This window comes from Linepithema humile, chromosome 3 (assembly GCF_040581485.1).
Source record: "Linepithema humile isolate Giens D197 chromosome 3, Lhum_UNIL_v1.0, whole genome shotgun sequence".
In the NCBI taxonomy this organism is placed as follows: Eukaryota; Metazoa; Arthropoda; class Insecta; order Hymenoptera; family Formicidae; genus Linepithema; species Linepithema humile.
The window spans coordinates 11,997,120-12,060,458 of record NC_090130.1 but is presented as its reverse complement, the minus strand read 5'-3'; the positions used below and the strand labels follow the sequence as shown (position 1 = coordinate 12,060,458).

Here is a 63,339-nt window from a genome sequence, read left to right as displayed (position 1 = left end):
TTGTGGGTTGGAATTTACACGACAGTTTTTGGCAATATGACCGAAATTATTGCAAATTTGGTACGTTACTCTAAGTTGATTATTTGAATTTGATTGTTCGTTTTGTTTCTTCCAACAATTATTAGCGGAATGACCCGGTTTATCACACCATTGGCAAATTACGGAGATCTTATTATTGTAATTATTAGTTTCATTGTGAGAGTTATAAGAGCGACAATTTTTTGCGTTATGACCCGACCTTAGACATAATTGGCATTTTAATACGGTGGTTTCTTGTACCACATTTATCGGTCGCTGAGTTCGAGGATCGCGTAATCGACATTTATCTGCACTATGTCCGCGTTTTTTACAAATTTGGCAGATCAAAATTTCAGTATCAAAATTATTTTGTTTGGAAGTGTCTGCTAGCTGTGTGAGCTTTCGGCAACTAGCGGCCGCATGGCCTATCTTAAAACAAATTTGGCAGGTTTCTGTTGAGCAACTATGATTTAAGTTAATAGCACCACGTCGTAAATCTGTCATGGTGCGAAGTTCCTTCTCTACACGTAATGCGTCGGCTATTGTCCTTTTCCAATCTAAATCTCGAACGACTCTGCTCGATTTCCGGATTTAAGCCTCTGATGAAACATTTACACATATCTTTCTCTAATGGCGTTCGAATATCTTGGTTCGGTGCTACGTGGTCAGATCTATGATAGGCTTCTAATATTTGCTTTCCTAACATTTTTACGCGATTTGAGTAAGTGATTATATCTTCTTCATTCTTTTGGTACACACTCCCTAATTCTCTTTGTAATTGATAAACCGTTTTTGTTCCTCCGAAGATTCGTTTTAAATGTTTAGTTAAATCGGCAACGTTATCAAAATCTTTGTCGAGTATAGTTCGACGGGCTTCGCCTACCATGCGAGTTCGTAAAATTTTAGTGAATTGAGGCTCGACTTCTTCGGGAAGCATGGTTTTGGCTTCCTCGCATCCCTCAATAAAATAGCTCAACGGTATATTTTTACCGTCGAAAAATGGGACGGCTTCTACCGCGTATTTTAAGGTAGCGAACGGATTACCTTGCGACATAGTTTTCTTTATTTTTGGTTTTGTTTCTGAAGTTAAAGGTCCGCCGTTATCAACCCTTTTGATAGTCTCGTCACCGAAATCGCCGGAATTATTCCCGATCACAAAACTTTCTGGGAGGGTTTTATCTAATATTGACCCGTCTGCCGAAAAGTTCAATTCTTTAGGTTTACGTTTAGATGGGGGAATAGGCGTCGATGTAAGGTGTGAAGTGTGCGGTGTGCTTGTGGAATTAGAATCTTTATCTTCTCTTAAGGCTGCTTGATACTGTGCTTCTATTTCGTTTTTATTAGAAGTAGACCTCGTTGTCATCCCTATTTTTGAAAAATTGCACTTTTCATCCCGGACGAGCCCCCAATTTTTTTTTTTACTAGTATTGTTACGTCCTAACCTAAAAGGAAAGGGGTAGGGTCAGGCATACGGGCGGACGCAACCATAAAAGTATTTTATGGTGTTTGCTCGCTGGTCGGTATGAGGAGAGGCGACCGCGCGAGCCGAATGATTTTCTTTGGCTGAGAACAGGTCAACGATCGTAAAGATCGATATTACCCTGTTAGAGGCCTCAACCAATTGTTCGTGGTTCCGTTTTCTGGTCAAGAGACTTAACTTCTTTTACCAAGGATGGAACCTCGTGTGATTTTCAAAGGGAAGGGGGTGGGGGTAGAAGAGGAAGGTGTGTGAGAGGTCTTACAACTAATAATTATTTAATTATAAAGGTTTTGACTTACTACTTGGATGTCCTGGAAATATATCTGGATCTTCTTGGGTCGTTCAGTGGTCCGCATTCACATCGATGTATAACGAATATTGCTCGGAGGTTGGTTTAATATGTTGGAGAAGCAATTGCCGCGCGCGGTACTTCACTCCTCCGCAACGAGTTTTGGATTTAGGGATAAGAAAGGAATTTTATGTTAGTCCAGAAATTCCAGGCGTAAAGCGTGCGGTGGGCCGCACCACGATACGCGGGGATACAGAAATCGATACCACGTGCGGTGGTCCGCACCGAAAATATCGATACTGAGTGCTGATCTGAAGAAACAATTAGGAATAAGGCGGGGGTAGGTTGAATGTGTGAGAAATAGTTTTAGTCGAAATATTGTTTAACAAACACGCTTACTATAATTATTGATATACAAGCACTTTGAGATACAATCGGTTTTTCTAATATATTAAGGTATGAACTAAGATTCGATAATAATTGAGCTGGATTCAGAGATGTTGAGAGAACTATATTAACTGCCTGTTTCACGGGTGGGTGTCTTCTTTATATACTCGAAATTTTGGGTTTTGGAAGGGAGACATTCCTTCCAAGGGGTTGTTAATAAAAATAAGATAAAAAAGGTTGTTTGAAGATTAATAGATGGATTGCTCGAATGACATGTTTATCGTTCCGTCGGCTTTTTTGTCGGCGAAAATTCAAAGTCTACTGGTCGCGTGTCTTATCTCGACAAATTTTCGATTGAAGGCCTAAAAGATTATTATAGTACATTCGGGATCTTAAATCATTAAAATAATATTCTCGGAACGTTTCTTTGAATTTTCCCGACTGGTCGTGAGAAACTTGTGCAAGGGAAAGGTCCGTACAGGACGTAGGACGTAACATATCTAAACACCCATTATTCTGAACATCTTGACAAAGATGTATCAAGTTGTGTACATTGTAAATATATTTGATTCACCATATAATACAGGGTGACCAATGGGAATGTGTTGAAAGTAAACGGTTATATATCCCCTCCTCGATTTCGGTAACTGTTTTACCGACTAGGGTCCGCTACCTAAGACCCGTCAATTTCATTTGAACCGTCGTATAAACCGATTTGTGAGTTATAGGATGGACGCGCTAAGCATCGAAGAAAAAGTGTTTCTCATCGAGTGCTTCTATAGTAGAGGCAAAAACTATAGTCAAGCGTATCGTGGATTCCGTAGTAAATATGGATCTAAAAAAGTTTCAAGCGAAACAATACTCAGAAGGTATGTTTTTGATACTTTTTACCCACGCTCCCTCTCCCTGGAATCGCGTCATCATTCCAATGTTGGTTAGGTGAAATTTTATTTTTATTTGTCGATATTTTTTGGCAGGATTATTCATAATTTTGGTATGGCACTTTGAACGATCGTAGACATGATTTACCTGGTCCATCTCGTACCGTTACAACGGACGAAACAATTGATGACGTTAGAAATTATTTTGACAAAAATCCAAACACCTCGATTAGGAAAGCTGCTCAGGTTTTGGATTTAAAGCGAGAAACTCTCCGAAAAATAATGAGGGACGTCATTAAATTGCATCCCTACAAAATCACTACACATCAATTGCTGACGGAGAAAGCGATGGAAAAACGAGTTTGTAAGGTGATAACCAATATGTTTGAAAGTGAGGAACTCGATGAAAAATAAATAATATTTACGGATGAAGCTCACTTTTGGTTAAACGGATATGTCAACAAACAAAATTATCGGTTTTGGGGACAGAAAAATCCAAACGTGTCTATTGCCGTTTCTCTTCATCCTCAAAAGGTTTCCGCGTGGGCTGCAATTTCTGTAAAAGGGGTCTACCTGCAATTTTTTGAAGGAACTGTGACTAGTCAAAGTTATAAAGAATTATTGGAGACTAAATTCTTTCCCCATGCAAAGAAACGCGGATTAGTAAAGAACTTCCATTTTATGCAGGATGGCGCGACCCCACATCGTACACGCGAAGTCTTTGAATCGATACATGAAGTGTATGGCAACAGAGTAATTGGATTAGGATACCCGAAATTTGCTCATGGAGGTCTAGAATGGCCTCCTTATTCACCTGATTTGAACCCGTGTGATTTTTTTCTTTGGGGTTACCTCAAAGACAAATGTTACGCCGTACAACCTCAAAACACCGCAGAGCTGATAAATAATATTAAAAAATGCACTCGCAGCATTCCTACACCTTTCCTCAAAACATAATACATTATCTATGTTAGATAATGTATTTCAAAGTTTTTGCAAACGATTGCAGTTCTGTGCTAATTCTAATGGACAACACTTTGAAAACATATACCATTAATTCATATGCGCAAGCAAAATTTTTCTTTTTTTTAATATTGTGTATTTCAATTGTTAAATTATTATATTTCTTTTCCATATATATGGTAATAAAATTGACAAGTTTTCTCTACAAAATGGCGTTTAATTCATTTTATTCGGCCTATTTGTTACAAAGTAATAACTATTTACTTTCAACACATTCCCATTGGTCACCCTGTACTTTGAATGTTTTAACAAAGTATGTCATTAATTCATTTGCATACGCGTTATTGCGCAAACAATCTTCTGGATGACACAAAATTCTTACAGCGGTATGTATAACGCAAAAATGTTTCAAATAAACTTTGTCTAAGTATTTATCTAAAATTATAGGTCCAAGATATAAAAGAAACAATCTGAATTCGGTTGCTTTCCATCGGTCTATTTCGTTTATACCACGCGTGTGACGAACAAACTCAATTGGTATATATTTATGTAATGTTAGTATATCTGTAGATAACGAATCTATAGCAATTGCACGTAACCGAGATATGTAATGTCCCTTGATCCATAAATGTATCATTCTTTTCATAACTCCCAGACATATGAGATGCATATAATCTAAAGGAAAATTGTTTACCATATCTACAGGTAAATTTTCGAAAGGCGAAATGGAAACATGATGATCCTCATTGTCTCGATTACGAAAATTGATATCAGTTTTTAATGGGGCATCTTCGTCTAAAAAGATCATTCTGTTATTTAAGTAATCACTTTCGCACCAACATTTTCCGCAACCAAAATATGCGTTATGGCCTTTTGTTGCAGTTACAAAGGATTTAGCGGGAGCATCGCAAATAACTGCTCTGATCGTAACAAGATATTTTTTATTTTTGAACAAAATACCTTCCGTATGTAGAATTCTATATTCCTCACAAAATTCTTGTAATAAATCTGTTGCATTTGTGGGTTTTTTATAGCCATGATAAGCCCCAATAAGAAAGATATCTTTTACACTAACATTACATATTTGACCAAGTATAGGCCATAATTGACTCTGTGAACTTTTGGCAAGAGGTAAGCCGTTAATATTTATATTAATTTCTATAACATCCACATTATTAATATTTGTGCAGTATTGCAATTTATCTTTCAGCGCTTTTTCCAAACCGTAATGGAAATAATGCCCATTTTCACACTCGCGAGTGATTGTTTTCTTTGGTGTTTTTAGAAGTGACCTAGCATCTCCGGGTAATTCATTACGACCATTTTCTTTTAATATATGCAATAAAGCCGTAAAAGATTTTTGAGTAATGTTATACTCAGTAGCCCATGTACACAACTTTTCATTTAAAGTTCTTTTTTCTTTACTTATGGTACTATCTATGATACAGTCTATATTTATATTTTCTACATGTAATACATTATCTACAACATCATCTTCTAAGTGGACCTCGTTTATTGCTTTATTTATTATATTAAGTGATCCTATTGTATTAAAAGTATCTTCATCCGTACATTCCGTATGAGTAGAATTTTTCATATGAAGAATATTTTGTTTACATGTAACAGACTTCATATGAAGCAATAAATGTCGATTTTGTTGTCTGCGAGATAAATCGCGAAATTTTTTTTGTTTTGGGCATTGTAATTTCCTTATATTTAGCTGTTAAAAAAATATTTTTTGTTCAAAAAAGTACAAAAGCAGAACCTACATTATAACCTACATTGTAACATAATCTACATTTTTATTGATTTTGCAGATATGGCTCAGCTACGAATATATTTGTTATCATATTTCTTTATTGTTTTACAAGATTCTCGGCATATTCGACGAGCTATCCCACGCTAAATCGTAAGAATGCAAAATCAAGCAACCGAGAGAAAACACGACTGTAAGATTCAGGATGATCGATAGTCCGGTATTAGAAAATAAAAGATCTTATTGAAAAACAATAAAGATATATTTAACAAAACAAATTAATTCACATGAGTTTTCTGTTAAAAGGTATGCTCACCTTTCTAATCAAATAATGCACGCTCGCACCGTTCACTTATCAATTATTCCGTTTTTTATCATTTGCGAATTCTCCGAACCGAACGCACACTTACGCGGTCGAAAGGATTCTCTTTTTCCGTGTTTGTCTCTCTGCTTGCTCAATTCAAACTGACTCCGAATCAACCGCTTCTTATTTATTTTGCTTTCTTTTATACTCTAGCTGGCCTTTTATGTTTTTGATGTACAGGTGGCCTACCGACTAGCTTACCATATATGTATTTACATATCTCTATTACCTATACTCTTACACGACCATTTTATATTGTGCACCGCGCGATTTCATTTTCGAGATTCTTAAAGTGTACAAAAATTTACTTGAAATAAATTTAATTGAAATATAAGAAAAAATAAGGAAAGGAAAAACGCCAAAAAAAAGACCAGGACATGACCCCGGTTTAGTCCATTCATGAACAACCAGCGTTGTCTTAAAAAGTCAATACTTAATAATTATAATGTATATTTTTTTTACAACATAACATTATTTTAAATATATATACATACCTTATTTCTGTGGAAAATTTCTTTCTTCTGACACAGATGGAAATATGCCGTATTATATTTGATCGCAGGAAACCATACAGACGTGCACATCCCATAAAGGCACAGAATCAAAAGAGCGTCCAGAAAAGATATGTTACTCACTTGTTCAAAGTTTTTATTCTTCCTTGTTAATGGGAGCTGTAATATAAAATGACTATTATTTCACAATTTTGTCCTTTTTAATAATAGCTTCAAATGTATAAAATAAATAAAAATTAAAAATGCATAAAATAAAGCAGTACGTTTTTCATGCAAACTTGCTCATCAAATGCGCTTGTGTGAGAATTTTCTCTATATTTACAGAAAAACAAAATGCGCTGAAAAATGTTTATTGAATATATATTTATATACTTAATATACTATATAATCAAAAAGGGTAATTATGCAGAATACCCGCTTCACCTCCGATTTTAATAAATGAGCACTCAATCGACGCGTTTTCACTTAAAACGAAAGAATCTGACAGAAAAAAGCCGCGGTCTGCCTCGCGAAGCGAGTTATCGCACGTTAAAGGTAGAGAGTTTAGAGATTAAGATACTTGTCATATCCACACGATGCAGCGCTATGTGAACATACTTTGGTAAATATTTTTTAAGTCTTTTTTTAATGTGATGTTTCAAAACTATGTGTGTGCCATAAATTACCTGATAACATTTCGGAAGAGAACCATGTTGAATGGTAAGTACGATCTGATCTCCTGGTTTAAGAGTTTCATCACAGCTTCTTGATGCGTATAACTACTTGACCCGTACTAAACTTTTCAATCTATCCCGAGTTTTCGGAATCATCTCGTCTGGACGATGAATTTCTTCACACTAAACTCACCGAATCCATCGTCCAGACGAGAATGTGCATGGCGATGGCGAGAATGCTGCAATGCAGTACTGCCAGAAACGAGCGGCAGCATCACACAAATAGAACCGAGAACCGATGACGTCACCCTATCCGTGTGAGCTCGACCCGGTCGACCAATGGAAGAGAACGCACGTCTCCCTTCCACCGAGCCAACGCAACAGACGATAAATGCTAAGAAGTAAGTGTTTCTAAGGCAAGTGGCTGGAATATGAAAAATCCCGTGTTCGAGATTTGCTTCTCGCAACTTTCTTTTCTTTTTTCCGCATTTGTTTCTAACAGTGTAAATTATCAAATAATCTTTTTTTTGCTCAAAAAATAATAGTTTATATTTATTAATAATATTCGCATATGTTAAAACTAACAATTTTTGAAATAATTCAGATTTGCTATTGTCAATAGAAAAATAAAGTTATTTTGCAATATTGCAACAAAGTGTAAATTTAACATATGCTATGTTCTTGCCACTCGCCTTATTCGTTTAGCCATGCTTGCTTTGACATTTATGTCTATTGACTCGAAAGATTTTACATACCTGTAAAACTTTTAATTATTTCTCAATTTACAATTAGTCACTCGCGTCCTGATATTTTTTCTCCCGTTCAATAATTTTCTATTCGTACATTCGGAGAATCCGAATAGTGAGATCAATAATATACTTAATTTTCGTACACTCTAGTATCTCAATCTGAGATCGGTGTACATTTTAACGTCTCAAATGTAGACGAACTATTTCTATATGAAAAATAATTAAAATTTTCACACCAACAATCTATGATATATGCTCCATATGCCATATTATATTTTATTCCATTTTTAACCATTTATTTTAAACTACTGCATATCAGCAAGAGTTACTGTACTATGGAGATTAATGGAGGAGACGGTAACATATATTATAAATGCAGTCAGATTTATTGTACTCTTGTTAGTATTGTTAAAATATTGTAAAAATAATGTATTATTTGTTTATTAGTAATTATAATAGTATTATTAATAGTGGTCTTCCGCACCACCTTCGAGGTTCCACTAATGGCGCGTTAGGTTATTTTAGTGGACCTTCGCCAGGAGCCCTATTATACCACATTTCATTATTCTTTCATTATTTCTTTTATACATATGTGATGTCATTTGCAGACATGTTAGTAATATTTTATTTATCTATAAATATGTGACGGGATAGAGAGTTAGCACGAGATAATTGATTTTATTTGAAATTTTATTTAATATATACACTCCAGGCCAAAAGTTTGGATACATTGCTTTAAGCAGCATTTAAATGTGCTTAAACGGAATTTTTTGCTTCTATAGTATTTTCTTTTATACTTATTGCGTTTATTATCCTATTAGGTATTTAGAAAATGCATATATGCCTAGGTCTAAATGTACCAGAGAGGTAAATTAATTAAATTTGAGTAGTGTGCATATTTATTTAAACACTTGAAAAAAGTTCTTCGTACGTACTCGAATTTCTGTAAGTAACTACTTGTGTTTATGTTTTGCTTGCGATAATATAATCACTTTGAAGTGCGTTGCGGACTTGTTTGTGTATGCTAAAACAGATAAACCTTAATAGTGAAAACGACAGCGAAGCTTTAACAAGTGTATTAATACTGGCTTTGTAAATTGATAATTTTATAGAAAACACTGCAAAATCTAAAGAAATTTCGATTGATAAGAGAAGTGCTATCGTAACTTTATACAAAGAAGGTCAGTCATATAGAATTATTGCAAAAAAATGAAAGTGTCGCTGAAGGGTGTCCAAACTACCATAGCGCGCTACAAGACATCCGATAGTCTGGTTGACCGTACTCGCTCAGGACGCCCAAAAGTAACCACTTCTCAAGAGGATCAGTATATGGTGGTTACAAGCAAGCGAAATAGACGATTAACAGCATCTGAAATCCGTGCAGAAGTGAACAGAAGCCGTGATAATGCGGTCTCTCTCACTACAGTAAAACGACGTTTGAGAAATGCAGGCCTCAAAGGCCGTGTGGCAGTCAAAAAACCTTTACTGCGTCCTATAAATAAAAAGAAACGTCTACAATGGGCCCAGCAGCATCGAAATTGGACATTGGAACAATGGAAAAATGTTCTATAGACTGATGAATCAAAGTTTGAACTTTTTGGCACCCGTAGGCGAATTTACGTGAGAAGAAGCAGTACAGAAAAAATGGCACCACAATGCATAATGCCCACAGTAAAACATGGGGGTGGTTTCATTATGGTGTGGGGATATTTTTCGGGACATGGCACTGGAGATCTTGTAAAAATTGAAGGTATTATGAAAAAGGAAGACTATAAACGGATTCTGCAGATACCCTCCGGTCTTAGAAAAATCGACCGAGGATTCATTCTGCAACAGGATAACGATCCAAAACATAGCTCACGTCTTTGTCGAGGGTTTGTTGAAGAAAAAGAAGCAAATGGCACTCTTTCGAACATGGTCTGGCCACCGCAATCACCAGATCTTAATCCTATCGAATTATTGTGGGAGGAGCTCGATAGAAAAGTCCGCCTGGTGTGTCCATCGTCAACTCCTAAATTTTGGCGGATGTTACAAGATTCCTGGACATCCCTGCCACAAGAAACACTAAATAAACTTGTCGCCAGAATGCCACGACTTGTAAATGCGGTTTTGAAAGCTAAGGGTTTTTTCGACGTTTAAGATTTATGTTTGAAAAAGTGTAAGATTTATGTTAAACTGTAAATATTTTTTCTTTTATTAATTTAGTTAATAATTTCAGATTATTTTGAATTTAATATAACAACTTTTTCTAATAAAATATTTTTTTATAATAATTTATCACATTTTTGTTAAGTGTATCCAAACTTTTGGCCTGGAGTGTATGTAGAATAAATCTTAATATAAAATTATCCCAATATGACTAGTCAATATATTATTACAATGTTATCACATAAATTAGATTAATAAAATTATTATTAATAATAATAATAAATCAATAATAAAAAATATATAATAAAAATATAAATAAAAAATAAAAATATAAGTATGTAGTATAATATAAGTTAAAAAATAATAAAAATATAAATAAAAAATAGAAAAAAGATATTAAAAAATAAAAGTTTGATTGTTAAAAAAAATAAAATTAATATTAATATTAAATTAATATATAAAATTATTTTTATATTTATTTAATATCTTCTTAATTTATATAATATTTTTTTATTATAATATGGCCTCTTCCGCCCTGGCCACCTCTCTGTCCCCACCCACCTCTGCCACCCCATCCACCTCTGCCATCTTATCCACCTCTGCCGCTCCATCCACCTCTGCCTCCCCATTCATTTCTTCCACCTCGCTGGTGATACCAGCGAGCGCGAGACTTTTCGCCTCCTCTTCTTTTTTCTAAAAAATAAGCACATTTACAGATAAGTACTATATTAAATAAAACAATCATGCATATAAATTAATCATTTAGTTACAAAAAATAAAAGAAAAAAATAATATATCACTTGATTGTTCCTCCGGCTGCTGCTGCTCTTGTTGGATATTTTCTGTTTTTATTTGTTTCTATGTTTGTATTTTGCTGCTGCTGCTGCTGCGTTGTTGCACCACGACTTATTAAAAAATGCAGCTGTTGCTGCATTTGTACTAATTTTTGTTGTTGATGCAACAAATGTTAATGTTTATTAAATTAGTAATACATTTATGAGTTTAAAAAAAATAAAAACTGTTATATATGTATAAGAGAGAAGAAAGAAACTAAAGATTAAACATTTTGCTAACAAAATAAATAACATGAAAAACGGTAGAAGAATTATGAGCTACAACTAAATAATATGTGTTAATCTTTCTTATATTTACAAAATTGTCTTTAAGAATATAAACAGTTGACTATTCGACCATTCTCATTATACATAAAATTAAAAGAATCAGCAATTTTAATATTCAAAATACATAAAATTAAAAGTTTTAATCTTTAAGCAAGATTTAATGTAAATTTTTTTAAAAAGCTATGCTACTTGAGAAACTTGCAACATAGAAACAATAGATTGAGATTAGCGATTATTGGAGTAACGTTATATTATAATAAAGATTCTCTACGTAGAATAGAGAAAATATTAGGAATAGGAATAAATATTAAATATTAGAAAAATCAAATTGGAATTATTTTACTTGAAATAAGATAACGAAATGTATTAATTATTCCTAATTCTTAACACATAATTCTAGTCATAATCTATCTAGTCATCACTCTTATGCCGTTTTTCATATTATTTAATTAAAAATTTTATTTTTAATTAATAAATAATAATAATCTATATCTCTTATAATGATTTTAATAATAATTTAATTTTCTACTTACGATCCATATTTCGCAATATTTTCCAAATCGACTTTTCCGTCAAGTGTATTACTGATAAGGAACCGAAGGAACTAGTCTGATCTCTGTTTGTACGCGACTTATAAACACAATTGAGGACGCGGATCAAAGAACTCGCTCTGCGCTCGAAATCGTGTAAAAGTATCGTCTAAACGTCTCGAAGCATGAAAATTTTGAAAGTCGCAAAATTAATTTTTTTTAAACATAGACTTGTAGAGAACGATGAAACGGAACTTTTTTCTATTTGCAGTTTTTTTGTTTGATGCTTATTTTTAATAATAAAAATAAAAAACTGAAAAATTTTTATTCCCAAATTCAATAAGATTTTAAGATATAAATCGTCATAATTTGGCTAAATTTTGTTGAAATTGTTTAAAATTTGGTATACGCATGCAGTATAGTCTAGTGATGCCTACAAAACAATAAAGAAGCTGAAAATCGCCTATTGTTTAATAATAATTAATTGCAAATTGAGGCCAATTGGTAACCACGTTTCTTTAGTTTCGCCGACAAAAAGTATCAAGGGAACTTGAAATTTGAAACAACTTCTAGTGAGACATTTGTTCCTCACTATTGAAGGAAGATTTCTGGAAATTTTCAAATCGATTCATTGCAAATTTGCGGAAATATGCATTTTATAAGAAAACATGCGACGCCGTCGATGATAGCTCCGTGAGCGCTGAGCACCATCAGGCAGCATACTCGCCGTTCGGCTTTCAGCGGCGTCGCATGTTTTCTTATAAAATGCATATTTCCGCAAATTTGCAATGAATCAATCTGAAAATTTCCAAAAATCTTCTTTCAATAGTGAGGAACAAATATCTTACTGGAAGTTGTTTCAAATTTCAAGTTCCCTCGATACTTTTTGTCGGCGAAACTAAAGAAACGTGGTTACCAATTGGCCTCAATTTGCAATTATTTATTATTAAACAATAGGCAATTTTCAGCTTCTTTATTGTTTTGTAGGCATCACTAGACTATACTGCATGCGTATACCAAATTTTAAACAATTTCAACAAAAGAGTTGATGGCAAATTTAGCCCATTTTTTGGACCTCGAATTTCGAACTTTTTTTCATGCCAAATAGTACTATTAGATGAAACATTAATCTCAGTAAAATTTCAAGATGAGCATAGGCACGATTCCGGAGATACAAGGGGGTGAAAGTAATGATTTCCAGTCAGGGTATATCGCATAAGGAAAAATACGTGGTTGAAGTTCATGTAATATTGAGGATATATTCTATCGAATGGATTCATTGTTTAGAGAATGAACGATCTACTATTCACCGCTATTTCATTTATGGAGGAGAGGGGGGGCGGGAGGCGTGTTTTATAAAGCACCCTGAAAGATAGAGTCTTGCTACATGACGCATTGACAAGTTCTCTCGCAGTTGAAATACTATACTATCACATGAAGTATATTCCAAGAATCTATCTACATACTATTCTAATGTATTCTATTCTATTCTTGCTTGTTTGTTTTCCATTTTTTTGTTTGTACGATACTTTAACTTGTGTCATATAAGCGCTCGGTCTATTTTTATATATATCTATGGTTTTTCGCTACTTTTCTCTTGTTTCATTTTAATTTTTTCTACATTCTCTTGTCTCTTCAGGTATATTTTTTCATATCTTGACGATCGTTGATTCTTCAATAAGACAATGCCTTTCACTAAATGTTTAGGCTGTAATGACCAAAAAAGATCGAAAAATGATAAGTTTTTTCCTATCGAAGACACATCAAATTCGTTGATGATGGTTAACAATTTGCGGAAAAATAATCCAAAGAAACGGAAATTAGAAGAATTGAATCACATTCTATTACAGAGAAAAATATGTAAAAACTGTTACGAATTTAGTAATCAGTCAAAAATCATCTTAAGATCCCAGATGGATGATGATCTAGATATACCTGATTTCTCGATTTATCGTCAAGGTATTAATTCTCATTCGCGATGCACTTTTGGCTGCGAAAACCCCTCGAAGTTGATCGCAATTCCCCGAATTATCCGTTGTAAACCACTCATGGATTATAAATTCTTGACCAAATATAATGCTCGTATGTGTAGCAATCATGTCGATAATTCTACATTTTGGCCACTTGTGAAGCAAATTATAAAAGAAGTAAGTGCTGAAGAACAAAAAACAGTCAGTGATCTTATGTTTATTTACTATCAAGAGCTGAAAGGGAAAAATGAAAAGATATTTGATGTGGATAATATCGACTCCATTGATAATACGGTCTTCAAAAATTGGTTTGCTCTCGATAAAGAACAATTTCAAACTGTATGCAGTTTTTCTGTAACATGTCAACCTAAGCATGTTGCTGTTTTACTTTGTAAAATGCAAACTTCTCTTTCTGATGAACAACTTTCATTCTTATTCGGTGTTTGTCGGAGAACTATTGAAAATCATATGAATTCAGCAAGAGAAGAATTCCATAAAAACTTCGTTCCACAATTCATCAATCGGAATGATCGCTCAGTATTCCTTGCTCATACGACACCAATGTCAAAAGTACTATTCGACATTCCCGACGATAAAGCCTGCATAGTATTCGATGCCACCTATCGCCTAGCACAAAAATCTGCGAATTATGCAGAACAAAAACATATGTGGAGTGAGCAGAAAAAAATGCTGCTGGTCAAACCTATGGTAGGTTGCTCTTCAGATGGTTTCATTTTATACGTTTTTAGACCATTTGACGCAACGCATAATGATGCGACAATATTACGGGATTGTTTCCAGAGATACGCGAACGACTTGCATACTATTCATGAGGGTGATACGATATTAGTTGATAGAGGTTTTCGTGATGTGCTGAATTTCCTAACTGAAGAGAAGAATTTGAAAGCTTATTGTCCAGGACTTGGCCAACTCAATACCGCAGAAGCAAATGCTTCAAGATGTGTAACCAAATGTCGCTGGGTGATAGAGCAAGTCTTTGGTTGCCTCAAGAAGAAATTCAAGATTTTCTCTTTGCCAGCACATAATAGAACTCTCAAACACGATCTCGACTCTCTCTATATCGCTTTTACGCTCTTGAATTTATTCCACAAACCAATTCTGAGTGATATTATGCATGAAGGCATAGTACAGACTGAAATCTCGACTTAACGTCCCTAATCGTTTGCAAATCATCGTCCAAGAATTCAATCTTCCTCAACTGAGAGCACCATTCTTTGGAGTCGAGTATACATCACTCAATAATAAAGAAAATAATCGACTCATTGGATTTCCTGAACTTTCAATGGATGATCTGTACTACTTGAGTCTCGGACCTTATCAAATACGCAATGCAATTTCATACTATGCAGAGCATCAAAAAGAAGGAATATTCTTGGTGCAGAAGTTTAATCCAAGACCGAAGCACCCGTCAGCAGCTTTGAACTATGAGAAGTATGGTATCTCAGTTGAAGAACCTACATTGATTAAAGCGCATATAAAATCTCGTTACCGTGGTGGTCAGTATCACTACATTTTTGTTTTGATAGATAAAGCAAAACTGGACGAGATTCTATTCATGAGAACTATTGTACTTATCAAAGTGGTGCTCGGACTGCAGGTTGTTGCAGTCATGTAATGACAATTATATGGTTCCTTGGATTTGCTCAATACTATGGGATACAAATACCCAATCCTGAAATATGCAATGTATCTATCACGATTCACAAAACAACCCTGCATAGTGAGAGACAAGGGGACTCACCTTAAAAAAGCACCCCAATCTGTGAGAGGCAAGGGGACTCATCTTAAAAAAGCACCCCAATCTGTGAGAGGCAAGGGGACTCACCTTAAGAAAGCACCCCAATCTGTGAGAGGCAAGGAGACTCACCTTAAAAAAGCACCCCAATCTGTGAGAGGCAAGGGGACTCACCTTAAGAAAGCACCTCAATCTGTGAGAGGCAAGGGGACTCACCTTAAGAAAGCACCCCAATCTGTGGGAGGCAAGGGGACTCACCTTAAAAAAGCACCCCAATCTGTGAGAGGCAAGGGGACTCACCTTAAAAAAGCACCCCAATCTGTGAGAGGCAAGGGGACTCACCTTAAGAAAGCACCCCAATCTGTGGGAGGCAAGGGGACTCACCTTAAAAAAGCACCCCAATCTGTGAGAGGCAAGGGGACTCACCTTAAAAAAGCACCCCAATCTGTAAGAGGCAAGAGGACTCTCAGCAGAAAAACATCTCGATCCGTGAAAGGCGGTGTCACGTGTCACTTCAACTCCATCTATTTCGCGGAATTTTCATGCTAGACGAAAACTAAGGTCATATTTCAATCCGGCATAAAAATTCATAAGAAATGGTATGTTTCACTTCGTTATATATATTTTATTCCTTGGTATGGATACTTAAAGAGTTTCGTGTACTTTCATGGATTATGAGAAATTATCACTTTCAACCCTTTATATCTCCGGAACCGCGCTTATGCTCATCTTAAAATTTCTCTGGGATTAATGTTCCATTATACAGTACTATTTGGCATAAAAAAAAGTTTGAAATTCGAGGTCCAAAAAATGGGCTAAAAAACAGGTCTTTTTGCCATCACTCTTTGGCCAAATTACGACGATTTATATTGTTGCGCCTACTTCGGTAGCGGTAGGCGCTGCGTAAAGATTCGGGATTCGCCGTGCTGGTCAAGGGGGCTTTGACTCGGAGAGTTTAGAATAATTATGCACTTCTGAATAGATAGAATAACTTTTATTCGATATCTTGTTATTACACTTGTCACCTCACTCACTCGGCGACCGTACTACTGCGATTACGCGTGTACGCGACGTGTCGTGCTTCGTCCGGAACTTTGCTGATAAAAACCCGCGGCGCCTTGTGTGCCGCCTTAATTTATACGGATCAGTATACGGAACACAATGACTTGAACTATATCGATCCATTGTGTTACCAAAATGCTGATCTGTTTAACCTACTTTAGACGCAAGTGACACTCGGGCTTCTAAGAACGAGTGCTCGCGTCAGCGCCTGATTGTTAAATAATTAAATAACTTTTGTCACAGAATTCTCGAGAAGTGACCTCGATTAATGGCCTTCTAAATGTTTATTATTGTTATTGCCTAATTAACCTATAATTATTACGTTGTGGTCTTTCGACACACAACATCCCTCCCCCGTTAAAAGAAGAAAACGGAAGTACGAAGTTTTCGTTTGTTTAGTGCAGTTGTCTCAGTAGTAACCTGAGTAGTGCATGTTATAATGATTTACAATTTTACGCATTCCGGGGTTGCGAAAGTTCTCGAGTTTCCCTTTTTCTTTTCGCTAAAACAATTACCATTCCAATTAATATGGTTAACACAATAACTACGATGGCTACAGAACTAGTGACCATAGGATAAATAAATGTTGGCTTTTTAAATTGCACAACATTACTTTCTTTTAATTCCTTATTAATTTCTTTTATTTCTCTTTCTAAGTCCATAAATTCCATAGGGCTCTGAATGATTTTCTTTAATTTTATTGGTCTGATTGCCTCCTCGGGCTTATTTATGATCGTCTCTTTTATTAGAGTTAAATTAAATTTCGGCAAAAAGGCTTGAATGCTAGTGTCGCTTGTTGACGTTAAAGTCCTGATGGTCATGTCCGTCGTAATTATTTTACAATTATTTACTAATGTAATTCTACCTGTGCGTTCGATTTTGATTCGCATATCCCTTTTATTTTTGCACTGTATAATTATTTCCTGTTTTTTATTAGTCGAATACAGCCACGAATTTTCTTTGCTTGTTAGAGCTATCCAAATCGTTTGGTTAGATTTAATATATCTAATGTCGCACGCATTTTCTTTCGCTAGTCCCGCGTATAACTGAACTTCACAGAGTGCTCTCGGATTTATACAGTATACTGGACTGTCTGGTTTACAAATATACTGATTTACGATTTTTACACACTTACTTAAATTTTCTACCGTCATGGTTACATAGGAGGGTAATTCCAGATTAACGGCAATTACATGTTCGTTTATTTCCGTAAAGGTAAATAGTTTACCATGGTTATGGACGGGTAGAGGAATTATCTTTATTAACTTATACTTAGGATAAGATACAAGTGGAAATCTTAATATAGTGTACACAGTGTCGTTCGCATAATACGCGTTAACAGTGGTCAATTTTTCTAGTAACGGCCATCCACTATTTTCGAGGGCAAAGGGGAAGTGCGTCCCTTGAAGCAAGTGTGGCGTTATCGCTCGCAATTCGCTAAAAATTTGCTCTACCGGAACTAACCTAGGGTGTATAATTCCGTGTGTAGCGTAAGACAAGTAGTCATATACGTTCTGTACGTCACGCTGTAAATCGGTTAACATTTTGTTAATAATAGTGCAATATTCGTTTATTTCTTCGCTTTTGATAATTAATAATGTGCCGTTGTAGATACGCTTATCTAGATCGTATAATCTTTCGTTATTCTGTTCGATAGTTTCTTCTAAATCACTGATATACGCTATTGTAGTATTTAATACTTTTAATTGGTTATGCGTTACGTGTGTAAGCGTCTTCTGGTTACTTTGTATTAGCATCAGTTGTTCGTTTATTTGTTTTTCATCGTCGGCGTCCATAGTGCCGAATAACGATTTAGCTAGCGAACCTATTCCGTTAATCAGTTCGCGCTTTCTATTTGATGAATCCTTATAAATACTGTTTAATCTGTCTATTAGTGCAGCTAATCTAACTTCATCTTTCTTTATTAACTCTAACAGATTCGCGAATTTGCTTTTCTCTGGACGAGTAGGATGTATCGTGTCCCGCGCGCTTTCGGCTTGCTCGACCCATTTTCTGATATGCTCATGACGCTGACCTAACGACGATATTTCGAGTTTGATCACTAGTTTCCAGAGTCTATAATGTTCAGGTCTCCAATCTCCTCGAAATATAACCCAGGCTCTTGCTGGAATCGGTCCAAGGTGACGGGTAGGTCTGTCTCAGGTTGCGTTGCAAGCGCTTCCCGGAGAATTAGATACCTGTTATCAGGTGGTTATAAAGTTACATTAGGTATGAATGAGCATTTTTACCGGTGGGTCGTTAGAGAGCGAGTGGCGCGTAGTTTAATACTGTTTCGACTCGCGAAGATGAACGAGACCTTCCTTGTCGAATCTGATTCGATTGCGAGAACGCGGCGTGTGTTTCACCTCCGTCTACCGCGGAAGCCTTTTCCGCTCCGCAAAGACCTGGTAGACGTGACGGCGAAGTTTGAGGGGGAGTTGCCCCCAAGTTTTCTCCGGGGGTTTTTCCGGTTTGGCATGCCGGTAGCGCACATGATAAAGTGCATGGAGAAACAAGGGGAGGCGGAGAGGTAGGTGTTTATTGTTCCATAAATAATTTTAAACGATTCGCATGAACGACCATGCTTTTCCTCCCCGCTTTTATGGTGTAATTCACGTCGGAATTTTGTTTAACTATTGTATGCGGCCCTCTCCATAAAGATTCTAATTTTTTAGAGCGTCCGCGACGCAGTGTTTTATCGTATAGCAATACCTTGTTGCCTGCTCTAAACGTGCTTACATTAGGCTTTTTGTCGTAGCATTCTTTTGACTTTGCTTTCTCCTCTTGCATGTTCGCTTTCGCTACCTGGTGTGCTGCACGCAATCTTTCTTTGAACTCGGATACGTAGTCATACGTATACGTTAATTTCGGAGGACATGTCAGGGCCGTAGGGAGCGTAACCTGATGTCCGTACAACAGTTCAAATGGCGTATAACCTGTCGCTGTATGTGGTGTAGTATTGTATGTGAACATCGCGTAGGGCAGCCATTCGTCCCAATCGGTCTGATCTCCGTTTATGTAGTGTCGCAAGTACTCTGCTAGTGTCCTGTACGATCTTTCGAGTGCGCCGTTACTTTCCGGATGGTACGCGCTTGTACGAATCTTCTCAATTTTTAACAGTTTGCAAGTGCTCTTAAACACTTCGCTCATAAAATTCGTTCCCTGGTCGGTGAGAATTTTATCAGGCACTCCGTATTCCAAAATTATTTTTGTAACGAATGCTTTCGCTACTGTACCAACTTCCTTATTTTCGATGGGCATTGCCTTGCTCAGTTTCGTGAAATGATCTTGGAATGTTAGTACGTATTTGTTTCCGGTTAGAGTTACGGTTAACGGTCCTACTATATCTAGTGCGCATTTTTCGAATGGCCTATCCGGAGTATCGGTAATAATCATTGGCGCTTTACTTCACCGTTTTAATTTATTCTTTTGGCAATGCTTGCATTTGGCAATGTATCGTTCTACGTCTTTTGTTAACTCTCTCCAATTGTGAGTTAAACGGATTTGATTTATGGTGCGTTGCACGCCTTGATGCCCGCCTATCGGTGCATCATGATACTCATATAATATTTGCTGTTTCTCTTCCTCCGTGTATTTTTTTTATCTCTTTTTCGCTATCTCTTTCTTCTTCCTCTTCGTCACTCTCTTTCTCCTTGTCGATTATATGTATATCGTGAGCGACGTTGCGACTTAGTGCGTCAGCATTTGTATTGTATTTTCCGGCTTTGTGTACGATTTCATAGTCGTACTCTTCCAATTTCAGTCTCCATCTAATTAGACGAGATCCTGGATCGGTCACGTTAAACAACCAAAGTAGCGGTTAATGGTCGGTGACAATTTTAAATTTGGTCCCGTATAGGTACGGTCGAAAATGTTTGACCGCCCACACAATCGCGAGCAATTTTTTTTCCGTCGTGTTATAATTTTGTTCTGCACGAGAAAGAATTCTGCTAACATAAGCTATTGGTCGGTCTTGTCCTATCACTCCTTGTGACAAGATACTTCCTATCGCGAAATCCGATGCGTCGGTAGTCAGTATAAATTCATCGTTGAAATTTGGATACTGCAAGACGGGAGCGGTAATTAGTTTCTCTTTTAGATTGTCAAAAGCTCCTTGCTGCTCTTGTGTCCACTCGAATTTTACTCCCTTTTTAATCAATTTCGTGAGTGGTTTGACTATTTTCGAAAAATTTTTGATAAATCATCTATAATAGCCCGCCAGTCCTATGAATGATTGCACATCCTTGACTCGTTTTGGCGTAGGGAAATTCTTTACTGCCTGGATCTTTCCAGGGTCAGGCATAATTCCGTGTTCGGTAATTATGTGTTCTAAATATGCCACTTCTTTTCTAAGAAATTCACACTTGTCCGGCTGTAATTTCAGACCTTTCAAAAAATCTTTTTCTCATAAAAAAAGCCTTTCAAAAAAATTTTTCTCATTAAAAAAAACCTTTCCAAAAAATTGTCTTCAGAAAAAGTTTTCCTCATAAAAAAACCTTTCAAAAACAGTTTTCCTCATTAAAAAAACCTTTTAAAAAAATTGTCTTTTCAAAAAAAGTTTTTCTCATAAAAAAACCTTTCAAAAAATAGTCTTTTTAAAAAAAGTTCTCATAAAAAAACCTTTTCAAAAAAATATTTCCTCATAAAAAACCTTTCCAAAAAATTGTACTTTTAAAAAAAGTTCTATATACTAAACAAATTAAAATTTGCTATATATTCTGTCTATAAAAGAGGTGATATCAGAAAATGACGCCAAGTTTAAATAAAACCTTTCAAAAAAAGTTGTATTTATATATATTTAACCAAGCATCGATAAAACTGTATTTAGTTATTTTTGCATCTTTATCTAGTTATTTAAAAATTATATTCATATCTACATTTAGTTTATTTTTTTTCAAGCAAAACATTTTAAAATAATTGCATCTATATCTAGTTACTTTTGCATGTATATTTAAAAATTATATATCTAGTTACTTTTGCATGTATATTTAAAAATTATATTTCTATTTACATCTAGTCAATTTTTTGAGGTATACATTTTAAAATAATTGCATCTGTACCTAGTTACTTTTGTTTCTATATTTAGTTATTTTAAAATGATATTTGTGCTTATATCTTATTACATAGTTGATTTTTATTAAGTATACTTTCTAAAATAATTGCATTTGTATCTAGTTATTTTTTTTATATCTGTACCTAGTTAAATAAAAAAATTTTTCAAACTTAATCAAAATAAAAAAATAATAGAAAATTTCGCAAAAAACTTGGCGCTGCTATAAAATAGCCTTAAAATATTATTATTATACATCTTAAAATATTATAGAGCAATGAAAATGCGCAATAATTTTACAATTTACATGATTAATGCCCAATTCCACCAACGTAGATTAACTTTAATCTCGGTTCAACTTACTCTTCATCTTTTTCTAGTTCTAAGAATTAAAAAAAGGTGAAGAATAAGTTGAATCGAGATTAAAGTTAATCTATGTTGGTGGAATCGGGCATAAGTATTATGATGACTCAAAGTGACCAGAGCGGCAAACGGCGACGCGATAGCCAATTAAACTCTTGTTCTTACGGTAAAATTGTAAGTTGATTGGCTATAACGTCACCGCTCGCCGCTCCGTTGCTCTAGTCTGAGCCGAAATTTTAAGGCTATTTTATAGCAGCGCCAAGTTTTTTGCGAAATTTTGTAATATATTTTTATTTTGATTAAGTTTGAAAAATTTTTTTATTTAACTAGGTACAGAATATAAAAAAAATAACTAGATACAAATGCAATTATTTTAGAAAGTATACTTAATAAAAATCAACTATGTAATAAGATATAAGCACAAATATCATTTTAAAATAACTAAATATAGAAACAAAAGTAACTAGATACAGATGCAATTATTTTAAAATGTATACCTCAAAAAAATTGACTAGATGTAAATAGAAATATAATTTTTAAATATACATGCAAAAGTAACTAGATATATAATTTTTAAATATACATGCAAAAGTAACTAGATATAGATGCAATTATTTTAAAATGTTTTGCTTGAAAAAAAATAAACTAAATGTAGATATGAATATAATTTTTAAATAACTAGATAAAGATGCAAAAATAACTAAATACAGTCTTATCGATGCTTGGTTAAATATATATAAATACAACTTTTTTTGAAAGGTTTTATTTAAACTTGGCGTCATTTTCTGATATCACTCTTTTATAGACAGAATATATAGCAAATTTTAATTTGTTTAGTATATAGAACTTTTTTTAAAAGTACAATTTTTTGGAAAGGTTTTTTATGAGGAAATATTTTTTTGAAAAGGTTTTTTTATGAGAACTTTTTTTAAAAAGACTATTTTTTGAAAGGTTTTTTTATGAGAAAAACTTTTTTTGGAAAGACAATTTTTTTAAAAGGTTTTTTTAATGAGGAAAACTGTTTTTGAAAGGTTTTTTTATGAGGAAAACTTTTTCTGAAGACAATTTTTTGGAAAGGTTTTTTTTAATAAGAAAAATTTTTTTGAAAGGCTTTTTTTATGAGAAAAAGATTTTTTGAAAGGTTTTTTATGAGAAAAACTTTTTTTGAGAAGACAATTTTTTTGAAAGATTTTTTATGATAAAAACTTTTTTTTAATACAACAAGGCGTGTACTTAACGCCCTTTTTTTACCTTTTTTTTAAAAAAAAGGTTTATTTTTGTGAGATATTATTTCTTTTTTTTAGTAAAAATGATGGTAATAATAAACTTTACCAATGAGGTCCCACCACCACCTCCGTCATATTTTTTCAATACGACGGTCCTCTTTTTAACTTAACAAATCTAATAATTTTTTTATACTTTACAACATGTTTTATAAAGAAAATTATTTATGATCATAAAAAGGGTATAAAAAACTATTTGCATTTCTAAATTATTGCATTTTTTATATATATATATATATATATAAGCAGATTACTTTTACTGATCAATTTTCTGTAAGAAAATAACAAAAACATCTTTAGCACCTCTAGGCCATTGTCTTTTTTTAATTAACGCATCGTCAGCTTCAATCCAAATGTTAGACATTTCTTCTCTACATATACTTGTGTAATGACCTTTTTCGATAGATGGTCCATGATGAAGTATAGCACTCATTACTTTGTACAATTGCCCAACAATTATTACTTTAGTTGTTGGAACAGCACGCAAAGTAAACTTATCTGTTTTTACTGATTTACCGTCTTGAATTGGTATTAAATGAATAACAATGATATCTCTGCTTAATGTAAATTCACTTTTAACTAATATTTCATTTTTGGTACAATTTTTGCATGATTCGTTGTTCAATTGACACCAATGGGAAAATGTTAAGTTTAATAACTCATTAAGATCATAAGTTTGTTTCTTGCATTTATTTATTGGAATTGAAATAAAAATATTATTATTAACAATAGTTTTTGTATAATTACAACTTTTGCATTGTTTAATGGTAGTAACTTGATGCTCTATTAAACATTTTATACTATCGTATTTTGTACATAGAGCTGTAAAGAATTCACATGCATCTCGTTTAACACTTTTGGAAAAATACTCTCCTAAAGATTGCCGTATAACGTATGTATTCAAGTTGTGCACTTGATTTTCATAATGACACATTAATACATTTAAATCGTTTAGTTTATCATAATCGGCTATTTGTTTTCTAATAGAATTTAAATGTAACAAACATTGTAATACTGCATTTGCATAACATGAAACTTCATCTACATTTTGGAAACCATACATGTTCCAAGTAATATTTTTTCGCACTTTCTCATGTGACTCTTGAATAGAATTAACTATTTTTGGCACTGCCCATAAAACATCTTTTATTCTACAATATCGCTCTTTTACAAGAAAAATAGTTTTTGTTTCTGCATTGTTTAATCGTTTTAATCGATTATATTCAATAATAGCTTCTTCACTAGCTGTTATAGATGAAGGATCAAAATTAATCAAATGTAACCCATCTAAAGATGTTAGTCGTGACAAAGCAACGTAAATTTGACCATGACTAAATACAGAATTACCTATATCCATAATAGCATTCTGTAAACTCAATCCTTGGCTTTTATGAATAGTAATTCCATAACTCAGAGACAATGGAAATTGTTCTCTAATAACATACACTCTATCCATTACCTCAAATTTAACACTTACTCTTTGAATTAAATATTCCGAACCTGATGGTAAAAGAAGTTTAATGCTTTCTACGCGATCGGTAGATATATCTTGTACAATTGAAATCACTTGAGCAATCGTGCCATTTACAAGACCTAAAGTAGCATCTATGTTACGTCTTATCATAACTTTTGCTCCAATTTTTATAGTAATACGTTTCGAAAGCCCAGCTGTTTTAGAGTTGTCCTCATCATTATTTTCCAATACCTTTAACACTTTTTTTTTTACATATGGACTACACTTGACCGTATCTTCAGCAACTAATACTATTTCTTTCGAAGGAATACGACTTAACATTGCAGCGTTTAAAATATCACACATGTGACAAGTAGGCAGCAAACAAACAGTATCTGATGTCATATTATTAATAAAATTACACAATTCGTTTAATCTAGACTCGAAGGAATCTCCCTCAAAAGATATCTTTCTCTTTTGTAGAATGTCAGAATCGGATTTTGTTAGTAAACTAATACGAACTCTCGATAACAATTCACGGTAAGATCCATCTCCTTTCTGACGCATATTAATTGTTAATTCATCATAATTAAATAATGTTGTCCACAAATTTGCAACTCCTAAGCAACCGAAATATTTATCTATCTTTTCCTTTGAGAAGTTTGCAAAGATAAAATCTTCACGTATAGGAGGTAATTGAAGTAAATCTCCAAGCAAAAGAATATGCTTTTTTCCAAACCAACCATCGTCGCAATCGCTTGTGTCAAATATTTCACACAATCGAAGATGTATGTACAGAAAAGTCAAATTAGATATCATTGATACTTCATCAATTATAAAAAGAATAACATCTTTTAGCTCCGTTCGCAGAATTGGTAACACATGGTCAGACAATTTTCTATATTTAGGAGTATGACCATGTTCAACAGGTAATTGAAGCAATCTATCAACTGTCAAGCCGTCTATATTAAACGCTGCTATACCAGTAGGTACTGATACAGCAGTATCTTTTTCGAGATTTTGTTTGATCCAACATGTAACAGTTTTGATTAAAAAGCTTTTTCCAGTACCACCTTCTCCGCTAACATACAGTCGCAATATTGAATTATCTGACTGTATAGTGGTAATGATTCTGTCAAATACTCTTTTCTGATCCATGTTTAATTGTCCTATCATTTCAGAGACATCAATTTCTTGAATATTATTCTTATCACCGAGATCTTTAAAGTCTTGCATCGCTTCACCCGCTTCTATATTTTCAACACCTATCGGATTATCAGGATCATCCTGTGATTCACGTTTTTGTGCTTTATCTAAACATTCTTGAACCAACTGTTTAGCAGCTTCAAATGCTTCTTGCAATTCTTCTAGCTTTTCGTGATATTTTAATGCTTCCGTTAAATGTAGTTTTACTTTGTGAAATGATTCTGCATAAGTATCACATTCATTTTTAAGATCTTCTAATTTGTTCCACGGTTGAAACATAAGTAATAATGAAAAGAAATAATTTTCCGGTTGTATCTTAATATTATATTTATAATGATTGATAAGATATCCTCGCTGTCGTCGTATAAGATAGTAACCATTGCCCATTTCATAAAATTCACCTTTGTTATTTCGTGGTTTGGCTTTTCTGATATCATACCATTTTGCGAACTTGTAAAGAGACATAAATTCCAGTTCTTCTGGTCTCTGTGGATAGTGATCATCTATCAACGATTCATGAAATAAATCTGTCGATTGACTAGCAAGTGCCTCAATCTCTTTACGAGTTTTTAATTTTCGTGATCTAATTCGATTAACATCTAACCATCTAATAGTTGTATCTGAATCGGTTCCATATAAAGCGATACCCAGTAATGTATCAGCAGCTTCAAGAGCTCCACATTCTCAGTTATTCGTAAATCGCAAAGCAATATTCCAAAGACGGCTGGCCAATGATTTATTTGTATTATTTTTAGCATCAAGAATAATATCAGACAACTCACATTTTGCCGCTTTATTCATATATTTGGTAATGTACCAAATAAGCAATGTCGATTTTTCGCCAATAAATTGTATATCTATATTTCCTTCCCAAGCAGTTAAAAGGACAGGATTATAATCATTTATATTGATTTCTTCTTCTGTTCGAGGAATATTGTAAAGCCTACTTTTATGTTTCAATTGTTTTCTACCTGCTATTGCAGTTTTGACCTCAATTATTTTTAAAGACTCAGTAACAGAACGAGGAAATCCAAAACGACATACTCGAACAACTTTACGTCCTACTTTTTTAGAACGAAGACAATAGTCGTTATGTTTGTGTCGTTGATGTGTATTAACACGCCTGTGCAATAGTGGTGAGATATTTTTATTTGGAATTTTACAGCTAACATGTTGTAAAATAAATTTGGAAACTTTTTCCATACTAGATTCACCAATAATTGGGGCATCTTTAATCCAAATTAATAAATGAAAATGTTGTATTCCTCTACCTTGATATTCTCGTCGCCAGAAATAATGCATTACCTCTCCAATTGGATTATCTTCCGAACAAATAAAATCAAGCATTGCCCAAAACATGTTATCGAGAAATCTCGATGTTGACACAGGATCTTTAGCGATAAGTGCACTGGTGCTTAACGATGTATCACACCATCCATTTACTTCACGAATGTATTCACCTAATTCTTCCCACAACCATTCACCAGGACTTAATGTTAGAAACCATGTTGCGGGTCCATAATGGTGTGTCATACAATTTAAATCACTTCTCGGTCTACGCCAAAATTGTTCCGTATTCCTTAGCGACGCAAATATTGTGCTCAAATCAGATTCTAATAAATCTTTGGACATTGCCTCTAAATATTCCTTAGCCGTATAACGAGCTCGTTGATTAGTAGTATACATTTTATGATAAATTCCACGTTTTAACTGACGTATATTGGTACCGTTTAACAAATAAAATAGATATTGTTGATTTAATCTATACTGCGGATGTTTGGACATTAAGCGACATTTAATGAATTCATGGTCATGAAGCTTGACCCCCCTATCTGCATGCTCTCCATTAATACCGTAAGGATATAAATCAGGAAAACATAACAAATCCAAACATTTTTCACGATTATCCATAGGTATATCCTGAATTTTTAACATTTGATATAAAGCCGTTGCAGTTTTATTTTCCCTTTTTTCATATAATGGATATATAGAATATTGCTCATAGTTATCATTATCATTAATAATCTGAGTTAGTAATGCCTCATGTCGACTCAATGCCTTATCTTCAACGTTTTCCATTTCCTGCATTTTGGATTTTGAATTATTTAATAATTCATGTTCCTCATCAAATATATCTTGTTCAACATTTTCATCCTCTTGCATTTGGAATTCCATATTATTCAATTGCAAAATTAAATCATCGTGTGAATTCGGTATTATTATTCCAGAATATAAAGGATTGTTGTTCTTCAACCACATCAATGCATCAATTACTTTTGTAACATTTACCATCTCTTCCCAGATAACTTTAGATTTTGTGGGAATACCTCTAACTAAGATATATAATTCATGATTAATATTTATCGCATTAGTTTCAGAACATAATTTGTTTAATGTCTCTTGTATTGGAAGTGGTAAATGAAAGGTTCTACCTTTAACTTTTTGTATCATTTGTCTTCCAGGTAATTTTTTATTCATAACAGTTCCCATTTTAACAACAGTTTGAAACGCTTTAGCTCTCTGTATAAGAATCTTTTCGAATGTGTTAAGAGATGATATCACATCCGGCACATGATTTGTACGAAGATTATTCAAGATGCAATATGCAGGCATCGAACCTTCACGAAATTTTCCTTTACAATAAATACATATGTACTGCGAATTAATTTGTTGCTTTTTTACATGTTCCATTAAATCTTTCCAAATTGGAGTATCCATTTTTATTCTAAGACTTGTGATCTCAGAAACGTTTCTTCTATAACAAAGTCTTTCACATGATACACAAGCATGACGCGGTGTATCCATTAAGCGTTTTTTCAATATCTTAAATGCATTCTTATATTTAGAAAATATATCATCCTCATTTGCAATTGCATCGCTTTGCTTACGTTTGTACATATCTGTTATTTCTTGTGCTGCAGTCACAATTTCATTTAATACATCTAAATCAGCACAATTTAATGCTTTATCTAACTTAAACATTTGTCCACAAACACTTGTGAGTTGATAAATCAAACGTTTAATATTTCTTACTTTTGGAAAGTGAGGCGATAGCAATACAACTGGTAAAAGCATCGCTTTACAAAGAGTTAAATCGATGTAACAACTTTGCGCGTGACCCAATTTTAAATCTGAAGTTTTTACTGTACATTTATACATATCTTCTACCAATATAGGTATATTTTTTAAAGCACATGTATCAACAGTTTCAAGAAATTTTTGATAACGTTTAATCAAAGCTGGATTATCAATTTTACATAAAGTGGGACAACACGACCATGACTTTTTCGCTCGTGCTGTTGTCAAAGGTAACACATTTATAACTTGACCTTCCATATTTATTGCTAAAGATTCTTGTAAAGTTGCTTTACAATACATAGAATCTGCAAAATAATTTTCGGATGAAGCTGTATGTCTAGATACTCCACACAAAGCATTCAATTGTTCATCAATTGTATGACATTCAGCAACAAGAGTCAAACATACTTCTGCTTTCTTTTTAAGTCTATATAATATTTTATTCATGTCGTCAATATAATTATTTCTAACATTATTACACCAACGTACTATTTTCTCAGCTTCTAATTGTTTTTCGATATTACATTCAATATTTAATTTTTTCGAAATATTTTTAATGAATGTTATCAAAGAACCATTTTTTAATTTTATAGAATTTTTGCACCGAACATTTCTATATTTTTTAGTGATGTTATTAGTAACATTGCAATTTTTTATGTTATGTTTATATTTCAATGTTTCATTCTTTTTTTCTCTTTCTTCTTTCTTTTTCTTATAATATTGTTTGTTATAATTCCATTTACGTTCTAATATTTTTTGTCTACTTTCTTCCTTTTGCATCAATTTAGAATAACGTATGCGCTCTTGCGTGCATCGCATTGCAAAATTTTTATCATATTGTTGCCGCTTTTTAGCGCGATTATAATCTAAATTTTCTTTATATCTGCGCTTCTTTTTAGCACGATTATCTTCTACATTTTCTTTATATCTGCGCTTCTTTTTAGCACGATTATCTTCTACATTTTCTTCATATCTGCGCTTCTTTTTAGCGCGATTATCTTCTAATTTTTTTTTATATGTGCGCTTTTTTTTAACGCGATTATCTTCTAAATTTTCCTTATATTTCTGTATCTTTTTAGCACGATTATATTCTAAATTTTGTTTATATCGATGTCGTTCGTAATGCGCATGATTTTTTAAGTAATCACATATATCTTGATTTTCCTTTTTGCAACTTTCTTTGTTATCAACAAAATTGTTAGTCAATGTAATATTATCATCTATATTTATTATCTCTTGGTTATCCTTGTTATTAATTTGATCAACAAAATTGTTCTTTAATGTATTTGATTTTTGTTCTATTTTATTTTGTCCTATTGTACGTAAAGGAGCTACTTTTTTTGGTTTTATTATTGCTAACGGAGATACTTTTTGAATAACTCCATATATTAAATCTTGAGGAAAATGCTCTATTACATTAGATTCCAAAATTTTTACTAAATGTGAACGCATTAAGCTATGATCATACTTTACTGTATCAGGCTTGATATTAAATAGTAATGAAGTTGCAAAAGCTATTGAAAAAACACCACAATCCTTACCGTTTGGTTGTTGCTGTACAGTAGGAAATCGGACAGGCCGTTGATCAAAAGAATAAGTCGGAAATAATCGTCTTAAAAATTGTTCATGATTTTTATGCAACTTCTTTTTATTCAATGAATCATAAATAAATAAGTTTTGTGCATCATAATAACTGCATACCCAATGTCCATCTAATGCGCCAGGACCTGACGAACTATATAATATCTGTATATGTTCATTATTGTCAGGTATAGGTTGTATTTCATCAAAACATTGTAATAGCAATGTTTCGACAGGTCTATAATTAGAACATCTTTCTAAAAGATGATTAAAATGTTTTATATGTAAATCTGTTAGCCATTCACCTTGAACAATAATATTTTTTTGTTCGGATGACAAAACTATTTTTGTCTCAGTTTATATAATCATTTGATCTCGATATCTTTCATTTTGCATATCATTTTCTAAGTACACCTGTATACGTCCTTCATTCTCTTTATAATCTTTTTCATAAACTTGATCAATACGATTATTATTAATTAATGTTAGATCTGCAATTTTGTCTAAATCTGCTATGTTTTTTTGCATTTTTAACAAATCATTATTTAATTTCTTTAATTTACAAGGACGATTATACTGTTTCAATTGATTTAATTTCTTTTCATTTGTTTTATTTTGATGTATCATACGCTTACGAGTTGTTTCAGCTTCTTTTGCTTTTATTAATGCCAATGAAAGTACTTTTTGAACACCATATTTTGGATCTTGAGGAAAATGTTCGATTACATTAGATTCAAAAATTTTTATCAAATGTGAACGCATTAAGCTATGATCATACTTAACTTTTTCTGGTTTAATATTGAATAGTAACGAAATTGCAAAAGCTATAGCGAAAACACCGCAATCATTACTATTTGGTTGACATTGCACAGCTGGAAATTTGATAGGTCGTTTTTCAAAAGGATAAGTTGGAAATAATCGTCTTAAAAATTGTTCATAATCTCTGTGCAACTTTTTATTATTAAACGAATCATAAATAAATAAATTTTTTTGTCATAATAGCTACATATCCAATGTCCATCTAATGCGTTTAGACCTGACGAACTAAATAATATCTGTATATGTTTTTTATATTCTGATGCACATTGTATTGTATCAAGAGAATACAATTTTTGTGTTTGCACAGGTCTATAATCTGAACAAGTTTTTAAAAGATGTGCAAAATGCTCCATATGTATATCATTTAACCATTCGCCTTGAGCAATAATACGTTTTTGATCAGACGACAGCGTTATTTGTTTTTCCATTATAAATATTTTTATCTTTTAATTAAATATATATTTTAGATTATTATTTGCAAGAGCACAGCAATTGCTTTTTACAGGTGCACAGCAACTCTTCTTTTTATAACAAGTGTTTAAAGACGCACAGCAGTCACTCTTGAAGGTGCACAGCAACCCTTCTTTCTATAAGCGCACAGCGCAGTAATACTTTTTATAAGGTGCGCAGCAACCCTTCTTTTTTGTAAGCGCACAGCAGCTTTTATATAAAAAAAATATATACTTACACCTAAACTCCTCCGGAATCCAAGAAACAAAAAAACTTCTCTGGAAATCCAAGAAACAAAATAAACATTTAATACAGTAATGATGGCTATACAATCTTTTATTTCAATTTTTAATGTTACAGTAATTATACAATTTTGTATTACCTATTTAATAAGTTTCCTTCTTCCTCGTTTCCTCTAATTGGCTCCCTTTCTCTCTCTCTCTCTCTCTCTCTCTCTCTCTCTCTCTCTCTCTCTCTCTCTCTCTCTCTCTCTCTCTCTCTCTCTCTCTCTCTCTCTCTCTCTCTCTCTCTCTCTCTCTCTCTCTCTCTCTCTCTCTCTCTCTCTCTCTCTCTCTCTCTCTCTCTCTCTCTCTCTCTCTCTCTCTCTCTCTCTCTCTCTCTCTCTCTCTCTCTCTCTCTCTCTCTCTCTCTCTCTCTCTCTCTCTCTCTCTCTCTCTCTCTCTCTCTCTCTCTCTCTCTCTCTCTCTCTCTCTCTCTCTCTCTCTCTCTCTCTCTCTCTCTCTCTCTCTCTCTCTCTCTCTCTCTCTCTCTCTCTCTCTCTCTCTCTCTCTCTCTCTCCCCCCTCTCTCTCTCTCTCTCTCACTGTCTTTCTCAGTTTCTCCAATAAATGACATATATTGTTTGTATTTAACACGATAAATGTTGAACTAAATATTAAATACTTTAAAATGTTAATATATACTATAAATATTATCGTGATAGATATATGTCAGGATAATACTACATAGTATTTATAATAAATATTGTTCACATAGACCATATCATCACTATCACGACCATATTGTAATATGTGAAGCAATATTTTCGGATATATATTATTATAAATAAACAACGGAAACATACCTTAAGTAATATACTGATGCAGTTTTTAATACAAAAACACCATAAATATTTCCACCGCTTCACTGTAAACACAAACCTTCCAAAAAATTTATCTTCCACAAAAAAATGTATATATATTAACAAATAACAAACCTTTCAAAAAAAGTTGTATATATAACCAAATCAAAAAAAGTTGTTGTATATATAACCAAATAAAAATTCGCTATATATTCTGCCTATAAAAGAGGTGATATCAGAAAATGACGCCAAATTTAAATAAAAAACCTTTCAAAAAAACTTGTATGTATATATTTAAAAAAAAGTTGTATATACCAAATAAAAATTCGCTATATATTCTGCCTATAAAAGAGGTGATATCAGAAAATGACGCCAAGTTTAAATAAAAAACCTTTCAAAAAAACTTGTATGTATATATTTAAAAAAAAGTTGTATATACCAAATAAAAATTCGCTATATATTCTGCCTATAAAAGAGGTGATATCAGAAAATGACGCCAAGTTAAAATAAAAAACCTTTCAAAAAAACTTGTATGTATATATTTAAAAAAAGTTGTATATACCAAATAAAAATTCGCTATATATTCTGCCTATAAAAGAGGTGATATCAGAAAATGACGCCAAGTTTAAATAAAAAACCTTTCAAAAAAACTTGTATGTATATATTTAAAAAAAAGTTGTATATACCAAATAAAAATTCGCTATATATTCTGCCTATAAAAGAGGTGATATCAGAAAATGACGCCAAGTTTAAATAAAAAACCTTTCAAAAAAACTTGTATGTATATATTTAAAAAAAAGTTGTATATACCAAATAAAAATTCGCTATATATTCTGCCTATAAAAGAGGTGATATCAGAAAATGACGCCAAGTTTAAATAAAAAACCTTTCAAAAAAACTTGTATGTATATATTTTAAAAAAAGTTGTATATACCAAATAAAAATTCGCTATATATTCTGCCTATAAAAGAGGTGATATCAGAAAATGACGCCAAGTTTAAATAAAAAACCTTTCAAAAAAACTTGTATGTATATATTTTAAAAAAAGTTGTATATACCAAATAAAAATTCGCTATATATTCTGCCTATAAAAGAGGTGATATCAGAAAATGACGCCAAGTTTAAATAAAAAACCTTTCAAAAAAACTTGTATGTATATATTTAAAAAAAAGTTGTATATACCAAATAAAAATTCGCTATATATTCTGCCTATAAAAGAGGTGATATCATCAGAAAATGACGCCAAGTTTAAATAAAAAAACCTTTCAGAAAAACTTGTATGTATATATATATATTACGAAAAAGGATTATATTTATTGCGCTTATTGCGCTTACAGCTTTTTAACCAATAAGCATCGATAAGATTGTATTTAGTTATTTTTGCATCTTTATCTAGTTATTTATTTAAAAATTATATTCATATCTACAATTAGTTAATTTTTTTTTAAGTATACATTTTAAAATAATTGCATCTGTATCTAGTTACTTTTGCTTCTATATCTAATTATTTAAATTTAAAAATGATATTTGTGTTTATATCTATCTAGTTAATTTTTCTTAAGTCTGTATCTAGTTAAATAAAATTTTTATATCTGTATCTAGTTAAATAAAAAATTTTTAAAATAAAAGTATTTAATTCGAAAATAAAAAAATTTTTTAAATTTAATCAAAATAAAAAAATATTACAAAATTTCGCAAAAAACTTGGCGCTGCTGTACTGAACTACATGTTAAATACATCTTAAAATATTATAGAGAATGAAAATGAGCAATAATTTTACAATTTACATGATTAAGTGTTATAATGACTCAAACTGACCAGAGCGGCAAACGGCGACGCGATAGCCAATTAAACTCTTGTTCTTACGGTAAAATTGTAAGTTGATTGGCTATAACGTCACCGCTCGCCGCTCCGTTGCTCTAGTCTGAGCCGAAATTTTAAGGCTATTTTATAGCAGCGCCAAGTTTTTTGCGAAATTTTGTAATATTTTTTTATTTTGATTAAGTTTGAAAAATTTTTTTATTTAACTAGGTACAGAATATAAAAAAAATAACTAGATACAAATGCAATTATTTTAGAAAGTATACTTAATAAAAATCAACTATGTAATAAGATATAAGCACAAATATCATTTTAAAATAACTAAATATAGAAACAAAAGTAACTAGATACAGATGCAATTATTTTAAAATGTATACCTCAAAAAAATTGACTAGATGTAAATAGAAATATAATTTTTAAATATACATGCAAAAGTAACTAGATATATAATTTTTAAATATACATGCAAAAGTAACTAGATATAGATGCAATTATTTTAAAATGTTTTGCTTGAAAAAAAATAAACTAAATGTAGATATGAATATAATTTTTAAATAACTAGATAAAGATGCAAAAATAACTAAATACAGTCTTATCGATGCTTGGTTAAATATATATAAATACAACTTTTTTTGAAAGGTTTTATTTAAACTTGGCGTCATTTTCTGATATCACTCTTTTATAGACAGAATATATAGCAAATTTTAATTTAATTATATATACAACAACTTTTTTTGATTTGGTTATATATACAACTTTTTTTGAAAGGTTTGTTATTTGTTAATATATATACATTTTTTTGTGGAAGATAAATTTTTTGGAAGGTTTATATATACAACAACTTTTTTTGGGAGGTTTGCGTGTATACAAACAACTTTTTTTTGGTATACAATAACTTTTTTTGGAAGGTTTGCGTGTATACAACAACTTTTTTTTGGAAGATTTGCGTGCACTTGGCGCCTTTTCTTTACCTTTTTTTAAAAAGGTAATTTGTTGAAACTTTTTTGTAAGGTTTATATATACAACAACTTTTTTTGGAAAATTTGCGTGTATACAACAACTTTTTTTTGGAAGATTTGCGTGCACTTGGCGCCTTTTCTTTACCTTTTTTTAAAAAGGTAATTTGTTGATATAAAATATACAACTTTTTTGTAAGGTTTGCGTGTTTATATATACAACAACTTTTTTTGGAAGGTTTGCGTGTATACAACAACTTTTTTTTGGAAGGTTTGCGTGTACTTGGCGCTTTTTTTTTACCTTTTTTTAAAAAGGTAATTTGTTGATTAATGTGATTGATACTAAGTTAGTAAAATAATTTTGTGTCACGTACAGTACAGGATAATGTCCTTGCATTGACCAAATATCGATTACATCTTCTATATTAAAGTTACATATATTACTTGTTGTACCTAGAACACTTTCCACAGCGTTCCAAAATGATACGATAGTAGATAAATTCTCAGTATCTGTCGCGTTTGTCTGATTATGCCTGAAAAATAACATTGCAAAAATTTTTCTTATCATTTATAAAATTATTACATCATTTACTATAAATAATAATTCCTCAATATGTTGTTTAAAATTCTTTACATAAAGAGTAACTAAAAGTAGCCGATAAGTTTAAAACGGTTAGTTCCTAGTTTTGAACAGTAGATGTTGAAGCATGTCATTTGCTTTACTGTTCAAATTTTTTATTTCATTATTATTATCATTGTTTAAAGATATAAAAAGATATTACTCACTGTATGTTTTTATACATGTTGAGACTAGTCCAAAACTTCATATCAGATATTATATGATATAACATGCGCCATATAATAGATGCTGTAACGATTCAAATTGTAAAATATTTGTTGAATAGTATAATGTATTTTTTTTACTTTTAATATAGTATTAATTACTATTGACATAATAGTAATTAATATTTTAAAATAGTCTTAATTTTTATTTTTAATATACTTATAATATGTTTTATATATAAATAAGTTGTATTTTAATCGATTTACAGTTAAGTTTTCTTATACTTTGTTACAAATTTTGTAAATTTACATAGAATTATCAATATTTCAAAATTACATTTTCTTTGATTCTAAATAATATTTTAGTTATATTTGCTTAAACTTACATGTGATATAATAACGGGATAATTTAAATGGCAGAGAATCTGTAGGAAGATCATCGAAACGTAAAGATTCCTGTTGTACTTGGATGTAAAATAAGTCCATCGTGGAATATAACCGAGTCTGTAAAGCGTGACATGATCGAGTAAATATATTTCGAGAGAAGTTTTTTAAATTTTGGCAACACGTATTTAGCGCTGTTGACAGCTGCTATTAACGTTTAGTCGTTTATATTAAAGTATAAAGTAATGTACTAATAATGAAAGTATAAAAAAACCTGATTCAAAATATGTGCTGCAAGAAACGTAATAATAAATCCTTCTTTGGACCACAGAAACATATCATCATACCAATAAGAAATCGTTTTACGTGCTATTAAGTTTGCCACTTCCATTTTGCGAACGGGATGTAATGTATAATAATTATTATGATAAATATTAATCTGTTTAATAAGATATGTGGGAATGCCATACTAATTCCCATTTTAAGCATCTGCAAGAAGAATTTCTTGATTAGAAAAAAAAACATACATTTACGACACATGTTATTTATATTCTATATAAGAAGAATAAATATAATATAACAACTATTGTAGTTAGTCGTACTAAAGCGGTGTAAAATTTTCATGAAAAATTAAAAGAAAGTTAGAAGAAAGAAAGAATTATTTGTGAAAATGCAACTCAGTTAGCACATGTTTGTTTCATATACGTTTTCTAAACATATCCAATGTATTCACATACGTCGAGGAAATGTTTATGAAACGAATATGTGCTATTTGGCAATAAGTAAGAGAAACCAATTTTTATTTCTACTAAAAATTACGTTCTTATTACAATATTACAGATAATTGAATAACCTAATAAAAATATAAAAGTATTATATACATACATATAAAGCAAGATAAAAATTATAATTTTTTGCTTCTTACTATAAAAGGACAATCTCGTTGATCAATCAAAACTTGATAAAACATATGTGGCCTGCCTTTTACTTCTTTCTCACCAACATTGTTGAAATGTTATCCTCTATATAAAAGATAAAGTTATCTATATATATCTATATATAACATCCATGTAAAATACAAAATACAACGCATACCCATCTTTCTTATTGAATAGAGCTCTGTCATATTGGCGCGAGACACTACCGTGTCTCTTGACTTTAGCCAACCAAGGAAATAAAATCACACCTCGATATAAAATCAACACATATACACTTATACACTTATTTCACTTAATACGAATTTCTAACAAATTTGGTCACTCGCACTACACTGCTCTGGATAAGCAGTCTTATTAAGTGTGCATAGTGCGAGTGGCCAAATTTGTTAGACCGAATTCACTATTATCACTTTTTTTTTATTTTCACACTTTCTGAACTGAAAGGTTATGTAAATAAATAAATGCAAATGCCAACGTAAGCGCGCGCCGCGCGGCTTCTCAGCGCCATCAGCGCACCTAACGTCAGAAATCGGAACATGGACATTTTAGCTGGACATTTTTATCGTACTATTTTAGACATTTCGACTTTGGACTATTATAACTTTTTTTCTACAGCACCTACAGTAAAAACAAGCATACTTTTCTTATGTAATTTGGGTATGCGCTATCGATTGAGCCTAACAACAACTCAATCGGCCCAGCCGTTATTGAGATCCGATAATCTCGGCTCGTCTCAACTTTCGGGCTCGCGTAAAGATACACGGTCGGTCTTGCGCTGCGCGTGAACTTGGCGCGAGACACTACCGTGTCTCTTGACATCTGTCAGTCGACAGCCATAGAGTCACATTTATAAATGACTTACAAACTGTACTACGAGAAGTGGAAATGCTGCATTGTGATTTGTTAGCTGTCATAAACAAGATTGGCTTACGGAAAACACCAATTAAATACTTTTGAGGCGTAGCGCAGTTTGTAAGTCATTTATAAATATGACTATGGCTGTCGACTTTGATAGACAGATGACACAAAATGTCCGCAGAACCAAAAAAAAGTAAGTAATTAGTATAATATAATATATTATTAAAAACATGAAAAATAAGTAATTATTCGTTTTGTTACAGCACCACGATGGAATCGACGAAGAGAAGGCCGCGGTGGAGGTCGCGGTGGAAACCGAACGTTCCACCTCCACTTTTAATATTAATATTAAATACAAAAAAATACATATTTTGTAAAAAAAAATACATATTTTGTATTTTATTTAAATAAAATGTTAATGTATTTATATATATAAATAAATACCATGTAGTATTATCTCCTGATTTACTATTATCCTGAAATAGAGTATAGTGTAAATCCTGAAATAGATAGAGTCGTGTAAAGACGTTTAATTTTTAATATAATATTCAATGTAAGAGACGTTTATCTTAATTGTTTAATTTGTGGTATTTACTAATCAAACGTATGTGCACGGCTCTATCTATTTCAGGATATTATCCTGAAATAGAGTAGTGTAAATCCTGAAATAGATAGAGTCGTGTAAAGACGTTTAATTTTTATAATATTCAATCTAAGAGACGTTTATCTTAATTGTTTAATTTGTGGTATTTATAAAATAAATATATGTAAACGTCTCTTAGATTGAATATTATATTAAAAATTAAACGTCTTTACACGACTCTATCTATTTCAGGATTTACACTACTCTATCTATTTCAGGATAATATCCTGAAATAGATAGAGCCGTGCACAGACGTTTTTAGTAAATACCACAAATTAAATTTAGTAAATACCACAAATTAAACAATTAAGATAAACGTCTCTTAGATTGAATATTATATTAAAAATTAAACGTCTTTACACGACTCTATCTATTTCAGGATAATAGTAAATCAGGAGATATAATACTACATGGTATTTCTTTATATATATAAATACATTAACATTTTATTTAAATAAAATACAAAATATGTATTTTTTTTACAAAATATATTTAATATTAATATTAAAAGTGGAGGTGGAACGTTCTGTTTCCACCGCGACCTCTACCGCGGCCTCCTCTTCGTCGATTCCATCGTGGTGCTGTAACAAAACAAATATAATTAGTAATTTTTTTCATTTCAGGATGCTTTTTTTAATTTTTAAATAACTTACGTAGCATAAATAACTTACGTAGCACTCGTATATAAATTGTTTTCCCTGCTGACATTGCTGTCGTTGTTGCTGCCGCTGCAAAATTTTTATTCTGAAAAGAATATTGAAAAATGTATATGTATTTTTTAATATGTACTGAAAAGAATATTAAAATATGAAATTTCTTACCGTTTTTCTTAAATAATACCGGCCTAAGAGTTTTCTTAAATACCGGCCTAAGAGTGTTGTCAACATGTGTCTTGCTACACTTCTGCACTTCAAGACGAGAAAAAATTTTTTTATAAAGCATACTATTATTTTGATGATATACACTATCTCTATTGGTCTCCACAACACGTTATGTATACATTTTACGACCGATATTAATTATATCAATATGATTAGTATCATCAAAGCTGCGAGCTGACAGGTCTGAGCGCCGCCATGTTGGAAAAGGACAGACATTTTTTAGAAAAAGAAAGGAAAGAAAAAAGACGCTCTTATGCGGGAATCGACATTTCGCGGGCTGTAGAAAAGGACAACCATGTCGCATTTTGATGCTTCTAGTTGGCAAAGGACAAACTTATATATTAGAGAAGGATGACGAACAGACGACGACGACGACGACGACCAAGCTTACATAGATTTCGGCATATTTCGACTTTGGCAAACTTTGGCAATTAATATATTTTTTTAGAAAGCATGTACAAAAAAAGTAAAGATACTTTTATTATGTATATCGCATGTGCTCTATCGATTGAGCCTATTATAAATTCGATCGGTCCACGCATTATTGAGATATGAAAATCTCGATTCCTATCAGCTCATGTGCTCGCGTAAAGATACACGGTCGGTCTTGCGCTGCGCGTGAACTTGGCGCGAGACACTACCGTGTCTCTTGATTATTGTCGCGTATTTTTTGTAATACTTCTAATAGTCGCCGGTTGTGGTCTTCTAAACTAGCGTCGTATATTACGATGTCGTCTAAATAGACCAGACACCGTATTCCTTGTATGCCCGCTAGAATAGTATTCATTAATCTTTGAAACGTTGCCGGGGCATTCTTTAGCCCGAACGGCATCCGATTAAATTCATAATGCCCGTAGAGCGTTGAAAAAGCCGTTTTTTGCTTATTTCTGTCTGCCATGGGTATTTGATGATAGCGCGATGCCAGATCTAACGTTGTAAAATATTTCGAATTCCCTAGTTGGTCCAAAATATCTGTTATATTTGGCAGTGAAAAAGAGTCTCCGACTGTTAGGTCGTTTAATTTTCGGAAATCGACCACGACTCGCATTTTAGGTTTTTCCGAAGCGTCTGTTTTCTTCGGTACCACCAAAAGTGGTACGTTCCATTGGCTCGAGCTTGGACGTACGATATCGTTTCTTAACATTTCCTGTACCTATTTATTTACTTCGGCCTTATGCTTCTCCGGTAATCTATACGGTCGCGTATTCGCGGGTGCCGTACCGGCTCGAGTTACGATCTCGTGTTGCAGTGCCTCGGTGCAGGTCAGGGGTTCTCCGTCCAAATGGAATATGTCACTGTATTCTTCGCAGATTGCCAATATTGCTTTTTCTTCTTCGCAATTCATATGCTCGATCCTTATTGACTTCTTTATTTTTCCAATGCGCGATAAAGGTACTGTATCCTCCTCCTCGCATTTTCCGGCGATTAAGATTTGTGCTTCCACCTTATTTTCTATGGGCTCAATATCGACGTGTGGGGCTTGTATTTCGATCTCTTCGTCGGTGGTGTTTATTACGCTTACGGGACAGCTATAGTCACTGGCGTTTACAACCGCCGATGATCACCCCTGGTCGTGTCTCCAATACGTGCACGACTCCTAGAGCGTTTTCGCTTGTCGTGGCTTGCACGACTGTTTGACTTCGTGGTGCCAATATTATTTTCTTATAAGGAAACAGCTTGAATGTAGTTTCTCCTATGGTTAATCGCTTAGTGGAATACTCCCAATGCGTCACATGCCGTTTCAAAAAATCTGCGCCCAGAATTCCTTCATGTGTTATGGGAAAATCATCTCCCACCACATGTATCTTGTGTCTTATGCGCTTGTTGCGCATGAGTATATTGCCTTCAATTATCCCCAAAGTTTCCGTTTTTCTTCCGGTGGCGCCGATTAATGTAATTTTTTCGTCATAGATTAGCGTTTCTCCCTTCAGATGCTTTAACTTTATTAATGTTAATGTAGCGCCGGTATCCACCAGCATGGTAGATATTTCTCCTTTTGCTTCTTTAACAGGGATTTTAATCAGATCCAAATCCGTGTTTGTTTGCGATATTTTATCAGTATGTGCGACTTGTAGAGTTTTCGCTGGTCGAGCTGTTCTCTTGGCAGTGACCTCGCTCTCGTTGTCGCTATCGTCGCCCTTGCCCTTATCACTTTTAGTGTATTTAATGGCTCTTGGACGTACATTGTCGTTTGAGTTGGCCCTTTTTTCGGGTCGGCCGTTTAGCAGCCAACACTCGTCGCGCACGTGTCCTGTCTTTTTGCAATGCTTGCAATATTTTTCAAGAGCGTTTACTCTTTGTCCGTCCGCCTTGGGTAAGTTAAATCGGTTAGCGATGCGATTTGTGCGGCATTCGCGTCCGTGGTGGCCCCATTTGCCACATTTTGCACATTGTGGTGGTTTTTCTTGCGTGGTACCTACCGCTTTGTAATTAGGCTTATTCATTACGTTTGGGCCTCTCATTTTTTCTTCTGAAGCAACCACTGCTATCGCCTCTTGCAGATTGCTGTAGTTCCGCGATCGGACTATTATTTTTATGTTCTCCTGCAATCCTAATTGAAAATTTTGCAGAGCCTGGCCTTGTATTGTTCCCTTAATCGTGTTCTTTTCGGCCACGGTGTGTTCCTTGCCTTCAATCATTGACTCATAGAGTTTTATTGCGAGCTTTTATTGATCCACTCGCAGGCCATATGCTTGAGCGCCCTCCCCCTGCTTTTGCTTGAGTGTGTTAAACTCTAACTGCAGGTGAGCAATGCTTTTACGGGTCGTATAGCATACCTCGAGTTCTTGCTTCAGTTCTGTGAACGTTTGTATGTTTCGCGTCTGGAAATCGAGCATGACCTTTCCCTTTAGTTTAGTGCACAATATGGCTTTGAGTAACTGTGACTCTTCTGTAGGATTTATGCTTTCCATTGCATATGTGCTTGCGCTTAAAAATTCTTGGATTTTGTGCTGCGAGGTACCGTCAATTTCCGGTATTATACTCCGCGCCTCTTTTAATTGCATGTAGCTGGTCGCGGGTAGGGACCTATTCCGTATATCGGATGGGCCACGTCCGTATGTCACGTTCGTCTCTGTTACACGTCGTGGTGAAACCTGTGCCCTATTATCAGGCCCGAACGCGACTGGTCGGATTGTGTTTCTTATATCGCGTTGCTGTTCTTGTAGATCGATGAACTGCTCTTGTAAGCGTAGTATTTGCGTGTGGAACTGTATCCCTTGTAGTTGGACTCGCATGTCGCTCATAAATTCGACCATTATTTCCATCTGCTCAGTTTCGCGATTTCTCTGCCGCGATCCGGCCGCTATTACGGTCTCTTCGCCTTCGTTACTTAGTTGTTCGCGTAACGATTCTATATCTTCGTCTATCGCACTGGCAGTTATGTTGCGCGGTGCTTGGGCCATCGTGCTCTCGTATCTTATCTCACGCGGATCGAATATACTGCTATTGTATGAGGTCAGTTCAGACTCGCTATTTGTTGACGCGCGACTCGGTGTTCTACTGCCTATTCGTCTGTTTCGACGCGTTTCCCTATCCTTACTTTCGGATATTAGACTAGTATCTATTTCCGAAGAGTATCTATTTCCGAAAGAGTAGTGTCGATTTATTTCTATATTCTCGTGGACTTCCGGATTCTCGCTCGCGTTTTCGGTACTAGAACTCTATGTTTCGAGTTCGCGATTTCCGCGTGTCGCACGCTGTGTTCCCTGATTCGGGTTTATAAGTGCGCTTATCGCTTGTTGGCCCTGGCTGCTGAATAGCCAGGATCGATTAAGTTGCACGTTGAGGTTATCACGTTCTTCGGACATTAACGCCGCTTAACTTTTAGTGTACAATTTTTTGTCAGTAACTTACAGAATTATTATCGCTCGCACGTTGAATCGCTGCTCGTGCCGTTGCGTCGGGCTGTCCTCTGCGTCCGGCTGTCGGCTGTTGGGGCAGGTCGCGGTCCGTCTCTGCGATAAGACCGTTCTGCTCAGGTTGCGCTGATTCCGCTCCTGCGGCGTTCTGCTAGGCTCACGCTGTCCCCCTGCTGCTTGCTGCTGCGGGTTGCTTTGGCCTTGTCACTTTCTTGGTCACCAGTTTCAACACTTTAACTTTCGTTTTGCGTTGTTTTTAGCTCTGGCGCCTGTGCTTCTAACTCTTCGAGTTAGGCTTCTTGGTCCAGCTGCAGCCGTGCCCAGGTCATCAAGGTTTCCAGAATATCCGGATAAACGGTAAAGATGGCGAATCCCACTGCTGCCACCAATTTGTTGCGCCTACTTCGGTAGCGGTAGGCGCTGCGTAAAGATTCGGGATTCGCCGTGCTGGTCAAGGGGGCTTTGGCTCGGAGAATTTAGAATAATTATGCACTTCTGAATAGATAGAATAACTTTTATTCGATATCTTGTTATTACACTTGTTACCTCACTCACGCGGCGACCGTACTACTGCGATTACACGTGTACGCGACGTGTCGTGCTTCGTCCGGAACTTTGCTGATAAAAACCTGCGGCGCCTTGTGTGCCGCCTTAATTTATACGGATCAGTATTCGGAATACAATGACTTGAACTATATCGATCTATTGTGTTACCAAAATGCTGATCTGTTTAACCTACTTTAGACGCAAGTGACACTCGGGCTTCTAAGAACGAGTGCTCGCGTCAGCGCCTGATTGTTTAATAATTAAATAACTTTTGTCACAGGATTCTCGAGAAGTGACCTCGATTAATGGCCTTCTAAATGTTTATTATTGTTATTGCTAATTAACCTATAATTATTACGTGGTGGTCTTTCAACACACAACAATATCTTAAAATCTTATTGAATTTGGGAATAAAAATTTTTCAGTTTTTTATTTTTATTATTAAAAATAAGCATCGAACAAAAAAACTGCAAATAGAAAAAAGTTTCGTCTCGTTTTATGTTATGTTTAATTTTATGTTACCTTAAAGAAAAAGAGTATACAAAAATACCAAATACTCGAGAAAACATGGTGGAACGTATTAGATATGCTTGCGCACAAATAACGCCAGATACACTTTCTACATGTGTACAAGCATTCCAAGCTCGAGTTAATAAATGCATCAAAATGGAAAGTCATCATTTCGAGCATTTATTGTAATTGAATAGTGAGAGGCGAGGGAACTCACCGAAATAAAGCACCCTGATGGTGAGAGAAAATGGCAAAAACTAATTTTCACTGATTACAGCGCCATCTATCACGATTCGAAAAAATGTCTCGGACAAAACTTACGTATTTTTTTCCATGGAATCCAAATCTGTAATAAAAATAGAGGTTCCTATTTGAAATTTCAAAGTTGCCACCCGACCCACCCCCAAGGGGCGGTGGGGGCGGGTTGATTTTTATACAGCCAGACGTCCCCCTTGATAATATTAAAAGTTTATTTGGGACATTTTTTCGTACAATGCTTATTTTTCGAAATATTTAGTTGTCTCAAGTTAAATGGGACACCCTGCATAGAGAAGAAAATGATTGGATTGAAGCTGATGATGCTTCAATTAGAAAAACACAATGGCCTAGAAACAATATGATACTTACAGAATTTTGTATTTTTGTAACTTAATTAATTAAATAGGACCGTCGTATGCTGTATACTGAAAGTACGACTGGGGTGATAATGGGCCGTCTTTAGCAAAATCTAACTGATATTTCATTATTTTAGCTTTAAAAAACACTGTCGTATATATATCATTAAAAAAAAATATCTATTAATTACCTTTTTTTAAAAAAAAAGTAAAATAAAGGTGCCAAGTACACGCTCTTGTCACAATCAAAACAAATTACTAAAAAAAAAGAAATAATATCTCAAAAAATAACCTTTTCAAAAAAAAAAGGTAAAGAAAAAGACGCCAAGTACACGCTCTTGTCACAACCAAAACAAAACAGTATTGTTTTACATTTAAAAAAAATTACCGTATATATTAAACCTATCAAAAAACCAGTTGTATATATTACCCTTTTAAAAAAAGCTGTCGTACATATTAAAACCTTTCAACAAGTAATGCTGTTGTGTATATTAAAACTATAAAAAAATATGATATCAGGAAATGACGCCAAGTGGGATTAAAGAACTATGAAAAAAGTTGTACACTATTTCTATAAAACTCTTCTATAAAACTTTTGTACATAAAGCTGTCGTATATATTTAAAAAAAAATCTAAAAAAATGCTGTCGTACATATATTATTATATTGCATACTATATTTCACCATATTTTACATATACTATACTATATATATTATATATATTATTACATATACTATACGATATATATTATTTATAATATTACATATACTATATATATTATAACAAATTAAACTCGTAAATAAAAAAAATTAAAAAAATATTAAAAAAATAAAAATATTTTAGCAAAAAAAATTTTTAAATATTAAAAAAATTTAATTAAAATAAAAAAATATTTATTAAAAAACGCAAAAAAACTTGGCGTTGCTACAGTAAACTACATGTTAACTTACATGATTTCAACTTATTACATTATGTCAATTAATCGTCAATTGTTATATTATTACTAATTTTTTTGCTTTATAATATTTTGAGGTGTAGCAACGCCAAGTTTTTTTGCGTTTTTTAATAAATATTTTTTTATTTTAATTAAATTTTTTTAATATTTTTTTTATTTTTTTTATTTATGAGTTTAATTTGTTATAATATATATAGTATATGTAATATTATAAATAATATATATCGTATAGTATATGTAATAATATATATAGTATAGTGTTACGTCCTGATTAGACTTCACGATTCTTTTCTTTTCATTAAATACCAGACCTAGTAAACGCGGGACCAACAAAAACTCTTAAGAAATATTATAACGCCAGAGCTGTTTTTCTCATGAGACACCAGGAGCTCGGATCTTCTCTCACAGAGAAAAATAGCAAGGGCCATGGATATTTCAAAATACCTTGGCCGCTCAGCGTGCCTATCGTCGCCAGAAAAACCGTAAAAGTCAAAACTTCGCGGTAGCTGGAGTCCTTAACCGACTCCAGACGGTTAGAGTAAGAGATAAAAAGAAAAACTGGCACCAGCTAGTCATATTCTTGGATTCCTCTTACGGGAATCCTAGCTAATAGATAGGGTTTTACCGAATAACGATCGGGGAATGACTGCCGTCGCATGCCGAGAAGGCGCGACACCTGATACGGCGCACGTGTTTAGTAGGTCTGGAAAACCGAGATGCATTAGTCGCACTCTCCACGCGACACCAAGGGCACGCGACAGTCGTAAACTGTCAAATTTATTAGATCAGTGACCCAAGGCTTTGCGAACTTATATACCGATTCTTAACCATCCAATCCGAAAGCCGAGAATCGGGGCAAGCACTTCTATAGACCACCCATCATTCCATCGTATGGTCTAAAGACTACGCCCACCCAGATCTTAAGACACTGAGATGCACCCCACCTATACTAATTAACACCAACCGGGTTACGCCACCTCAAAAACCTACCCCCATCATATATGGACCCGAAACGACGCTATTCCTTATTCGTTAGGGCCTCTTTCTTCCTATCTCATTTCAAGTAACCTAATCATCTAAACCCAATCCTATTAGCTAAAAATGACGCCATCCTCCCCCACATTAAAAATTTTCTCGCAAGACTAATTCCTATTCGATCCCCGCTCCAAAAACCTAAGATTTTCCAAAGGGATCTACCCCAAAGAAAAAGTATAAAAACCCGTGTTCTGGTGGCTCCGGACACAATCACACACAGTTTTTCAAACAGTTTTGCGCAGTTATTCCGTTTAGCTCAGTTTCTCGAAACAGTTTTTCGAGTAGTTCGGGGGCGCGAATCAAAGAGTAAAACCAGTTGATACTTTGTCGCGACCATCTCGTGGTGCATCTCAAGTAGAGGGCCCATCACCCTGACGACACCATCCCGCAGCAGGGTGCCCACGCGTTTACAAAAAAAAAGGGGTCCGACGCTCATATAACACCTTCCCTCAACGGGGCGCCTGCTCAGAACCACCGAACATAGTCAACCCGATCTGAAACTATCCTACAACGAGTAAGTTAGTTCATTTGTTTTTTTTTCTCCTCTCTTTAGTATTCTCTCTATTCCTTTTATGTGATCCGTCCCTATTTCGGTTAAAATTTTTTTTGTGTTATTTGTCAGTGAGAACTAAACATTCGCCGCGACCCAACAATCGTCGGAACCGCTCGGATCTCTCGGTATTTGCTCTCTGCCTAGCTATATTTCTCCCACCATACGTTAGATACGCTGCGAGGGTCACCGTAAGACTCATTAGAATTAGGTGACACACCCCATTTAAGGGGGAACACCACGGTGACGGTTTCAAAAAATCGATTTTTTTTTTTTTTGCATTTTTGTGATGTTTGGAGTCTTAAAAATATGTCCCTATAATATTATGGTGAAATTCGTAACGAAACTATAGTAAATATGTCATAGAGTAGAACTTGGTCAGATGCCGCTAGTAGAACCGGCCGCGCGCTACCTGAAAAGATTCGGCAGTCCCCTTGATCTGTCTGTAGGGAGTTTTACCGGTATTCTTTTGTTGTCTACGTGCTTGAGTTCTATTGCTTCAGAAGGCACTTCATATGCACCCGGATTGGACGCACTTTGGTTCGTTACAAAATTTTATCGTTTTATATGAACCAATTAGTTGTAAAACTTTAAACGCGTTTTTCTCGAAACCACGTTTTCGTAACTGGGCGCTCTCATATCTCGGCCAATTTTTATCCGAATAACTTGAAATTTGGACAGAATGTTCACAACAAAATTATCTTCAGTTGCACGTACGGATTTTTCAATCGGATTATTAGTTTTTGAAAAACAATTAAAGAAGTAACGAATTTTTGTTGAAAAATCGAAAACTTTTTTTTTAAACAGTGCCATTTTGTCAAAAATTATTTTATCAAAAAATCCGTACGTGCAACTAAAACTACATTCATATACTTTAAATCACAATTTAAAAAATTTATTTCAGAGCTCCCGTTCAGATGCAGCACGAGCGCCCGTGCATCCATGTTTTTTCAGACGAGGTGCACATCAATCACCATAGTTATTATAAATATGAATATTATTTTATGCAATTTTTTTGTAACATAATATAAGTATGTACTTTTAACATATATAGTTTATAAATTAAACAAACTATTAGATAATGAAAAAAAAATTCATGAAAATAGCCTTTTTTTTCGGCCGTCACCCTGGTGTTCCCCCTTAATAACGCCCGTACAAGCACTCACACGCAAACAGACCAACCTCCTGAATTACCACCGATTCCTCAGGAATTTCCTCAACCACCTCCTCAACCCTTTCCCGAGTTCGACTTTTCTCTACTTCCTTCTCCTAGGTCTATCTCTCCGTCTCTTGAAGAGTTCCTGGAGTACAGACCACCTTCGCCTGTCCGCTTCTATCCTCCTCCAGTAGAGGCTCAACTGGAGGAATTCCCACGAAACGATCCGGAGTTCGACAACATATCCGTCAACTCCGAAGCCACCACCATCGAATACGTCGAGGCTCCTCCCCATCTTTCTAACCCTGAATTCACAGGGTTTGATTTCCTAAACTTAGTCCTCTCCCCTGAGGAATAATCCACACACACACACACACACACACACACGCACGCACGCACGCACGCACGCACGCACGCACGCACGCACGCACGCACGCGCGCGCACACACACACACACACACACACACACACACACACATACACTTGTAAAGAATACACTAATAGAAATATAAAACACGTGTGAATAAAAGTTAAGTTTTGTATCGTAATTATAAATTTAATCGAATTAAAATGTTGTCTTTAGTAAATTAAACTTTGTTCTTTTTCATTTGACCACACCCTCCTCGTTCGTCACCCCCTCACACCTTCCCTCTCAAATTGCGCACAAAGGTTCCGCCCCGGGTAATAAGGATTCAATTCCTTGACCCAAAAAGGGAACCACGAGCGGTTGACTTGTTGACGGAGTAAAAACGACTCTTCCAGTCGCTGACCCGTCGCAAGTCCTAAACGCGCCGCTCGGCTCGTGCGGTCAGACCCGTTTACGTCGATCGCCGAGCCCAACGAAAAAATTCTACATCTATCAGGACGTAACAATAGTATATGTAAAATATGGTGAAATATAGTATGCAATATAATAATATATGTACGACAGCATTTTTTTTTATTTTTTTTTAATATATACGACAGCTTTATGTACAAAAGTTTTATAGAAGAGTTTTATAGAAATAGTGTACAACTTTTTTCATAGTTCTTTAATCCCACTTGGCGTCATTTCCTGATATCATATTTTTTTATAGTTTTAATATACACAACAGCATTACTTGTTGAAAGGTTTTAATATGTACGACAGCTTTTTTTGAAAGGGTAATATATACAACTGGTTTTTTGATAGGTTTAATATATACGGCAATTTTTTTTAAATGTAAAACAATACTGTTTTGTTTTGGTTGTGACAAGAGCGTGTACTTGGCGCCTTTTTCTTTACCTTTTTTTTTTGAAAAGGTATATTATTACAGGTCTCTAATTTCAGACGATTTACGGTGCAGAAAATTTGAAAAATAATTTACAGTGAGTATATATTATCATATTTTTTCAATGGATAAGAAAAGGAAAAGATTTTTGTCTTATTCTCAGCGACACGTTCGAAGATTAATTACAAATAATACAGCTGTCGATATAAATATCACATTTGAGGCAACACCGGGTTGCTCTTATCATGTATCTTCCGCTGATGAAGACAGTCCAAAAATAATATCTAGAAATTTAAATAATACTATCAATACGATTCCAAAACTGACAATGAGTACTGATGCAGATGATGACGACAGTGACGACAATGACAATTTAATCAATACAGTTGGATATGATATTGTTAATAATGTAACGATGCAGCCCGCTGCATCGTTACGGCTACGGACCGTACATCGTCCGTAGCCCACCAAGGGCGCAGCGCGCGCCGATAAATTTCGCATCAAAAACAGCGGCGGTCAACCGCCGAAAATCCCCCACACCCGACCGTTCCGAAATTCCGTATTGTGGGGGACTCGCCGCCGAAACCGCCGATGCTTGCCGATTCGAAACCATTCGGCCGCCAGCCGGGTATAAAAGAGGCCCGGCTGTACGTCTTCTCACCAGACTCCGTTCGCTGATCGACAGCGAACAAACCTGCTACGAGTGTCCTCGTAGTCCCGACCGAGCATACTCGGACTCTATGCCTTTACCAGCACACGAGAATCCTCGTGTACCGCCGAGCGTCCTCGGTAATCTTTGCTCCCGCATACGAATATCTTCGTATACCCCGTCGAGCGTACTCGATTCCTCTAGGCCACCAAACTTTGTACTGCGGGTATTTCCGCGTACCTAGCCAGGTCGCCATTCTACAATCCGTCTCCGTACGAGCATCCTCGTACTCCCGCCGAGCATAATCGGCAGCCTACACCCTAATACCGCGTTTATTCACCGGGATTTCGAAAGCCGTAAATCCGTCCGGCCGGTTAAACCACGTCGACCAATCCGCGCCGCCGAATGGTCCGCACCGATCTACGATCGAACGGACTCGCGATACCACCACGAACGTACTCACCGACGAGCGTTGTACCAACCGTTGCGACACGATCGCCCGCGCTTGCGCTCTCGTCGACCGCACCAGGACGCCTCACGTCATTCTTTATATTTTCACCCTTATTTCCACGTCGCTTTTGTAATAATTTTACACCGCTCTAAATAATTATTTCACCGCTGTCTAAATAATTATTTCGCCGCTACCGATACTTCGCGTCTAACTGCACATTGCTTCCGTTTTTATCTTTGCGCCGCTTTAAAAATAATTATTTCAGCGTTGCTCAAATAATTATTTCACTTGCCGATACTTCACGTTTATTTTCACGCATTTACTTTACGCCGCATTAAATAATTATTTCGCAATCGCTCATATAATTATCTCACTGCTACCGATACTTCGCATTTATCTACACATTTCGCTTGTATATTCTTTCGCATCACAATTTCACATCGCATGTACACACACAGTCATCAAACATATCTAACTGAATAAACACGATTTCTAATCTATCATTAATTAACCGCTTATTTTCTTTGACACACCCCCAACCGACCGAACCTGGATTCCGACGAGCTGTCCCGCGCACGAAAAGCTCACACGGTTTCATGGCGCCCGAACAGGGACCAGATAAAGGGGTGCGTCAACGAGATCCACTAACGATGACTGCGTGGATACAGCGGTTACCGCGCTCCGAAATAGCGCGACTTCTGCAGACCCGCGATATCAGCTGCGACGGCAACTTGGACGATCTCCGTCGACGGTTGCGCGAATACATTCGCGCCAATCCGGGGGACATCATCCCCCCGGCCGAAGAACCAACGGAAACCGAGGCCCGGGCGACATTAAACGTACCGCTGCTACGACTTCCGGGTAGCTCGGGCCGCGCAAGTCCGATCGACGACGACGACGGGGCAAGTTTTTATTCAGCACCCAACCCCCCGACCCCGATTGCCAGCCCGCTTGAGCCAGCAAAGACTATGGATCAAATCCGAAAATGGGGGTGCCACTTCGAGGGCAAAGATCCGATCGCTTTCCTCGAGCGCATCGAAGAACTTCGGCAAATTTACCGATATTCGGGAGACCACCTTCTTCTCGGCCTACCCGAAATTCTGAGAGGCGAGCCATTGCTCTGGTTCCGGAACCGCCGCCACGCCTGGAGGACTTGGCCCGATTTTCTCACCGAATTTCGCGGGCATTTCCTCCCGCGACGCTACCAGGCCCGCCTCCGGAGGGAGGCGACCAACCGCCGCCAGCTACCGAACGAAGATTTTTCAAAATTTTCGACCGCCTTGCTTACGCTCGCGCGCCGCGCCGGGGGACTTTCCGAGGCAGAAACACTCGATCTCCTGATCGAGAATATGGACCCGGAATACCGCCTATATGTCCGCCCGCACGACGCGATTGATTTCGACGAGCTTTCCGACCGAGCTGCCGAGTACGAAGAACTCACCGCGCAACGCCGACAACGCGACCGAAAACCCGTCGAAACTCAAAGCACAGCAACCACCGAGTACAAACGGAACGAATGCTGCTGGCGCTGCAAGCAGCGGGGCCATACCCGGCTAAATTGTAAACGGCCGCCTCGCAAATTCTGTTCTCAGTGCGGGAAGGATGGAGTATATTCCCGCGACTGTCACCCGCAGACGGGAAACGCCACGCGGGCCGGGGCAACGGCGGCCGCCGACCGGCCCAATTAGAAATCATTTTTCGGCCGCGTCCACACATTCAAATCACGTGCTGCGGGAAAATCGTCACCGCTCTTCTCGACTCGGGCTCCGACCGGTCATTCATCAATAGCACGCTCGCCGGATACATAGTAGACAAGGGCTACCGCCCCCGCACCATACATGAGCACGTCACGGTAGCTGACGGCGGTTCCGCCCCCATCACCGAAAGCTTCAAGCTTGAAATCGAAATAGAAGGGGAGAGCTTCTCACACGATTTTCAAGTGCTTCCGGCGCTAGGCAACGAAATGTTGATAGGGGTAGACCTATGGGCATACTTAGGGATCACCCTACCGCCACCACCGTTACCGAAATTCGCGCCCTCCGACAATACCGACACAATATCCGACGGACTGACACCACGAACCGACACGGAAACCAGGCAACTACGCGCTTTTCTCGACAAAGAGCTCTCACTCTTCCAACACGTCGTCGGGCCTACCAACCGGATAGAACACCATCTCCGGCTAACCGATACGCGGCCGATAAAGCAGAGATACCGCCCGCGTAATCCAGCCATGCAGGAAATCATTAACGAGGCCGTTAACGAAATGGAGCGGGAGGGAGTAATAGAACCGTCCCAAAGCGCGTGGAGCTCGCCCGTAGTAATAGTTAAGAAAAAGGACGGAAAGCCACGGTTTTGTATCGACTTTAGGAAAGTCAACGCCGTAACCGAGCGCGACGCCTACCCCCTCCCGCACATAACCGCCACGCTGGACAAGTTACGAGGAGCAAAGTATCTGTCGACGCTTGATCTAAAGAGCGGGTATTGGCAGGTACCCCTGACCGCCGAAAGCCGACCCATCACCGCGTTCACTATTCCAGGAAGAGGGCTGATGCAATTTCGCGTCATGCCGTTCGGTTTACATTCCGCGCCCGCGACGTTCCAACGCCTTCTTGACACCGTATTAGGCCCCGCGTTAGAACCCAACGTTTTCGTTTATCTAGACGACGTGATAGTCGTCAGTGCCACCTTTGCCGAACACTTGCAGCACTTGGCCGAAGTATTCCGACGACTCCGAGAGGCCAAGTTGCGCCTCAATCCAGAGAAATGCCATTTCTGCCGGACCGAATTGGCCTATCTTGGCCATATTATCACACAGAACGGTATCCATACCGACCCCGCCAAGATAAGCGCCGTAGCTCAATGGCCCGCTCCAACCACCATCCGAAAAGTCCGCCAATTTCTCGGCATGGCTTCCTGGTACCGCCGCTTCGTGGACAATTTTTCCACCATCTCCGCTCCGCTCACACGGCTGACCCGCAAGAACGCGCGCTGGCAATGGGGGCCGGAGGAAGAAAGCGCCTTCAACGCTCTAAAGGGAGCGCTCGTGACGGCGCCCGTGCTCGCTTGCCCTGACTTCCGGTTACCGTTCGTGCTTCAAACCGATGCAAGCACCTGCGGCCTCGGCGCCGTTTTGACACAAAACTTCACCGAGGGAGAACGCGTGATTGCCTACGCCAGTCGCACGCTTAATGCCGCCGAAAAGAACTACAGCGCGACGGAGTTAGAGTGCCTCGCGGTCGTTTGGGGAATCCGCCGAATGAGGGATTACCTTGAGGGGTATCAATTCACCGTGATTACCGACCATCAGTCGCTACGCTGGTTGAAAAATCTCGAAACCCCCACCGGCCGCCTGGGACGCTGGCTTTTCGAACTCCAGCAGTATAACTTCGAAATACAATATCGTCGCGGAGCATTGAACAAGGTTGCCGACGCGCTCTCTCGCGAACCAGAAACCTGCACCGTCCAATCAGCCGCCTGCGCCTGGTACCGCGGGTTAATTAAAAAAATAAAGAGAGAACCGAAGAGTTACCCCGACTACGCCATACGCGGGGGTAAACCGTCATATACGCCACGACTTATTAGGTCCTTGAATAAGTTCTCGCTGTTTCTTAAAAGATGGCGTAGCGGCACTCTGTGCATGGAATTTCGTACGGAAACGCATCAGCTAAGTAGTACTATATGTAACCTCAAATTCTAGTAGATACAGTTTACCACAGTGTCAACCACGTGTTTAATTACCTATTGCGAAAATGTCTACTTTTGTGCCAAATAAAGTGTTTTTGCGGGGAATTTTATTGCACTGCTTTATTCAAAAGAAATCTGCAGCTGAAGCACACAGAATTCTTGTTGAAACATATGGTGACAATGCTCTGTCGAATACGACATGCAGAGACTGGTTTAGGCGCTTTAAAAATAATGACTTTGACCTTGAAGATAAAGAACGTTCTGGAGCACCGACAAAGTTTGAAGACGAAGAATTGGAGGCATTGCTTGATCTAGATCCATGTCAGACGCTAGTAGAGCTCGGGAAAACATTGCAAGTAGATGCGTCAACAGTTTCAAAACGTTTAAAAGCGTTAGGAATGATCCAAAAGCAAGGACATTGGGTGCCGTATGAGTTGAAGCCGAGAGACGTTGAACGACGTTTTCTCATGTGTGAATTGCTGCTTCAACGGCATAAAAGAAAAGGTTTTCTGCACCGTATCATCACTGGAGATGAAAAGTGGATACACTACGATCCTAAGCGTAGAAAATCGTGGGGTAAGCCCGGCCATGCATCAACATCGTCGGCAAAGCCGAATATCCATGGTTCGAAACTTCTGCTCTGCATTTGGTGGGATCAGCAGGGCGTAATTTATTATGAGCTGCTTAAACCTAATGAAACTATCACGGGAGCTCGCTATCGACTTCAGATGATGCGTTTGAGTCGAGCTCTAAAAGAAAAGCGGCCACTATACGGGCAGAGACACGACAAAGTCATTTTGTTACATGACAATGCTCGGCCACATGTGGCAAAACCAGTCAAAACTTACCTGGAAACGCTTCAATGGGAAGTTCTACCTCACCCGCCGTATTCACCGGACATAGCCCCCTCGGATTACCACTTGTTTCGGTCGATGGCGCATGGTTTGAGCGAGCAGCGCTTCCATTCTTTCGAAGAAACCGAAAAATGGGTCGATTCATGGATTGCGTCAAAAGATGAATCGTTTTTTCGACGGGGGATTCAATTACTGCCAGAAAGATGGGAGAAAGTGGTCTCTAATGATGGACAATACTTTGAGTAAAGTTATTGTAAGCCTTATATTTTAAATTAATGTTTTTTTTTAACAAAAAAAACAGCGAGAACTTATTCAAGGTCCTAATAGAATTCCGTGACCATACGGAAGACGAACAGTGGAAGCGCTGTCTCCCTCGCTCCGAGCGAGAGAGAACGATCCAGCGGTTCCACGACGAACCGACCGCCGGGCATTTAGGCGTCTCAAAAACGATCCACCGCGTCACCCGCCGTTATTACTGGCCCGGCATGTTCCGAGACATCGCTCGCTACGTCCGGAGCTGTGAAAAATGTCTCGCGTACAAGCCCTATCAGGGCAAGCCCGCCGGCCGCGCCCATGCGCACAATGTAACAGCCCCATGGCAACAGGTCACGATTGACCTGGTGGGGCCTCTGCCGCGATCTGCAAACGGGCATTCGTGGCTCTTCGTGCTACAGGACCGATTTACAAAATGGGTCGAACTACAACCCTTGCGCCGAGCCACCGGGGAAACGATCAGTAAAACCGTTGCCGAACGCATAATATATCGGCACGGCTGTCCCGAGATGATCATATCCGACAACGGGAAACAGTTTGTATCGCGCCAATTCACCGGCCTGTTAAAATCGTTCGGCATAACGCATCGCACAACGCCAGTATACACGCCGCAGTGCAACCCCGTGGAGCGGACCAATCGGACGGTCAAAACTATGATCGCGCAGTTTGTCGAACGCGATCACCGCTTGTGGGACCGCCACATTCTCGCGCTACAATATGCGTATAATAGCGCGGCGCACGACGCCACCGGATTAACACCCGCCTTCGCAAATTACGGGCGCGAGCTAGCACCGCCGAATCCAGAAGACCGAACGCACCCGAACGCGCCGATTCCGACTACCACCTGGCGACGCCATCTAGACGAGGCCCGGGAACTGATGACTGGAAACCTCGCACGAGCCTTCCAACGGCAAGAGCCGTATTATAATCTGCGGCATCGCGATTGGCGGCCCAAAATCGGCGAGACAGTTTGGCGCCGCGAGCACCCCCTGTCGAAAAAGGCCGCCGGCGTAAACGCCAAACTCGCGCCGAAGTACACCGGCCCCTACAAAGTAGGCCGGATCATCACCCCCGTCATATATGATTTGCGTGATAAGAGGGGGCGATGGCTAAGGCGCATCCACGCGCAAGACTTAAAGCCGGGAAACGGGGATGAGACCCCCCCAGTTAAAAATAAAGTCCGCAATTCCGGGGAATCGGACTATATAAAGGCCGATTCCAGGAAGCCAGATCACTTGTTCAAGATGAGCACGAAGAACATCTTGAACGCAATCGAGGCCCTCTTGACCGAGGAGCCTCGACAGGCCGCGATGACGTCGCAGCCGTTCCGCACCGTCCCCCGAGTGGGGACGTTAATACAGCGTTCCGACGCTGAGAATCGCCGAAAGGCGATATTTTTGGCGACACCGCCACCACCGGTGCCGCGACGAAGAAAGCAAAAGTCTCCGGGCGACGTGTGCAATGCCACGCACACGCCGCTACCGGAGCGAAGATCCGCGGCCACCGCGCCGACCACCGCACGGACCAAGCCGACCAGGGCCGTAAGGATACGACCCTGGAGCGGCCCAATGCCGACGACTTCGGTCATTGGACCTCGGCCGCCAATGGCCGTTCAGACGGTCGTTGGAACTCGGCCGCCAACGGCCCTTGCCGCACCCGCAGCCGCCGCATCCCGGCCAACACCAGCCGCCGCAACACCGACGCCAGCTGCCGCCGTCGTATGGCCACCACCGGCCTCCGCTGCACCACCGCCGCCACCGCCGAGATGGGATCCGGCGTTCTCCACCACCCATCATGGTGGAGTACGCCCCACGAGCGTTTGCGGCAATACCGTACTTCTCGGTGATGAAGTCGAGACGGTATAAGCTCCGGACCACCGACGGCAGGAGATACAAGCTCCTGTTCTCCAGGGAGGGGCGACTCCTCGCCAGCCGTCAGCTGCCTCCGCAGGCTTCCGGCTCCCCAAGAAGGGGGGTGATGTAACGATGCAGCCCGCTGCATCGTTACGGCTACGGACCGTACATCGTCCGTAGCCCACCAAGGGCGCAGCGCGCGCCGATAAATTTCGCATCAAAAACAGCGGCGGTCAACCGCCGAAAATCCCCCACACCCGACCGTTCCGAAATTCCGTATTGTGGGGGACTCGCCGCCGAAACCGCCGATGCTTGCCGATTCGAAACCATTCGGCCGCCAGCCGGGTATAAAAGAGGCCCGGCTGTACGTCTTCTCACCAGACTCCGTTCGCTGATCGACAGCGAACAAACCTGCTACGAGTGTCCTCGTAGTCCCGACCGAGCATACTCGGACTCTATGCCTTTACCAGCACACGAGAATCCTCGTGTACCGCCGAGCGTCCTCGGTAATCTTTGCTCCCGCATACGAATATCTTCGTATACCCCGTCGAGCGTACTCGATTCCTCTAGGCCACCAAACTTTGTACTGCGGGTATTTCCGCGTACCTAGCCAGGTCGCCATTCTACAATCCGTCTCCGTACGAGCATCCTCGTACTCCCGCCGAGCATAATCGGCAGCCTACACCCTAATACCGCATTTATTCACCGGGATTTCGAAAGCCGTAAATCCGTCCGGCCGGTTAAACCACGTCGACCAATCCGCGCCGCCGAATGGTCCGCACCGATCTACGATCGAACGGACTCGCGATACCACCACGAACGTACTCACCGACGAGCGTTGTACCAACCGTTGCGACACGATCGCCCGCGCTTGCGCTCTCGTCGACCGCACCAGGACGCCTCACGTCATTCTTTATATTTTCACCCTTATTTCCACGTCGCTTTTGTAATAATTTTACACCGCTCTAAATAATTATTTCACCGCTGTCTAAATAATTATTTTGCCGCTACCGATACTTCGCGTCTAACTGCACATTGCTTCCGTTTCTATCTTTGCGCCGCTTTAAAAATAATTATTTCAGCGTTGCTCAAATAATTATTTCACTTGCCGATACTTCACGTTTATTTTCACGCATTTACTTTACGCCGCATTAAATAATTATTTCGCAATCGCTCATATAATTATCTCACTGCTACCGATACTTCGCATTTATCTACACATTTCGCTTGTATATTCTTTCGCATCACAATTTCACATCGCATGTACACACACAGTCATCAAACATATCTAACTGAATAAACACGATTTCTAATCTATCATTAATTAACCGCTTATTTTCTTTGACACACCCCCAACCGACCGAACCTGGATTCCGACGAGCTGTCCCGCGCACGAAAAGCTCACACGGTTTCAATAATATAGATCAAACTGACAAATTCGAAGACGTAGAATCATCTTGTGAAGTTGAAGATTTACCGTCAGAAAGCGAAATTAATGAAGTTGATTTTGAAAGTGATTCTGGTGATGAAACTGATAATGAAAACTCAAAAAATAATTTTGATAAGTTTAAAAAAGATTTGTGTAATTGGTATATAGATAATTGTATATCGCACAAAGCTCTAACTAATTTGTTGCTTATTTTACGAAAACGTACAAATTTACCATTTCCTAAAGATTCGCAAACTTTGCTACTACCAGAAATGTGGAATGTATTCCTGCAGAAATAAATTATTATCATTTTGGTTTTAAAAAAGCTCTTTAAAAAATGTTACAAGAACATATACAACAAATAGGTTCGACTAATGTTCTTAAAGTTTTTATAAATGTCGACGGATTACCAATTACAAAATCTAGTAATAATGCTTTGTGGCCTATACTATGTCTCAATTCTGTTACGAAAGCAATATATATTATTGGAGCATACTATGGAAAAGCAAAACCTGCAAATAATAATGTTTTTCTACAAAAGTTTGTTGATGAAGCAATTGACGTAATAAATAATCCATTAATTCATAACGGACAAAGGGTTGAAATTAAGTTACAAGGTTTAATATGTGATGCTCCAGCTAAAGCTTTTCTTTTAAATGTTAAAAATCATAATGGTTACAATAGTTGTACGAAATGTACTATTCGAGGAAAATACATTAATGGTCGAATATGTTTTCCCTCGATAAATACTGACATTATTTTAAGATCAGATGAAGATTTTATTAATCATAAAGATAATGATTATTACACAGGAGAAACAATATTAACCAGCATTCCTAATTTTAAACCTGTAACAGACGTACCACTAAATTATATGCATCTAATATGTTTAGGAGTTGTGAAGAAACTAATTTTACTTTGGCATAATAGACCAAGTTCAGTGAAACTTTCAAATAATATGAAACAAATCATATCAGAAGCGTTAGTTAACTTACGAAACACAGTGCCTTATGAATATCATCGTAGACCGAGATCTTTAATAGATTTTAGGCTGTGGAAAGCAACAGAATTTAGACAATTCCTTCTATATACTGGTCCAGTCGTATTAAAAAATGTTTTAAGAAAAGATGTTTATTTAAACTTTTTAAGTTTACATGTTGCAATGATAATTCTTCTAAGTCCAGTTCTTTTAAAACATATGAGTAATATAGACTATGCGCAAAGTTTATTAGAGTATTTTGTTAATATATTTATTCAAATTTATGGTGAACAATATGTTTCTCATAATATTCACAATTTATTACACATTTGTGCAGATGCTAAAAAATATGGACCATTAGATGAGTTTAGTGCATTTCCATTTGAAAATCATATGACATATATTAAAAAATTGATTCGTAAACTAGAGATAAACCTCTTCAGCAATTAGTAAAACGATACACTGAAATAGAAATGTTAGGTTCAAAGACCTACTTAAATTGTGTTAAATTGAATGTATACTATTAAAGAAATCTCATACAGTTGGACCTCTAATTGAAGGATATAATGTTACTTCTCAATTCAAAATACTTCAGTCATTCATACTTGATTAACTGCGATAATAAACAAAATAATTGTGTACTCTTAAAAAATGGAACTGTAGTCTTAATTTTAAACTTAATACAAACTGAAGATAGCAGAAAATTAATTATTGGGAAAAAACTAAAATACGTTAAAAATTTGTACTTGCTACCTTCCGAATCAAATACTTTTAATATTAAAATTGTGATTGAAGAGAATCGCATATGTGAGTGGCCATGTAAAAAAATTGAAGCAAAAATGTGGAAAATGCCTTATAAAGATAATTTAAGCATTGTTTTTCCTATTATACATACATAAAATACCTTATATTTTATTTATTTTATTATTTGATCTTTGAATTTATATTTAAACGTTGTATTATATAATAAACAAAAATAATTATAAATATTTTTTTTTTTAATTTTATCAATTGATACAATTGGCACATTTATTTCACAATTATGTTTTCTATAAATAATTGACAATTGATATGTAACAAAATATTATATTGATTTTTATTATATTAATAATATATAAATCCAATTAATAAAAATCTGACAATTTTGTGTGAATATTCCTTTTTTTATTTAATACTATTTTATTCTATAAAATTAATAAACTAATTTTATATTAATTTTTTAAGTTGGCTGTATATATAGTGGTATTATAGTATTAAATTTAATAAAATTATCTATATTGATTGAATATTATGAGTTTAAAAAATAAAATTGAATCGATTAGAACAAATAGCAAGAAATTAAAATTGTATAATTTGTAGTAGAGTCAGATAAAGGCCAACGAATATATTATGTTTGTATATTGTATAAAGCCAATAGAGCAAGAGCTGGATCGATTTGCTCAAAAATTCCTTTTTTTATTATAAATTTATACAGACGTTTCGGCCAAGGTACGTGGCCATCTTCAGTGTAATACAAAAACTATAAAATTTAGTACATGATTAGAGAAGCGTTGGTAATATTTTTTGACTAAGGAAACGCATCCTGTTAAAGTGAAAAAAGAACAACCAAATTAGGGGTATTCTCACGGCTCAAACAAATTATTGAAAAAATTCTGTGTATAAATACCTCTGATAAAACGTGTAGTACAATATTTGTGGTTAGTAAAATTATATACGTGTGAAGCCACGGACCGTCTAACTTGCAAAATTAGAAAAACAAACCAAATTGAAAGAAATTATAAAAATTAGTTAAAACAAGTAAAAGACATGAAAACATAAAAAAAAATAAAAAAAATAAATTTTGAATATCTATACCTTGAACGGTTCGTCAACGACTATGTAAAAGAAATTAAAACTGTGACATGTGTCCACGGCTGTGAGTGGGACTCGACTGGTAAAGATGTAGGATGGAAAGGAAAGAGGGGATAGGTTATAGACGAAAACTACAGAGTGGGGAATTTTTTGAGTATTGGAAGATATGTATCCGGTAATAATTCTGTGTCCTCCTGTTTATTCAGTCCTGTATTTTGTCTTTTTATATGTAGCATTTCGGAAGTTAATCTTTTACTGTAACAAGGTTCTCTGTCTAATATATCAATTTCGTCCCATTTGAAGTCATGATTAAAATCCATTCTGTGGCACGAAATTACTGAGGGAGAGCCTGATTTTTTATTGATATCCGTTCTGTGTTCTTTTATTCTAGTCCGTAATTGTCTTTTTGTCTGTCCTACGTACGTAGCGTCACAGTCTCGACAAGAAATCTTATAGACAATATCACACTGGTTCATCCTATCTAGAGAGTCTTTTCCAGTTTTTATAAATTTGTTCAATTTATTGTCGCACGAAAATGCCAACATACAATCGTTATTTTTTGAGATTTGCA

At 36.2% G+C, this 63,339-nt stretch overlaps 2 long non-coding RNA genes across 3 annotated transcripts; both read right to left on the bottom strand.

Moving 5' to 3' along the window:
• Positions 1–3,209: 3,209 nt before the first annotated feature.
• On the bottom strand, positions 3,210–8,757 carry LOC105677296 (uncharacterized). Its single transcript, XR_010889418.1, has 2 exons — positions 7,316–8,757; positions 3,210–6,809 (listed from the first exon to the last, which is right to left on the bottom strand). It is a non-coding gene; the product is annotated as an uncharacterized lncRNA (long non-coding RNA).
• A 26,285-nt stretch (positions 8,758–35,042) lies between these two features.
• Positions 35,043–39,387, bottom strand: LOC136998527 (uncharacterized). 2 transcript variants are annotated; one of them, XR_010889106.1, is made up of 6 exons: positions 38,042–39,387; positions 37,872–37,968; positions 37,221–37,435; positions 36,949–37,066; positions 36,566–36,647; positions 35,043–36,312 (listed from the first exon to the last, which is right to left on the bottom strand). It is a non-coding gene; the product is annotated as an uncharacterized lncRNA (long non-coding RNA). The 2 variants fall into 2 exon arrangements; XR_010889105.1 differs by having other exon boundaries at positions 36,949–37,435; positions 38,042–39,384.
• Positions 39,388–63,339: the final 23,952 nt, after the last annotated feature.